We start from the raw sequence: 72089 nt of genomic DNA, 5'->3' as shown, positions 1-72089 counted from the left end.
GGCCGTAAACTCACTTTTTTCCCCCAAAATTCATGTTTAAATTGTTCCAAGTCTAGTTTAGTAAGCCTTAAGGTCATATCTAAGTCCCAACTTTGATTTGGAAGGGTTATTTGGCTCAAAAACCCCCTTGAACATGAGTTTACGGCCCAAGGATGTGCCTTGGCTGTAAACTCACTTTTGTTCCTCAAAACCAATGTTTTAAATGTTATAAGTCCTTTCCATTAAGTCATTAATCCATATCTAATGTCCAACAATGCTTAGGAAGGGTTTTAGGGCTTAAAAACCCATGTTATATGAGTTTACGGCCCAAGCTTGTTCCTTGGCCGTAAACTCATGTTCTTGGTCCCAAAACACAAATTAAACATCAATTTGAAGGCTAAATAGGTTGAATAACAAGTTAGGGGTGTTACCTCTTTGATTTCAAGCCTTAAATCTTTGTTTTGGACCTTGATTTTGGGATGAGGAGAGAGGTTGTGAGAGTTAAATGAGAAATTGACCAAAGGCTTCAAATGGAGGCTTAAACACGTTTATATAGTGTTTAAGTTTTGGACACAGTGGAATTCTACCCGATACCGACGTTAGACGAGGCTTTTGGTCGTACCCGATTGAGTTGCCGTAACCCGATACGGTAAATTTCTAGAAATATTCCGATCACTAAAGTTGGGTGTTAAAATGATTTCTATATGTATTAAGACACCCATTAAGTCATTTTAAATATGTACAAGTTAATGACTTAATTAAACGGAAGATCGGAAATCGAATTTGGAAACGACGATTGGTTGCGTGAATTGTACTACGAAAGAGTTACAAGAAATGATACGAAAATTTCGGGTTGTTACACGGAGAAGGCTGTGTACTGAAGATGTATCTCGTGTAGTGAGATCTGATGTGAAATATTGGACTAATGATAGAGACTCGCAACTGAACTGACTAATGTAAACCTATATGTCTATGCTTGTATACATAATATATAACTAATGATCAAACGACCTTCGGACGGACATCCGATCCCACCAGACCACATCTCAACGAAGAAAAGGAAATATGGCGAACTAGCCTTCCTAAGTCCTATAAACATTGTTTATATAACTATACAAGCATAGGCATACATTTAACTAAGTAGAAGCATCTAACGAAGTTTAAGTGTTTAACGAAGTAGAAGTGTTTCACAAGTATAAGTGTATCGTGAAGTATACGTGTATCGTGAAGTATAAGCGTATCGTGAAGTATAAGCATATCGTGAAGTATAAGCGTATCGTGAAGTATAAGCGAATCGTGAAGTATAAGTAAATCGTGAAGTATAAGCGTATCACGAAGTAAAGGTGTTAACAAAGTAGCAGCATTTAACTAAGTAGGAGCATTAACTAAGTAGAAGTATAACAAAGCAGTAGTATTTAACAAAGTAGGAGTATAAAAAAACATGGAAGAAAACTTTGGTGAAATCTTTGGAAAACCTTTATACTTTAAGAAATTCATTCATAAACAAGTTTTGATTGTAACCTTGATAAAGTAGGGAAAACCTTTGTTTAAAGTGCTGTCGTAACAGAGTTTGAAATAAAACATACAGCACGAGAGGCAATTTTGAGAAAAGCTTTGAACACATAAAGACGTTTTAGAAACCATTTACAGTATCATACTTGGTAAAATAGTTGACAGTGTAATGAATCCTTGTGCATGCGGGTTATCAATCACATGTGATTGATATGATAACTGGCATGTTTAACTTGTATTCCCCCCCCCCCCCCATAAAATCATGTAAAAACATTTAAAAAGGTTAATTCAGGGGTATGAACTTACCTGATGTAAGTGGATCCGACGAAGGTGCCTGTTGGGTGCTCGGTGTCAAGTAAAGACTTGAACACACTTAGTGACCTATTAAACATATGATCACATATGTTTACATACAATTAGCAAATATAATACTAATTAAACATGTATACGCATCCTAAAGTGCGGAAAACACTTTGTTTAAGTGTTTGGAGTGTCCCGGGTAACATCTAAGGGTGTGTATGGCTTAAATAGGGGGTTTACTCTTCGAGAGTAAACTCTTCATAGAGTTCACGGCCCTAGGACTAACTCCCCATGAGTTTACGGCCGTAAACTCATTGTGAGAGTGTTTTAGGATGCCAAAATGTCTTATATCACTCAAGGAATTAGGCTAGACTCAAATCTAGGGCTTATGAAGGGTTTAAGGCCTCACATGGACCATTTTTGGGAGTTTACGGTAGTAAACATGGAGTTTATGGCCGTAAACTCCTACTCACCCTTTCCTTTTGTGTTTTGAGGTCTTAAATGGTAGAGAATAAAGTTCTATGCATTTTTCCAAGTCAAATGGGGAGTTTAGGGCATCATTTGGGCACCTTTAAGGAGTTTACGGCCCATGGACCTTTCCTAGGGGGGTTTATGGCCTTAAAATCCTATTTCCTTGGTTTCTTTAATGTTTAAAGCATTTACATCCGTGGGATTTCTTCTAGACATTTTTCCAAGGCCATAGGAGGTGTTTGAGGGCATTTCTAACACTTGAACTTGAGTTTACTCCCCATGAAGAGGAGTTTACGGCCCAAGCATGTTCTTGGGTAGTAAACTCAAGTTTACTCCCCAAAATTATAGTTCAAGGTGTTCTAAGCTCGAATGTGTAAGTCCACAAGTCATATCTAAGCCTTAGGGGCAATTTGGAGGGGTTTTGGGGCTTAAAAACCCCATCTAGGGGTGTTCACGGTCCAAGAGTGTTCTTTGGCTGTAAACACATAACTTGGCCCCTATTTGATGTATTAAATATGAATTTTCATGTTAGTTAAGCTATACAACAAGTTAGGATAGAGTTCTTACTAGTTTGGGGCTCGAAACGGGTGTTTTTGGCTTGTAACGAGTTGTAGAGAGAGAGAGAGTGTGTGTGTGTAGAGAGAGAGAGAGTGGAAAAGGTGGAAATGGAGTTTACTCTCCCTTATATAGGGGCTTGAGTTAGGGCTCAGTGAAAATCTACCCGATACTGCCGTTAAACGGGGTTTTTGGTCGCACCCGATTTAGTGGTCGTATTTTGATTTGGTTGAAACTAAAATTTTTCAAGGGAAAATTTTTGGGTGTTTCTAATTTATTTCAACCCTCATAAAGTCATTCAAAAAGTCCCAAATTTATTAACCAGTCCAAAAGTTAACGGACAGTTAAATAAAACGAGGCTTATTAACGGAAAAAGGGGTTAAAAATGACGGAATAAATTTCGGGTTGTCACATATATGCATGGAAACCTTGTAACATATACTATAACTTAGTTAAGATTATTCATTCTAAATAATCTTTCATCAAAAATTCATTTTTTGATGCCTATCGTCTCTAAATTGACTAGCCCGGATCTACGGGCGTTACAAATACTCCTAGTGTACCTCAGTTTCACAGTGTTGCTGAAAATGTTAATGTTAGTTATTCACCTATTAACTATGTGGATCCTGAGAATTACAACTATGTTGGTGATGATGATGTTGGTACATATCTTAATGATGTGGGTGGTCGTTGTGATGATGTTGCCGAACAGAAAATTAAAGTTATAAATAGGCGTGTGGTAGATAAAAGTAAAAAGAAAAAAAAAATAAGAGGCAACAAAATGAAAAAAATCATGTTTACGAGATTATGTTGATGTTGCTGATGTACGTTTAGATATAACCGACCTACAAACCAATTTAGATAGAGATGACTTGGGTGATGAAGTTAAAGCTAAGTTTTCCGATAACCTTTTTTACGGTATGCCCCCTGTACCAGAATGCCCAGTTGATATTAATGAAGATATTCCAACATAGATGGTAGACAAGAATCTTCAAAAGATTGAATGTGAGAGTATATTTAAGAACAAAGAACTTTTAAAGTGGTGTATTGGTAAAAAAAATGTCTTCGAGAAGGTTTTCAGACGAGGAAAAGTAGATCCACCCAATCAAGGTATGACGCTGTGTGTGTTTCGAAAAATTGTTCTTGGTTACTAAGAGCAAAAGCAATTAAAAATTCTGATGGACTTTTCCAAGTGAATAAATTTGTTGATGTACATACTTGTTCTTCAACAATTTTGCAACCTAATCATCGACAAGCAAACAAATTTGTTTTGGGTGAATATCTTGCTGATGTTTTGGCTGAAGATTATAGTAGAGTTTATCGGGGAAAAGATATTGTTAATGATATGAATGCTCAATTGAATATCAATATCTCATACCATCAGGCATGGCGTGCGAAGCAATATGCATTGTTGTCGTTAAGGGGTACGAAAGAGGATTCTTTTACCAAACTACCAGCTTATTTCCACAACTTGGCCAAACATAATCCGGGTACTGTCACACATATTAAAACAGATGGTGATGATCCCTTTGAGTTTTTGTACGTCGCACTCGGTTGCTCGGTTAGTATTATAATAATTTATTAATTTTTTAATATTTTTTTGGTGTATTTGAATAGATATACGATGTATTGTAGGTACGCACTTTTGTCAAATTTTGTAAACCGACCCTAGTAGTAGATGGAGCCCACCTAAAGGGAGAGTTCAAAGGTACCATGTTAATTGCAGTTACTAAGGACGACAAAGCCAAATATTACCGGTTGCGTATGGTATATGCAAAAATGAGTACCGATTCTTGGACATGGTTTTTTCAAAAACTACGTGATTGCATAGGAAATATGCAGGAGCTTACAATTATATCTAATAGGTCTCCATCTATAGCAATATCCGTTGCCAACATTTTTCCTCACGCTCATCATGGAATCTATGGTGTCCATTTGTATTTCAACATAGTATCTAGATTCGGGAAGAGTAACACAGTTAAAGGAATTTTTTGGGAGGCTTGTAGTTGATGCTTTTGACGCTGCCACGGTTGTTATGAAAAAGACAAAAGAACCAGTATGAGAGTACTTAAAAAGTATACATCCAGAAACTTGGTCAAGGGCACATTTTAAAGGCAACCGATACAATCTTATGTTGTCCAACAGTGCGAAGTCTATAAATGCATTATCTAGACACGCACGTAAGGTGCCAATATTTATGTTGATCGGTTTTTTTCATGCAACAATGCAACAATGGTGGTTTCAAAGATGTAACTTTGTAGGTATTTAGTAAATTTTTAATATTAATGTTTTATTAATTTTGATGTTATTGATCTTAACTTCTTCAGTTTGCTTGTTTTTTAGCGGAAGCAACAACAATACTTACCCCTTGGGCCGATGAAATGGTAAAAGAAAACAAAAACACTTTTACTACGTGAGATGTTCGCATGATCTCAAATACGAAATGTGAGGTCAAAAAGGGGGCACAAAATGTGATTATTGATTTCCGACATATGACATGTACATGTAGGCATTGGCAACTTGATGGGATACCTTGTGGTCATGTCATAAGATGTTTAACAGACAAAAATTACCAAGACTGCTCTAGGTATGCATTAAATGCTTACTTTACCAAAACACTGAGGAAAACATATGAGGAATTAATAAACCCTCTGCGAAAGCCATCCGAATGGGAGATCCCCGATGAGTTGATGATTGTTAAGCCACCTATAATGGATAAACGTCAGCCAGGCAGGCCAAGAAACACAAACCGCATTCCATCCCAAGGAAAGGGTCAAATTAGAAAAGAGTGCTCTACATGTGGTCAAGTAGGACACACGAGAAACAATTGTACTGGAAGGGCGTATGGTAGTGGAGCACGTCACACAATTTCTACTGTAGAAATGGCATTTAATATTGGTGGTTCAGCGAATTGCTCACAAACCTATGATGCTGATTTTGATATAAAACAACCTTGAAATGAAGAGTTGTTAACTTATTATGTATTGTAATTTTTTTATTAAATCTTACAAGACATTGCTATGCTTTCATATTTTAGTTTAGTTTGTAGATTATAACAATTAATGATGCTTTTTTATTATAATATATAGTTTGCAGATTTTAACAACAATTACCATATGGTATTTAAAAAAAAACAAACGATCCTTTTGCAACCTAATTTGTATCATGATAATATTACAATAATTTTGTAACTAATTTTTAAACTCAGGGAACTGCAATGGGTACTTCTCTTTCTCCATTGTTATATAGTCATCCCTAATTCTCATTTTGTCTTCCAAACGATCCCTTTGAACCATAATGTGTATCAAGTGCTCGTCCTTCTCAGCAAGCCATTTTTCAGTCGTTTTGATTGCCTTCTTACTCTTTTTTATCCAAATTTCATGATCTTTGATTTTGTTTTTATTGAGGTCTATCCATTGTTGAGCTTGTTTGCATTCCGATGCAATATCATTAGCACGTTGAGTGAGAATTCGGGATGACTCTTTGTCCTCTTCTTGTTGTTCTTCAGCCTTCTTCAATTTTTCAAAATTTTCATCTGATATATATGGCCCGGCTGAAGAGGGTGTAAAAAAAGGGTCGACTGAATCACAGTAGTAACAATCTACTTCGTTGCATGAGCAAACTTCGGATTTGTGTGAGGAACTCATAATAAGGTCGACATTATAATAAACTGGTGCGATAAGTGGTATTTATACATACTAGACAGTAATGACAAGTCCAACTTTGAAATGACTAGACAGTAATGACAAGTCACTGCAGAAAACTGATAATCGTAGTCCAAGTGCAACCATTTCATAGTCAAAGTTGTAATTTATAGTCCTATATTTATTTATATAAATAGATGTTTAAGATCTAAAAACCAAACACCCAAATCATAAAAAAGAAACGAACTCCCATATTTAGAAATATCGTTGAATGCAGCAAGTTCTTCGAATGAAGTACCTGGTTCCAATTCTAAAAAGTCATGGACGACAAACGAGGTGTTGGTTCTTACATGATGTTGGCTAAGTGTTAAGGATGGTGTATCGTTACTTGCTCCCCCACATTACCTAGTAGGTGATGAATGGACTCACATAACAACTTTGTTCAACCATGAGATGGGACAAGGACAACAACGTGAAAAATCAGATGTTGTTACTAAATGGATGGATGTAAAGGAAGAAGTGACATGGTTCAATCGAGCGTGTAATTATGCAAAAAGTGCCAAACTTTTTTGTCGGGACGAAGAAGAGTTTTTGGAAGTTGTTACAGATTTTTATATATGTGAGTGTGACGGTAGAGACTTCGAATATGAGGAAGTTTGGAAGGTTGTAAAAAATAATCAGTATTTCATGTAGACCACTCTATTTTCCGTTAATAATAACCCATGGACTTGTGTTTTATTTTAATGCTTTGTTTGTAGTGTGTCCTTGTTTTTCATGTAATTGTTGTAATGTTTATAATGGTTCATGAAATTCTTGTTAGTAATGTATTCTAATGTATTGTGAAAACTAAAGCAATGGGCATTTTTTAATTGAAATTAAACATAGGAGATGTATCCAATACATACGAAATACATGAAAATAATGGTGAACTAGCATAATAAACTGAAATAGATTTTAAACAAACGGGATATATTTCAAAATATTCCAAGGGGCTTCAAACTGGAATTCCAACCCGTTACTTAATGACTTGTATTCCTCCTTAGCAGCTTCCAAGATGACCTCCTCAGTATCATTTAAACGAGTGTCGTCAATTTTGGTATAAAGATCGTTGAATAATAGAACTTTGGTTTTCATTTCATACCATCTTGCTAAGATGTCTAGTTCGTCATGATCGTTTCTTGTAGTCATTCGGTTTTCAGCGTTGAAAATATCGGTTAAACAGGTCCAAAACATTGGATCGTTCAACTTGCTTATCTCGTACACATGAATATAAGCACGTGTAAGAACCAAGAACTCTTCATTGCTCCATGATATTGAACTCATTTTGATTGCAGCAAAGAGAGTAAATTCTCAAAAACAATATTTGAACAGTTGTATTGGTTGTTTAGTAAACTATTTATTTAACTTAATGTCAATTTATAGTAGTTTATACACAAAATCGCAGTCCAATCTTCTAATATGTCTGCAATTCATAGTTAAAATTAACTGACGAACGCAGTGTACTATAATAATAACACATCATATCATTGTTTGAGTTGACAAGTCATCCCCGTCGAATGACAACACAATACACTGCTACTTCAGTTGACAGGCCATTGCACCGGGAAAATAAGGAGTCGCTATAAAAAGTTGTTAATATCCATTTTAATTGTATCGTATTACTTCCCCCTTGAAATTATGGACTCACCTGTACCACATATATGGAGGAATGAAGAGGAGGTCGCTTTGGTTCAAGCTTGGATTATAACTGTAGAGGAAGATTTTCCACCGGGTCCTCCACAAGTTCGCGCTGGATCATTTTGGTCTCGTGTCTGTCATTTGTTTCACCATTTAATGGGGTGTACTCAATATCAAAGAAGAAGAGATGTCAAAGCGAAGTTTCTGGATTTGAAAATAAAGGTGAAACAATTTCAATGTATTGATAACGAGTTGGATAATGAACATGCAAATATGGATGAAGATATTCTGCGACAAGTGGCTTTGGAACTATACCGTTTTCAATATGATGGTAGTGAGTTTACCCACTTAGATGCATGACTTTTAAAGAATGTCCCTCATTTTTAATATGCATGTTGGTTAAGTTAATTGTTTTTCGTTAGTTAAGTTGATTGTTGTTGTATGTGTGTTTTGTTACTATTTAATAAATGTCTCTTACTTTTAATGTATGTTGTTTCCTCAATCGCTAATAATACGACATAAATTAAATAAGTAATACATAATACGACATAAAATATAAATGGGGTACATGAATAACTAGTACATAACACGACATAAAATAAAAACGGGGTACATAAATAACTAACACGACATAAAAAAATGGGGTACATAAATAACTAATACATAATACGACATAAAATATAAAGGGGCTACATGAATAACTACTACATTGAGGGAGGTAACAGGACCATCGTTTCATTGGGTATTTCCCAAAGCACATTTGATGGTATAGTATTCACCAACTCGGATGTTGGAATAGTGTCTAAGGCTGCAACTATATTAAGCAAGTATTTGACCCGGTTGTGCATGGTCCTTTTGGGTTGCCTTCACCATAGCAACTTGATGGATGATTTGTTAAGAGAGAGTAAATATTATAAGGAATAATATATGGTTATTTGATTAATATAAGTCATAGATTAATTGGAATTAATTTGGTGACTTAAAGAGATTAATTAAATAAGAGGGTATAAACTGTCAATTGTTTGATAGTTACACTTTAGACTATAAATCCTTATCCATGATAGGATGGACGATTTCTAGGGCTTGGATAAGCCAAAATCGTCCATAGGGTTATCAAGGAAATGATATGGATCAACTTAAAGTCTAAGTTATCCAATTAGGGTTAAAGCTGTAATCCTTAAGGAGTCTACAAGTATAAATAGACCCTAGGGGTAAGGGAATTCGACACACCATCTAAAGTAGAGATACTCTGGCCAAATTCCTTCCCTCTCCTCTCTCCTAAATCATCTTGCTTGCTATTGGTGTTTGTAAGCCATTAGAGGAGTGACATTTGTGACTCTAGAAGCTCCAAGACAACAAGATCAACAAGGAATCCAAAGGTATGATTCTAGATCTGTTTCAATATTGTTATTTAACCTAATTAGCCATTAAAAGTCTTGGATTCAAAGCATGTTTAATTAGAAAGCCTAGATCCGAGCAATAGGGTTTTGCATGCGCACATAGGAAAGTTCTTATGACTAAAACCCATCATCGGATCCATATGCAAGTCGATACACGAAATTAGTGAACTTGTAGTCAACCATTATGTGAATGGCTTCAGACGTACGAGTTCTTAGACATGCTATAGCGTGGCCACATGGTATACCGCTTTTTTGCTATTTCCCACAACTACATACCCTTCGTTCAAGTTATACTTTTGTGGTGGAAAAATTGTCATCGACTTCAAAAGTATCCCCATACAAACATCTTGTCATCCAATTATAAGACTTGTTGACACGTTTTTGAACCCTACTCTCAACATAAGGGGTCAACCCATCAGACAACCTCCCTGGAAAATTTGATAATTTTAGAAAAATATTAACACAAGAAAAAAACTAAATATAATAATCTCCCTTACCCACCACTTCAGCCCGTTCAGTATACTTTGATTATATCGACGTATTGATTAACTCAATTATCGTTGTTATAGGAAACTCACGTGTGGATATAAATTGCAAAATTTCAGGGACGTCAATCGATTTAACATTGTAACGTACTTTTGGGGAAAATGCTCGTGTCCATTTTGAAATTGCTATATCGTCAAGCCAGTAAATTGGACTCCTAAGTAAGGTGCAGAAAGGTTGTTTCCTACATGCACTTTGCAACCTTTCCAGACACAAGTAAAAATCATGAACGCTATATGCATTGCATGACTTTCAAAACAACGATTCGACTTCCGTATTGTTATGTCCAACAGACTCACGTATTTTTCGAGCTATATCTTTAGGACAATATCCATGATACGAATCTGGGTAGGCACTCTGAACACCAAAGTCTATTTTATCACATAGGTTGCTTATAAAACCAACCTCTGTATCCTCACCTAAACAATCTTTTAACCTCATAATGAACCATCTCCATGATTCTTCACACTCTAAGGTTCCCAAACCAATTACTAAGACTAGGGGTTCATGATTTCCATCTAAAGCCACTGCGAAGTACATTATTGTCAAATAGCTCCCAAGAAGGGGTAAATAACCCACATATATCAACGGTATCATGCACCAAAGGAAGGTACGAATCTACATAAAAAAACAAACATATATTAGTGATAAGTAAAAAGTAATCGAGATACATTACCATGAAGTATTATATAACTCAATAAAAGAAATATGTTATACCACGCAACCTAAAGCCACAAAACATAATTGAAAGCAGTTGGTATCCGTTTTCTTAATGGCTGCGAAGGTATTAGGATGTGTTCTTTGAAGATTATGCAAGAATATTGGTAGCTGAGAAAAGCTTCTTTTGGTGTAAGTACTCATTTTCACAAGCAATGAAAGTGTTTTACAATCATCACACAAATGCAATTATAATTATATTGAAATTAGTGTTTCTCTACCGATCATACTTCATAGTTCAACTTTTTAAATTCATAGTCAAACCAGTTCATTTCATAGTAAAAAATCACTGACCGACAAGACAAGACAAGACAATGTACTTGTCTACAGTTCATAGTTCAACTTTTTGAATTCATAGTCAAACCAATTCATTTCATAGTCAAACATCATTAATCGACAAGACAAGACAAGACAACACAATGTACTTGTCTGCAGTTCATAGTTCAACCTTTTCAATTCATAGTCAAACAAGTTCATTTCATAGTCAAACATAATTTTCTGTAATATAATTTCTTCTATAAATGGGTGTAAGTCATTATGAGAAATTTATGTGAGAAAGTAACTCCTATTTAATAGAAAAATAAGGCTAATGGCATACTGCAATTGCGGAGGTGAGCGTATCGTTAGGATTTCGGGTACAACTAAAAACCCAGGAAGATTGTTTTACGCTTGCCCATATTTGGTATCATGTTCTTAATGTCATTCATATTTAAACCCTCATGTTTACATGGCAACAATTCTTAGTGTCTATGTTTAAATTCACAGGGACCAAAATGCGGGTTTATCAGTTGGGTTGATGAAGAGAAGGACCAATCATCTATGGTAATAGCTAAAGTAGCTAACTCTAATAAGCCCTTTCAATCAGAAAATAAGAAGTTGAAGATAACGTTGGTTTGTAGTTGGGTGTTGTTCTTGGCAGTTCTTGTTTACAAGTTGTAAGCTTTTTAAAATTGTTTTGATAGTTTTGAAGTTGTTAGGACAATAAATTGTTGTATTTGTACTTATGTTTAGAACAGTGTACTTATAACGTTCAAACAAATGTTGTTGTCGTTCTTATGTTGTAAGTATTGATAATTTATTAATAGGTCATTAATTTGTTGTAATTGTTGTAACGTTAAAACTAAAAATAAACTAATAATAAAATCCAACATTAATTTATATATACAAAAATATAATCCAACTACATAGGACCAAGACTCAACCCCCAAAATAATTTTGCCATCCGTTGGCGAAACTCTAAAGCTGCGTTCTTTGAGTCAATAAGTTCACGGTGTGACATCCCCAAAATCACGGCCAGAAAAGACCGGTTTTGTTTATACTTTATTTCAAAATCAGAGTTATCTTTTAATAAAAGGGTTGCGGAATTTGTCCCAAAACAATAATATGATAAAGATTTATCAAAAGCATTTCCATAGAAATGTATTTCATTAAAAGACTCGGGATGTCATGTTCGTACAGATCAAAAGTATAAACAGTACAATATAAGCCTTACTACATTATTTCATATCTACAGGCTTATATCCGTAATCCCTCATCCAAAACATCACACCTATGCTCATGCGCCACTACCTGTAATGCATAAAACTGAGTGGGTCAGGCTTGGGAGCCTGGTGAGCACATAGGGTTTTCAACCCACAATAAATAAGTTTATTAATTTCATCAATCAACAATAACCCGATTACCCGTTCCCGTTATCCTCACTTTACGTCCCTAAACACCTATCATAAGGGACCTAGCCTAAGGATCATCATCGGGACGAACACTACTGCTAAGGGGATTCCTCAGCAATAAATGTCCTAATAGGCAACCATGTGGGGGATGGAGTACACCGGTGAACACATCGTTCACAACACCTACAGGTTGCGAGCCTGCTAGTGTTCCACTGGACTGTCTAGAAGAGTCCGTGGTCGTCATCTATACTCCGCTAGATGACTGGATCAACAACAACAACATCGAGGCCTCTCATCATTTTATCACACATCACCTATTACATCTACCCATGTTTTACCCCAACATTTTCGTAGATATAAAATACATATACAGTTTAAATCATTGAAAACATGTATAACAACGTTCATCTAACGTAGATAGCAAGTATTCAGATAATATGCACACATAGCACGTAATTTATATAAAATACTTCATATCTATGTGTAAGCTGAAAGTAACATATGCACTCACCAGAAAAGGTGGTGATTCCGAACTCAGACAGCGCTTCGCTTCTTAAAAAGAATTTTTTTTTCGACGAAACCTAGTATTATTACCACTAGAGTTTAGTTTATTATTCGTCGAGACTAATTAATAGTCTAGCTATTATTATTATTATTATTATATAAGCGTCAAAAAAATACTTATATAACCCATAATAATAGCCCAAGTATTTATTATAAGTTCCTAATAACGTTACTATAATTAAATAAAAGTTATATTAAAAATAGCGTAGGCGTAGCTCACTTACAGCGGGTTTTATAGAAAACCGGGCTTTGCTTGGAGCAGCGTTCCCGAGCCGAAAAGCTCTTCTTCTCAAAGCCTTCGAGCACTCCGGGGCTTCCGCCTCATGCTAGGGAGGTTCCCTAGGCTTTTCGGGGGATTTCGGGGCTAGAGAGAGTAAAGAGAAGAAAGAATGGGAAAGGTGTGAAGAAAATGAGGGTGGGAGAGGTGGTATTTATAGGGTGAAATGTGGCTGAACTTGGTGCCACATGTCACCATCTGGTGGCAAGCCTTGGGGAGAAAGCAATGGCCAAGATTGTGCCACATCACCCATTTTCGCACAGCACACTTCCGACTTCTAAAATCCGTAACTTTCACATACCACCTCCGTTTTTGACGTTCTTTATATCCATGCGTAGGTAATAATAAGATCTACAACTTTTATTTTGACACCGTCAGCTAATTCTCGACCGATCTTAAATTTAACAGTACAAGGAGATTATACTATTAAACGTCTGCGTACAATTAATAACTTCTACATACGGACTCTGTTTTTGTCTGTCTTTTTACCGTTGATTTCCTATTAATGAGATCTTCAACTCTCATTTACGTTGCATAAGCCAAAAACCGCTCGAACTAAAATTCGAGTTTCAGGACGTGCACTGCTAAGCCGAATCTTAGAAAAATCATAACTTCTTCATACGAAGTCAGATTTGGGCGTTCTTTTTATCGATGTTCTTAGTTTAACATATTCTACGACTTTTGTTTAGATTGCTAAGGCTAAAAAGTCTTCTATCGTAAATTCACTATTTACGTCTCCCGGTGTCGTGCCGGTTTTGCCGTAAAACTTCGGCGGGCCATAACTTCTTCGTTATAGCTCGGATTTCGGCATTCTTTATATGTACGGAAACCTTGAGACATATTATACAACTTTATGTAGAGATATCGGGATTATCTCACACTTTAATTTTGACGCTCATTTTTATTCTTTATTAATTATACATTTATAATTAAATAATAAACACATAAACACACATAATTCACATAATACTCAAACATTTCATATTTATTACTTCAAAAAGAGTTACAATAGTTGACCTAGACTATTACATTGACAAAAATGCTTAGCCCTGAAAACCCGGGCGTTACACACGGAGTGGTTGACCTGAGACTAATTGCTCCATAAACATACAAACAAAAACACCGCAATCTCCAAAATGACTACTTTGTTGGGGAACCTTTTCTTCCTAAATGAATTGCATATTCAATGGAATCCTTGGGATGTTCCTTCGGGCCCAATAGTTAATCTTGTCCAAATAATTTGCCACCCGAGATTCAAAATTGGTAAAGGTTCCATCATATTTGAATTTTTGATAAGCCACTCTACCAAGACTGTCATAAATATGGACTTCCATTGACGTCAATCGTAGTTCCCCAAATAGCCAGTGATTAGGGGATGAATGAATCAGCAATAGGACTTGTATAAGGATAAGAAAAAAAATTATGTTTTTTATATCACAATACAAAAACATAACGACAATATCGATAATACTTTGAATATAATAAATTAAGTTTACCGTATCGACATCCCACCAAGCAACCATGAAGTTGGGGTACGTAGCAATACCAACCATAAACGCCCTCCAATCCTGCCATTCTTCCGAAGCATGACAAACAAATACTGTGATGGTTTATAAATTAAACGAATACCTTGGTGTAAGGAGGGCACAAATACTGTGATGGTTTTCGAGTCCTTGGTTTATCGGGTGTAACTTCTTTGCCATCTACACCATAATCATCATTTCCCGTAATTATTACTTCATCTTCGCCCGGCACCTAATTTAATAAGCAATAATCTCTAATTAAAAAAATGTTTCAATCTACTAAAAACAAAATAAAAATAAATGTAAGTATAAGAACCTCTTTAGCTTCATTATAATCATTTACATCAAACACATCATCATCAAATTTGTTCCCCGCATTGTCATTCCTCTCCTCCAACTCCTACATTAAAAATAAAACATTATACTTATTAACGAAAGACACATTAAAAATTAATTATTAAAATCGTAAATGTAATATCTATAATAACCTTCTCGTCTTCAATATCACCAAAAATATTTTCAGTTGTATTATTTTTATTCATCACTTCATCTTGTACAACCTAGATTTTCAAATATAAAATATGAACACAAATATTCATATATGTTAATAAAATTTAAAAAATAATGTAGCGTGTAACTAACCCGTTCATCATATTTTCTTTGGAATACTACAGGCTCCTCAAAACTTATGGTATTCCAAATTTCTTCATTATTTACTTCTTCAACAAAAACCTATGTAGGTTGTCGGTTCATAAACATATGCTGCTCCAGTGCATGTAGTCGTTTCAACACCTCGTCTAGGTTGTGTTTCCCACTGCCCCTACCTCTACCATGAGAGCGACCACTGGACGACATACTAGACGAAGATTCGTCTTGTCTCCTAAAATGGTCTCGTACTGGGGATGGAACTGATTTCCGTTCACCATTTACATACTCTTGAAATGACATATAATAACAAGATGTCATCTCACCATCACTCGGTAACATGTTTTGTCTTGATTGTTGTCCCTCCTAAAAAATTAAACATATTAAAAATGCATATAAAAGTATAATAATAAAGTTTATTAATAACAAACAAAATATTTATAAACCTGTATCTTTGAAAAAATCTTGTTCACGTCAACCCATTTCAATTTTTGTGTCCCACTCCATCGTTTCATCCGAGGCATGTTTCTATTTTTTTCTCAATACAAATCCACATGCACGAACAACCGGAAGCATTTCATATATCCATATCTACAATTTTTACAATTACAGTAATAAAAGTTAAAATTAAAATAAAAAACATAACAATAAAACAATTTAAATATAAGAAAATTTTTATACCCTTATTCGAGCCGTAAATCCTGAGACGGAGTATTTTAAAGTTTGACGACGCTCAGGAAGTGATAAATATTTATTTATCTTGTTCCATGTATCCTCAAGGTCATCAAAAGTAAAATCTTACCGATAGCTACCCCAAGCGAAACTAACAAAACAAAAAAATAAAATTAGTTATAATATAAATTAACTTTAATAAAATAAAACTTTCAACGTAAACAAAATATATACCTGTTCCAAACATCCAAATTCTCAGAAAAGAAAAAAACAATCTTGTGGCACCCGATCATTTATTACTTTTCCCAAAAAACCTTCACACAAAATATATATCAAACATACTCTAACTGCATCGGTGTCGTCAACTTCTAAAAATGTTTGATTTAAAATTAAACTTTTCAGGTCGTCGATTTTCACCGAATTATTTGTATAGTTCGGAAATAGCCGCTCACGCAATAAACATCTTTTTTTACTAGTTACTAATTTTTCCGACACTTTTTTCCTGATGTTTTTTGGATACTCCAAAAAATTGAAGCCATTTATCAAACAAAACTCTTCCGGCTCATATACCATTTTCGTATTGCTTACTCTAAAATATGACCGTTTTATTCTATCTGGATATAAAACAGGGTCCGGCCGTATCTATGAATGAACATTTTATGGAACAACAATCTGTCCCCTTGTAAACGAGGGACATCCAACAAATAACAAAATACGGTATCTCTAAAAATGTCACGCCTGACACCATCTAAAACTTCAAATACTTCCCATATATTACAGCCCGAGCTTTTTAAGGTTACAATTGCTTTCAAATTGAAATAATTAAAATCATGCTGCAAAAAATACAAAAACATATTAGAGAACTAAACAAATATTTTGTTTTTAAAATATATGATTATTAAGTGCAATAAATATATAAACAATAATAATTTCTTAATGCAAATACAAATATTTAATAAATAATTTATATATTTACGATAAAAAAATAATAACATACACATAGTATAATCATTTTTCAACTTAAACGATAAATACATAAACAATTTTCCAAGTTATACGACAAATATATAAACAATTTTCCAAGTTATACGACAAATATATTTACGATAAAAAACAATAACATAGACAAATAACCAAATAACATTTTCTTAAACAATTTTTCAACTTAAACGACAAATATATAAACAATTTTTATCTTTCTAATTATATAAAATAACATTTTCTAACCATATAAAGAAACAGTCTTTCAAATAAAACAACAACCAAATTAACAATTTTTGCAAATTATACGACAAATACATACAAATTTTCAACTTATACGACAAATAAAAACAATTTCTAACGATACTATAAAAAAATTTATACTTCAAAAACAAATATATACAAATTTTCTACTTACACGACAATATATATATATATATATATATATATATATATATATATATATATATATATATATATATATATATATATATACAAACGACTATTGTGCACATACTGTAACTTAACTATTTTTCAATTTATAGAAACAATTACACAATAAGTATATACAAATTTTCAAGTTATACAATAACTAAACAAACGACAAATAACATATTGTAAACATTATTCTAACAATTTATTTAACAAATAACTTTTAAAAAATGAGTATATTCTAACCATTTTACTAAATGTACAACCACCCGATGCACACTCTACGCAGTCTCTACTTGTACATTCAAACAACCACCAACAAAATAGCATTTAAACTTCAAATATACTAATAAAAAATATTAAAACTATCAAATACAACAAAATTACCCTTTCACAAACATTATAATTTCTTTTTTTTTACACTAACTAATACAATAAATAATAAAATAATAAAGAGTTAAAACATTAAAAAAGTTAAAATCTAACCATATTTGCGAGATTGTTGAAATAATCTTCCATTTTCTTCAAAAAATCGCCCCGAGAGAGAGAGAGAGAGAGAGAGAGAGAGAGAGAGAGAGAGAGTTTCTGTAATGAAGAGTGAAAAATGAAGAAAAAAAATCTTATATAGGAAAATCCGAAGAAAATCGCAGATGGAAAGGAAATTTCGCAGATGGACTTTTCCATCTGCGAATGTACAAGAAGCAAGCCAAGTATTTGAGATCTATGTAGAACTTAAACCTGCACATGGAAAGAGAGATGCATGTTTGTTTAGATGTAGGTGTGTGTGTGAATCTAAACGTAAACCAGACGAAAAGCAAGAGGGAGAGACATTGAGGTTGTACGATGGTGTATTTGGTGGATGATGGCGGCGATGAGCGGCTTTTGGAGACGTTAATGTAGAGCATCAACGGTGAGGTTGAGGGAAACGAAAAATGGTGGATTTAAGATAGAGTCAAAGAGGTAGAGGGTTAGCCATGTCGGAATTAGAATTTATAGGGGTGAAGGTAGGATGATGGCGGTGGGAGTGGCTTATCTGTGGTGGGATTTTTGTGGTGGTTGAAGGCTGTAGATGATAAATGAGATGACTAAAGGTGGTGGCGATGGACAATTTTCTGGTGGTGCATGGTTGCAGCGGGATCGGTGATACTCGCCGGTGGCGGCACCTGGTGCTCATGTTTGTATTTAGAGCTTCTAAGAAAATGTGGTGTTCAGCAAGAAATGGATTCAAAATGAGAAGGTACATTAGAGTATAAATCAAAAAATGCGTGCGTGTTTCTGGTTTCTTTAGTTTAAAGCATTAAAATATGTACTTTAGGATTTAATGATACTACATGTGTTTTGATTGGTTTAATCTTATTTACTTAGATCACAATCTATATCATTCAAACTTATTTCAAGGGATGAGATTTCACCTCTTTGTTGTTAAGACTTGGTCTTAAAAATTAATGGACCCTACATTATCTATGCATTATAATATATATATATATATATATATATATATATATATATATATATATATATATATAATAAACATCCATGACTTTTTAATTTATTTCAAATAACTATTATAAATTGCTTAATAATATTAAATTAATACAAATATTAAATTATAATCATAAATTACCTAAACTATAATATTAAAATATTATATGTTATATCTTTTTGAAAAATTATGACTTTAACTTTTTAATATATTATAATTAGCTTATTAGTTTAGATATATTGTCGTATACGATCAATTATCACTTTAAAGTTACCAGTTTTGTATTATTTATGATTTTATGTAAAATAGTTCATTTATATATTAATTTCAAATAGTCTTAAACGTTTAATTTAAATCAAATTTTAATTAAACTTGAAAACAATCGAGAGACTATTTTATAAATAGTTTAATGTTATAAATTATAATATTAAACCTAAATTGTAATCCTAAATTAACAAAGAAAATCATGAAACTATTTTTTTATAATTATTAAAAAATTTCAAATAATTAGCTTAAAAATAACTTATAATAAAAATAGTTAAAAGTAATATTATATAAAAAAGTATAATGATATCTTTATAAACAAAAACAATGTTTGTTATTTTAAATAATTACAATAAAAAAACTAACAATATTCATCAAATAAATTTTTAAAAAGTTTAATTTCTTTAACCAAATTAAAATAATTAAGAGCTTCCAAATACTTTATTTTAAAAAACTTACAACAACATTAATCGAAAGTACCATTATATATAAGAATTATATTGTTACATTTAAAAACAAAAACAATGTTTGACGTTTTAAATAATTACAATGATAAAACTTAAAATCTAAGCAAATAAACTTTTTAAAATTAATTAATCATAACAACAACTATAAATATCGTTGAACTATATATTTTATTTAATTTTATTCATAAGCAACCCGCAGGTAGAGGTCATTGAGATAATTGAAATTATAGAATTTTAAATGATGTCTATATTTTCATATAATTTCAAACAAACAACGGGTCATAACTTCTTCGTTATAAATCGGATTTCGGCATTCTTTATATCCCCGGAATCCTTGTTTCGACCAATACAACTTTATGTAAAGATATCGGGCTTATCTCACACTTTAATTTTAGTGCTTATTTTAATTCTTTATTTATTATAAGTCTATAAATAAGTAATAAGCACATAAATACACATAATTCACATAGTATTCAAATATTTCATCTTTATTACTTCAAAAGTGTTACAATAGTTGACCTAAACTATTACAACATCTAAAATGCTTAGTCCTGAAACCCGGGCGTTACAAAAATAATGCCAATAAGCAGATAAGTCAGATCAACCAACTCCTCTATGTTCCAATCCTCTTATACTTCAAGTCTTCTCCTTCCAAATCACCTTCCACGCTTGAAAATCACACAAAATGGAGGGGACACTCGAGTTAGGGTTTCAGAGCTCAAGGGGACAGTGAGGGGAGGCCAAAGGAGGCTAATAACCCCTTAAATAGGGTGCAAAACCCCGAAAATTAGGGTTTCATCCTCCAGCTCCAACTCGTCGAGTCATATCCTCCGACTCTTCAAGTTGGTCACTTAAGTTACGCAACCAAATCAGTTCCTACTCGACGAGTCAGGGCTTCCAACTCGTTGAGTCAACCTTTCAAAATGAAAATATATGACTGTAAAGTTTATACCTTAGAGTCGGGATGTTACACAAAATATATAATAAACATACTTTAAACAAAACTAACAAACAAATATTACACACAATCAGAGTATATAATAATTGTAACATATTGTTAATCATAAGCATCACTAGAACAATATGTAACGTTCGTGTTTCTCGCTACGCATTAACTAAATAATTAGGGTCAACAACTGTAACTCATTTTATATAGTAAAGGGAAATTATTTTAGTATTATGTGGTTTATGTGTATTTATTTTTAGTATACGTGCTTACGACAATATGATAAAATAAAAAGAAAATACGCGTCTAAAATAGAATAATAATTAGGTTGAATACCCTTAGCAAAAGATGAAGTAGTCGTGACAAGGATTACGGGGATATAAGGAGTGCTTAAATTGGACCTATAACGAAGGAGTTATGACCTCTTGAAGTTTCGCAGTCCGACCCAATTCGACAATGTGTGTCGTAAATAGTAAATTTTCGTTAGATTACTTTTCAGCCTTAGCAATCTAAATAAAAGTTGTGGTAGTTGTTAAACTGAGAGCGTACAATTACAGAACGTCTAAATCTGACTTCAATAGAGAAAGTTATGATTATTGTAACAACATGAATTTTCAAAACAATTTTTCATTTTTAGTCATAATAAATTTCATAAGAACAATTTGAAAACCCATTGTATCACATATTATCTCAATAAACAACCCCATAATCTCAAGTACATAAATCTTTATTAGTGTGTACAGATCATGTCGACGCCTTCTCGCGATCCTCTCTAGTACTTGAAACTCATATCACATACCACGGTAAGCATAAATGCTTAGTGAGTTCCCCAAAATACCACATACAACACATACGCCACTCAAGGCCATAGCTCTATGGGACCTTCCGATCCATGTGTCTCAGGGGACTTCCGTCCCAACCCTGGTAGACCTTCCAGTCCTCATCAACTTGACCTTCTGGTCCATACACTGTTGACCTTCCAGTCCATATCATGGTACTCATATCATAGCATAACACATACATATCACATAGCAACATATATCACATACTCCGCATAGCTAATAAGACCTTCCAGTCACACATAGTTACCACTCTAGGTAAAGTATAGTGAACAGACTCACCTCATAAGTCGTCCAGTGTAATCTTGTACTCAGACATCTCGAACTAGTCTCCGCCTAACACAAAGATTACACATCTCTAATTATTACTTTGATCCTACTCAAATACCCCAAGGACCACTCTCTCTTCCTTCTTAACTCCCGGAGCGAATAAAAGGCCAATTTATCCCTCCAAAATCTCCATTACTAATGTTGACCAAACCCTAAAGTCAAAGGAAGTCAAACTTGGTCAACAGTCCTTTCTGACCCAACTCGTCGAGTGTATATAGTGACTCGCCGAGTCTCATCAAATCTCAGGGGCCCTCTAGCTGACCCAACTGGATGGGTCAACCCTCCGACTTATCGATTCATTATACGACTCAGTTATTCGGGACAAACCCTAGGCTACTCGCCGAGTCAGCAGCTAGACTCGGCGAGTCCATTCAGACTCTCATGCATACAAACGATTTTAGGGCCTGATCTCTTCCCAAACTCCAAATCTACACTCATGGGGCTCGGACATCACGTAAAGTCATTAAGTTTACGCCCATGCATGGCATCTAGAGCAATATATGCCATAAACATGAGCTAAAGGATTGTTCACACCAAAAGCTTCAACAAAATTGAGAAAAACATGGGTCATAAGGCGTTTGGGACCTCCTAGGGTCCAAATCTAAGGTTAAACTTCCTCACAACTCTCAAATCCACAAATCCCCCAAAAGATATGAAGAAGAAAAGCTCTACGTATCCACAAATGAGTAATCTACACTAAGGAGAGGTAAGGAATCAAGATTTATACCTCCCCTGATGCTTTGAAGATGAAACCTTAGCAGATCCAACACCTCTTCTTGATCCACTAGCTTGACCCTCTACTTTTTCCTCTCAAAATGACCACAAAGCTTCACAATAGCTTTCTTCTTCACTCCAAGGTCTCATACACGGTTTAGGGTTTCCTTCCATAAGAGTAGCTGCAATAATAGGCCTTAAGGTCCTTTAAATAGGCCTCAGGCCCAAGGAGTTAGGGTTTTTTTCCACAACGCTAACTCAGCGAGTTAGATACCCGACTCGTCAAGTCCAAGCTGTGGCCCAACTCGACGAGTTGAGGAGCCAACTCGTCGAGTCCCCCACTCAAACTCTTGCCCATATTTCAAAATGTCATACCTCGGATATCAGGATGTTACAATTATTCTAAGATTCAACGTAGCAGTAGACAACCCAAATATTAAATTTTAGATCGATTGATTATTAGCCGAAACAATCTAAACTAGAGTAAAAAAACAGACACCGGATGACAAAGTTATGCATTTTATACATGCTTTAGCAGTCTAAGCCTGTGTAAAATAAATAAATTCAAAATTATTTGACAAAGTGTAAATGAAAGTTGTAGATCCCATCAATATCTATGCATGGATATAAAGAACGTCAAAAATGGAGCTCGTATGAAGATGTTACAAAATTTTGAAGTTTGAAATTCGTCGCGCGTGCATGCGCCCCACACACGTCCTTCTAGAAACCACTGCGTCGCCCTAGCCATTGATCGCCACGTGTCAGCAATCCTGAAAAGCAACATCGACCCTGTGTGCGGCACACATGGCCCTTGCACGATGCGCATGGTCAATTATCAGCCTATAAATAAATGTCTCGAGATCATTCTCCTTCCACAACATTCAATTCAATCTCTATATTTCTACTCTTTTGTTCCAAATTTATCCTTAGTAGTTAGGATATTTTGGCACATTTAGAAGCCCCTAGGAGCCTGGTATCTAGTAGCTATCAGCATAAAGTTTCGACAATGAAATTTTTAGACTTTGGTCAAGGGAATCTCTATAAGTTAAATTACACTCTTTTTATTCTAGTGTAACTTATATTTAAAATTCATAGTCGTTGTTGTGAATTTATAAATAGATTCGTCAGTAGTTCCAATATCATATTACTGATTGATCTACTTATGGGGATGATGTCTAGGCTAGATTAGTGAGGTATTTAAAGTAGGATTTCCAAACAGTATACTCTGTATACCAAACGGACCTTACATTCGATATGATCATATCTGGTTGTACCTTATCAGCTATATATCGGTAGAGTTTAGAATTAATGAGGGATTTAGGCTATCTTTATTCATAAGGAATATTAGCCTAAGACTTAGTGCTAATTGAACCTAGGTCACATCAAAAGGAAAGCCAAGTACAAAAGCGAAGTGTTGTCCGAGTTTCGAGTCATCAACTTAGCAAGTGAGTGCATAGTTACTTTCATATTACACATAGATATAAAAGTATTTAAGATAATTACATGATCTTTGCACATATTATCTACGTTTCCTGATATTTATGCTAGATGAACGATTTTTATACATGTTTTTCTTGATTTAAACTGTATAAATATTTTTATTACCTATAAATACACTAGGTAAAGATGGGTAGATGTAAGATGATATAGATGAGAGATGAAAGATGACATAGATGATGAGAGGCCTTCACTTTAAAGATGATCCAGTCGTCTAGCAGAGTATAGATGAAAACCACAGACTATTCTAGAAACTCCAGTGAAACGCTAGCAGGATCACAACCTGTATGTGTTTTTAAACTAAGTGTTGACCAAATGTACTCTATCCCCCCCCCCCCCGACGGTCCCCTTCATGGTTACCTTATTGACCACGGACTCACTCGGTTTCTTGTAATATAGGTTGTGTCATGAGAGCATAAGTGTGATGTTATGATGAGCGATTTATGGATGCTTATAGGCTACTAGTTTAGATGAACTAGTGTAAGGCCTACATTATTTCTGTTTATGCTTATGTACTGTATCGACGATGACATCCCAACGTTTTCAATATAAATAAAATACATTTCTTTGAAAATGCTTTTATATTATCATTATCATTTTTTTGGGCACAAATTACGCAATATTATTCTTTAAAAAGGATAATCTAATTTTAAATAAGCATAAATAATTCGGTCCTTTCTGGCCGTGAAATTGGGGATGTCCCACACTATACTTGTACAACGTCATCATTAATGAATCTGTTATCATTATCTGAAGAGTAAGTATCACTACCGTTATTGGCATCATTAATGAAATGGTCATGTTTATAGTAAGAACCACACTTGATTCACCAATTTCACCAAAATTCCTCTGCATAGGAATGGTGCCTATGTTGAAAACCAAGGTAAAATCGATTGATCGAGTGTCGTTCATGAAATCTATCTTATTAACAACACCACTAGTTGGATGAACCCAAAGTTTTCGATGATGAATGTCTTCCACAACTCTTTAGTTATTGTTTCGAATAGGATCTTGGAGATAAAACACTTATGTAGCTTGTGTGGCTAAGATGTATTGTCGATCATCATATCATGTTTTACCGACATACCATTACTTAATGACACATTGAACCATTTACCATGAAAGTGTACAACTGAATAACCATTTAAATAGTGCAACTATATGATGTCCTATAGTTAACCATAGAATAGTGTACCATCTTCTCCTAATGTAACAACAACACTATTTTGAGTAGTGCATCGGAGATCATGGTTATGCATGACAAATCGAACAAGATTTACTATGTACGCAGTGTAAGAATATACATTCAACAGACCATATGTTAATGCCTTTAGTTCATCAGTACAGTTTGAAGGCCTATCTTTTTAGAGACGATAAATATATATAAGGAAATATACCATTGCACATTTAAGTAATAATACAAATTATTTGAACTAGTGGTGGAATTGGTATGGTACCAATTATTTTTTCCCCAAACCCTGTACCGTACCAATTGTAGTGTATATAGAACTAAACAAAATTCTAATACTTTTGAAAAGATTCAAAGGGTAACAAAAAAATAGAAGAATCTATTAGGCATAAAGATAAAAGAATCTTCAATCTAAAAAGAAAGGAGAGTATTTTCGTGTCATGTTTTATGATCATCTTAGTAACTGTGGAATTGTATCACAACTAATTCTCCAAGAACATCTTAGTGTTATTGTATGACTAAGAAGAGGAATTAAACATTGTTGGAAATGGTTCGATAATGGATGAATCATACTTTGTTCCAAACGAATTTTAGAGCCATACTCTAGTAACTATAAATCCTAATCATATCTTGAAACTCATTTCAAAACTAAAAAGGATGATAACACCTTGTAATATGTGGAGTAATAATGTTTTCTTACTCTAGCACATTGAGAATTGGAATTTTCGTTGATTGAGAAACAAAAGATAAACTGAATCATATTCTACGAAGTGTTTTCTTGTCGAAAATCCGCATAAACTTTTGAGTATTTGTTTTTTCGTCAAGGAATGTTCCTTGAGAGAAAAATAATATGTCAAGAAGTCAGTAGGAGGCATGTTGATCTTGAGTTGTTAGAATCAAACGACAATGATCCTTATAGTTATCACTAGCACGCGACTTGAGGTTGATAACCTGTTGAGTGACACATACTTATTTCTATGCACTTCTGTATGTTGCTATCAAGGTGTATGACATAGATATTTTATAGGATGCATATACCTATTAAGTGTAAATTTTTTTTCGCATTATACTATTTTGTTTTCTACAAACTCATCAGTACTAACGACACCATGCGATACGAGTACATACATGGGTTTTAGTGTGAGTGTCTATATATATATATATATATATATATATATATATATATATATATATATATATATATATATATATATATACTCATAATTAAAACAAGAGTTTGTATTGCTGGAAAACCTAAACAAATAAATCTAAACCTATACCCTTATTTATACTAAAACGGATAGTATCCTAAACTAACAAAAATAACGCTTAAAAAGAAAGTTTCCAAAGTTGCCCCTAGACTGAAATTGTCCCATACTTTTGGATTAACCCAACATAAGTCACCCTACATCCATTTTGAAGGACTAAAACAAGCTCCGAGTAGTTTGAAAATTCATTAGAGAAATTAAAGTTGTATATCATTTACTGTTATCAATAAATACTTGTGTAAAAATGTTGAATAATATTATTGATTGATATAATATACCACTAGAGGGTGTGCCCTCACGTTGCTACAGTTTGGGAAATTTTTTAATATTTTCTTGGTTGTTTTAGATTTCACGGTTCATGTTTTTTTAAGGGAACAAATTTGACAAAATATATAAACTATGGTGGTTAGATGTTGAAAAACAAAAATTAATATTAAAGAATGAACCAAAACTAGCAAGTTGTAGAAAATATTGTGGCTTGCTGTAATTAATATTAAAGAATGGATCAAAATTGCTGAGTTGTAGAAAGTATTGTAGAGAAATGGTGTAACATAAAAGAATAAGGGACCAAACGTGTTAACATCAGGAACAATTGTGAACAAAGTTTGAAGGACAAAACTTTATTATTCCTAAGTGCTCCTCCTTTTAATTATATATATAATTACACTCATTGCTTATGAGTTTTGCCAAGATTGCTTCAATGGTTTGACAACAAAGAATATTATAAACCAACATGATTTTTTTTGGTTTTATAACAATATTTTCTATTAACATAACCATTCATCTTTTTACTAATTCATAAAGTTCAATTCATTGTTAACGTCATGTATGAGCTTGAAGGTCAAAATGAACAAAGTAGTCTTTCCTAACTTGTACAACAACTTGTTTGTTTAGTGGCAGTCACTTCATCAACAACATAGATTATTTCTTTTCTAGCATCAACAACTTTCTTCGATGCGTCATTTTCCTTGGCTTCAAGGCTTTTTTGACTTGCAATTTCGAAGATTTTTGTGATCATTTGGAGAAATGCATCTTCTACATTCAAATTCTCTTTTGCAGATGTTTCAAGAAAACATAAATCCTCTAGCTGGGCAAGACTTTGACCTTCTTCAGCTTCAACTTCTCTTGAGTCAACCAAATCGGATTTATTTCCAATAAGAACAATAACCATATCACGATTTCCATATTCTCTAAGCTCATGTAACCATTTCTTCAAGTTCTTGAAAGTTCCCCTTCGTGTAATGTCATAGACCAGCATAGCACCTAATGCTCCACGATAGTATGAGCTTGTTATTGCCCTGAATCTACAATGAAGACAATTATAATCTATTAACTATTTTTACTAATTTTATATACAATTAAAATACGTTATAGATTAGATTAATAATGTTGGGACCATAAAGCATATTAATTTTTGAAATATAGTTGTATACAAATTTACAATTTATTAATGGCCAACTCTCTAAGTGTAAAAAAAAAAAAAACGATCTACTAACGTTTTTTTTCATCAACGGCTAAATGCAATAAAAACAATATAATAAATTAATGATATTCAAGGTAAAGGTACTTAGGGTGTTTATGGATTAATTTGATCCAATACATAAATACAAATAGATTTCGGTTTTCAAAATATGAATCTGAGTAGTGTAAACTAAATTAAAATCCAATCCGATCCAACCAAATTATGTACAATTTGGTTTTTAAGAGGAGATACATTTAAAAAAATATATAACCTAAATATAAATCAACTCTATAACAATATAAAAAAACATTTTAATTATGAATTATAATTGATAAGCAACTATTAAGAAAAATCTATTATAATTTAATATTTTATTGATGGAAATTTTTTGATAAGAAGTACATATTAATGTATTATATTGGATGAAAGTTTCTAATAATTAAATAAATAATTTTATAATTTTACAAATACTTAAAGATGTATATTAAAAATAAATAATAAAATGTTATTATGTGTTTTTGGACTATTCAATTATTATTTTGTAAATCAACATTAATCTAAAAACCAAAAATAATAATTTAATTCAGCTTAAAATCAAACTAAAAATCTGAATATTCAAACAAAATAGTCTTTATTCAAATTTTCTAATTCAAAAAATTAGTGTTTAACCTAACAAAGCAACATATTGATATGTTCATGTAGGTGTCTGCATATGATACGAGCATCCATCACATGCGTACCAATCACATCTATAGGATGAATTTCATTAATGGACTATGATTATATATATATATATATAACTTATTTTTTATAAAAAATATAAAAATTCATAATTTTTTATCATTTTTCCAGCGATATCAAATTCGATAATTTTTTTTTGTCAAATTCACAATGTGAATCTTTGAAAATTCACAAGGTAAATCTAAATTCACACGGTGAATTCGAAAAATATATTTCACATTCTCAATGTTAATTTATGGATTTAGATATTTTTAGTTTTTTTCGATAAAGAATAAGTTCTAAACTTGAAAAAAAAAAACGGTTCCTTGAAGAACCAATATTTATAGTTTTCTATGGAACTTATATATATATATATATATATATATATATATATATATATATATATATATATATATATATATATAGAGAGAGAGAGAGAGAGAGAGACAATCTAAAAATAATTTTAAAATGTAAAATAAAACCAAAAATCCATTAAAAAAAACTTTAACTATTATTTTCATCATTTTATTTAACTAAAAAAATAAATAAAAATTATCGTTTTTTTTTTAAAATAAATGAAATATTCTTATAGAATATTATACTGCAAATATATTAATGTAATTTGTAGAATGTCAGAATATTCTAGTATTTTACTAGATTTTGCTAGATATGTAAAAAAAACAGTAATTTTTTTTTTTTATTTTCTTTTTGGAAATATAAATGATGAAAAAAATATTTTAAAAAATTCAAAAATTTTCAATTATTTTACAATTTTTAAATGACTTTTTATCTACAAAATGAGTGACTACGATGACATCTCACAATCTCACAAAATTAACTCATTTCATATGAACCTATATATATATATATATATATATATATATATATATATATATATATATATATAGTGTTAGGTTCATGTGAGACGGCCTAATTTTGTGAGACCGTGAGACGCATTTTTTATTTTATTTATTTATTTATTTATTTTTTATTTTTTTTTATTTTTTTTAGTTAATTCAAGTTCCGAAAATAATATTTAAAAAAAAATTTTTTTTTGATTTTTCCATTTATTTTGCATTTTAAAATTATTTTTAGAATATGTACAGTGTAATATTCTATTTAGAATATTTCAAGTATTTTTCAAATAAAAAGAATTATTTTTTTATTTTTTTTATTTTTTTTAGTTAGTTCAAGTTCCAAAAATAATATTTAAAAAAAGAATTTTTAGATTTTTCTATTTATTTTGCATTTTAAAATTATTTTTTAGAATATGTCAGTGTAATATTCTATTTAGAATATTTCACGTATTTTTCAAAAAAAAAAAAAAAAAAGGGATTATTTTTTTTATTTTTTTTAGTTAATTCAAGTTTCGAAAATAATATTTAAAAAAACAATTTTTGGATTTTTCCATTTATTTTGCATTTTAAAATTATTTTTAGATTTGGTCTTACGGTCTCACAAAATTAGAATAGTCTTAAATGAACCTGAACATATATATATATATATATATATATATATATATATATATATATATATATATATATATATATATATATATATATATATATATCTTTACTATGTTATTACGGATATTGCCCATTTCTTGAAAATTAAGAGGTATTCCTATTATAACATGATGTACAGTCATGTTAAGCATAATGAAAACGTCTCATTTTACTGTGACTAACGGTACTACCTTGTGGAAAACCCTAATTTCATCTAAAACCATCAATCATCATTTCTCCCAAATCTATTATGTCTCTCTAATTGCTCACTTTAATTCCTTCTGTTTCTCTAATTGGTCTCTTCCGTCTCTCTATATATCATCTCTTATCTCAGTCAATCAATAGGCATTGTTTGTGGAAGAACCCTTCACCATCTCTTCTCTCGAACTCTCTGATAAGAGCCCTAATCCATATCCCTCCTATTCCATTTATGGTTCCCGTATCAACATTTGCCTCCCCCGCCATATCTCCTGCAAGCTAGGTAAGTTTTTCTTCACAAATTCATGATTCCATTGTTTTTCTTCACAATTTCAAGTTGATTATCGAGTTTTCTTTAACGATTTAAGGTTGCGCGACATTATTTAGGGCTTCATTCACCACTATCTCTCTCTAACTCTGTGTGTGTTTATTTCATGGACGAGGATTGAAATTTAGACACCAATGACCGCCATCTTCGATTTTCAGCACCACCCGAAGAAATGTTTGAGTTTCAACATCACCCATTTAGCAGATTTTGAAATCACACCATCATTCACATAAGACACCACAACATTCACCGTCATTGAACAACCATTACCTGCTCCCTTCTCTCCAGTACTATTCCTTCTGAACCATAAAGTTTAACCCTCTAATTTTTCTTATTTTATCTTTTAATCGTCCATTTTGGGTTTGGGTTGTGGCTACCTTCGCCCTTCTCTGCGTTTTTCTTTAAACGGAAACACCTGATGGATGTGTACTGAGAAATTGATCAAGAAGCAAGAGGAATCTATTTCATGAAAAACAGATTCATAAGAATTCGAAGTAATCCTTCTCAAAGAAGCTGGTAAATATTCTAATAAGTGTGATCATCTCTTTCTCTCTCTTTAACTGTTTGTTTGTTTGTTTGTCAAATTAAATAATACCAAATTACCAAAGTTCTCAATCAATGACAGCTGTTCATCACCCCTCAATCTTCGTTCACCTATGATTTAATTTAAATTTTGAATTGATCCTTCTCGAACAATCTATTTAAAACCCATTTTAACTCTCCCTTCCTTAGCCTCACTGCCATTACCAACGAACCACCATTCCATCAACCCACTCTCCCTCTCCATTCTCGCTTGCACCCTATCATTACAGATCAGAGACAACCTTGAGTTGGATCCCTCTAGTCAACGTCCTCCAGGTAAGCTTTCAATCACACCCTCTGTTTTCTCTAATTTGAAACTTTGCCCTAATTTCTCTCCTTAAGTTTCTACTCAATTAAATCTCTAAAAGACAAGATGTCAATACTTTGTTACAAAAACATGAAAACGAAAGTGTAAAAGATGTCATGAGGGCAAGTGTTCATTAGAAGCTTTGGATTTCTTCACATTTGGTGCGTTTATGTTTTATATCAACATTGTTTTTATGTCTTTTTGGTGTTGTAACAATATTTTGTGTTTGATTTACCCTTCCTCTCTATTGAGCCTTATCAAAGCTAGGCCCTTGAATAAAAACCTAAGGAAAGCTACACGATATACCCTCTGATTTGATCTTTTTTATCCTCCTCTTTCTATCTCTAAAACAAGGCAATACTAGTGGATTTCTCAGGTTTGATTTTTTTTTGAGCAATTTTTGATTGAAGTTTTCATTTTCTAGATTCCCCCTACATTTTGTTTGGAGTTCTTTTGTTTGAATTTTGAAGATTTTATTTCTGGATGACCGCCATCTTCAAGTAGAAGCTAATTATAATATGCTTGATGTTTAGTTGTTACCATCCAGAGTCACCCTCACACCCTTGCCCTCAAAACAAATAAAGGTGTGTACATGAAAAAGCTCTTGACAAGTGAGATGCATTTGTTCTACATGTGTTATTCAAGCATAATTTCTTACAAATGTATGTTTTACAAAAATTAAAAGATGTCTTTTTGTTTGGCATATGTTAAGATTTTGTATTTTGTATGTTTTGATCTGTTTGTTTTTGTTATATTTTGATCTGTTTGTAGAATCATTGATATCTAATGACTTTTTTTAATAGTAATATGTTTAATGTTAGGCCCATGACATCAAATCTTCAACTTATTTGGTGGAGGAATTGCAATAATCGTAAGCTCTAATGAATTTATGCAGGGGCCTAATACAAGATTTCTTTCGATTCTTATGTTTTTCACCTTTTATCTTGCAGGTGGATAATTATAGCTCGTTAATTTTTCAAAATGACTTGCAGTTTGGAATGTCCTTTCTTTAATTAAGGTGAATAAGTATTCCACATTAAGGGTATTGTTGTCCAAAATATTTTATGTCCTTTCTGTAATTCAGATGTGGAATCGTTTTCTTTAAATGTGTGCTTGCCAATAATCGAGGTAGAGTAGTCTTCCTTGAACTTATATCTCTTACATTTAATATATTTGATAATGTTTTCTACATTACTGATAGTGGCAAGTTCCCAAAGATTAAAACTTATGTCTGAAGGAAGTTCATGAAAAATCAAAGCTAGGACAATGGTGGTGGATTTTTCATACCTTGAGGTTAAAAGGGGGGAATGAGACCGTTAAAATGTGTTTGCTGTTTTGCAACAAACAGAACTAGCTGGTATTAGGATTTTAATTTTAAGCAAGGGGACAACACATTACATGTTCTGTACAGCGAGTTTGATTATCTTGGGTGGTACACAAATGACTACATGGGCACTTTACAATAAAGCAATATCCATTTTGCAGATTGTTTATTTTCTTAAGAAAACTAGCCCATCTCTTTATTTATTTGTTGTATATGCAACATACATACATGTATTTAGATGAGACTGGAAACATTGGGGCTTTTAGGAAAACAAAAAATTCGTGTTTCATGTTTGTGAGATTTTAGGTCTGAGGGGTAATTTTGTAAATAATAAAGAAACTTTTCATGGTATTGAAGTTGGAATTAATCCATGTTTTAGGTCTATACATGTGTGGCTGTATGTGTTTCTGCATGTGCCCATGTGTGTTAATGCGTGTATTATACTTTATTGTTTAGATAAATAGTATTTTATTTTCATTTTGTTGTTTTGGTTTAGTTTCGATATCTCTACTTTATATACTTTCATTATTTCGTATATACATTATAGAATTTTGACACGACTATTTGCCTTACATGCTAAGTTTCTTCTTTTAATGCCTATTGTGTTGATCAGGTGCAACTATCAATGTTTTTTTTTTGTTCAACTTTGGGACCAAAAAAGCAATTAACTAGGTTTTCGACTTTACGATAATATATATAATTTGTATGAAATCGGATGAATGGTAAAAGACTTTATCATGCAATGGTGTAAAATTAAGAGCACAAAATTGAGGTGTCTCTTTCTTCTCTTTTACCCATCACTTCAACTAAAAGATGTAAATTTCAACATACTTTTTAAATTTTATTTTAAAAATACATTTGTTAGATTCAATGTTTCAAGATTATGATTATAGATAGATTGACAACCAATTTTGCCATCACACATAATTGAAATTGAAAAGCTATTTTTAAAGAATATCATCATCATTCAAACAATCAATAAACCAAAGGGTTTTAGGTTTTAATGAATACACGTGTAATGATTGCAAAGTATCATATGTTTTAATTGTAATTTCAAATAATCTTTGTGTATTGTAAGGAAAAGGGCAAGCTGGTCATTTGGGTTTAATAAATTATTTTGTATATTTATTTCACTTTTAAGTATATGATTAAAAATAAATTTGTTTCTTATTTGACTTTATAAGTAAAAGATTGAAAAGAAAAAAAACTCATATTGAAGGTCACGACTTGAATAGTTGATCATCTCCCAAAGCTAGATAACATTTGTGAAAGGGTAACAAAAAAAATTAAAAAAAAAAATAAAGTATGGGTTCTTGCAAGTGGTGGAATCCAAATGGAGTTAATTCCACAAATAAGGTTGAGGAGAATTGTTGAATTGAAATTAATGCTTAGTGATATTTTCCGATACATTGTGTTTTATTTTTTATATGATATGTTTCCCAAAGCAAACTAATCGTTGAAGTAAAGGTAATCATGGTCCGCCGAAAAGAAATTAATTTCCAAAACAACCATTCTCACCCGGCGCTTGGCGCGGGTAAACAGCTAGTACATATATATAATAATTTTAAAGTGCAAGACTGAACGAAAAATGAAGCAACACCACTTGTTCCAAATTGTCGGAAGAAATTAAGAGTAAGAGAGAGAGAGAGAGAGAGAGAGAGAGAGAGAGAGAGAGAGTAGTGCTAATAACCAAAAAAGTGAAAGTACAATGCTATAAATCGGTAGATTTTCAATGTACATTGTATTTATAAGAAAAAGAAAATGAAAATATTTTGTTATAATCTATATGATATGATTTTTTTCACCTTATGGAAAACCTATATATATATATATATATATATATATATATATATATATATATATATATATATATATATATATATATATATATATATATATATATATATATACTTCTAAAAAATGTTGTACAAATTATTAATATATTGATTTTCCAGCTTCAAGTTTAGACTTTAACATAAATACATCCAACTTATTAACGAATTGAGCATTAGTTTTGTTATAAAAATTATAAACACATAACAATCGGATTCGAACAACTTAGTAACGTGAAATACAACTTGTCATACGATCAAGAAAGCGAATCACGATCACAATAAACACCGTGATATAAAGTAGAAAACCAGGAATTACGAAAAAAAAAACACTATATTAATTCTTGTAACGAAGGGTTACAAACACTTGATCGATGTTATATATATATATATATATATATATATATATATATATATATATATATATATATATATATATATATATATAGGTTCAGGTTCATTTGAGACCATTCTAATTTTGTGAGACCGTGACACCAAATTTAAAAATAATTTTAAAATTCAAAATAAATGGAAAAATCCAAAAATTCTTTTTCTAAATATTATTTTTGAAACTTGAATTAACTAAAAAAAATATAAAAAAAATTTTTAAAAATATAAAAAATTCCGTTTTTTTTTTTGAAAAATACGTGAAATATTCTAAATAGAATATTAGACTGACATATTCTAAAAAATAATTTTAAAATGCAAAATAAATGGAAAAATCTAAAAATTCTTTTTTTAAATATCATTTTCGGAACTTGAATTAACTAAAAAAAATAAAAAAAAATTCTATTTTTTTTGAAAAATACGTGAAATATTCTAAATAGAATATTACACTGTACATATTCTAAAAATAATTTTAAAATGCAAAACAAATGGAAAAATCAAAAAATTCTTTTTTTAAATATTATTTTCGGAACATGAATTAACTAAAAAAAATAAAAAAAATAAAAAAAATAAAAAAATACGTCTCACGGGTCTCACAAAATATAGGTGGTCTCAAATGAACCTAACCCTATATATATATATATATATATATATATATATATATATATATATATATATATATATATATATATATATATATACTAGTCTTGAAGGAGTCTTACAAAGTCTAACCTATAAATTTTTATAAAAAACGTACCTTTAAGCTGTGTTTGTTGCACCATAGCTAGCTGATAAACGAACTGATTTTTTAATATTTTTAAATTATTATGTTTGGCTATCAAAAAAGTAATTGATAAGATTGTTTTTTAAAAAAGATACTTTAATTAGCTTTTCAGGAGCTTTTTGAAAATTTCCTGAATATACCCTTAATTATATATTTAAAAAATATATACTTTTAAACAACATTTTATATCATTTTATATTTTTCAACTGACTTATTCGTACCAAATTCCATTTTTCACCGGCTAACTTATAAGCTAGCAACTAACTTTTCAGCTATTAGTTAGCTTTTGAACTATCAATTTGATTTTCAGCTAGTTTTCCGAATATTGTCTTAATAGTTAGGAAACAAGGAAGGTTTGATAGCTTACAACATCCTTAAGAGACAGTTTTCAATGCATGTTTAACAAAACTCCACATTGCGACGAAAACAATTTTCAACAATACAACCTTTGATCGTCACAAAAAAATGAAAAACGTATAGTTTTCAAAAGTCCCTGAGGATTTAATTTGAAATAGTAACTAAATCTGAACAAATTTCAAACTTGGTATTCGGAAGTGACTTTGTTAAAACTGACTTGTTGAATGTCACGCTTTTGGTTTTGTAAGGTTGAAATATGGGATAAATTGTAAATAAGGCAAGTTTAAAAGAACCCCTATAATGGTATAGTGCCTCAAACACAGTAAAGTCTATTAGCCTTCCTCAAATCAACTTTAATCACAAATTCCGAACCTTTTGTGATTTTTCAACACAATCTCTGTTTGAAAAAAAATTAGCCTTTTTCGTCAAAGAAGCTCAAGGATATGAGATTTCTCTTCATCGTAGGAATATACCGAACATCGATCAAAGTTTAAATGATGTCATTTAAGATCTTGAAATTGATAGTGTTAATGCCTTCGAAATTGCATTGTGAACCATCAAAGCCACAAAATGAGTCGGTATTGCAAATTGATTTAATTGTAGTAAACCTATTTTTTGTGAGAACACATGTGATAGGTGTAAGCTAAATCAAGATTCCAATTATCATCGACACCTTTAGAAATAATAGTAAAAATCTCTCAATTGGAGCTATCACCACGAGAAGATTTTCATAATCATCCTTACCCTTTAAATTATTTGAGACATTCTTTTTTTTTTTTTCTGTAATTTATAACATTCAAAAATCTTGTGACCATTTTTCTAGCAATATAGACAAGACTTGTCTTTATGTCTTTATTTGGATCGAATATTCCCCCCCCCCCCCCCCCCCCAATAATCTATTTCATTAGAACGACCCTGAACATACAACCTTTCACTTTGCGAGTTGTTTGACCCGTCTTTAAAAACCATTTGTTTCATTTTTTTTGCTTGGAGTACAAGACGTAATGAACTTCATTCAAAGTAAGATTATCACGACTATAAAGAGTAGTGTCACGAATATTATAATATGAATTTGTAAGATAACATAAAAGGATCAATCCAAGGTCTTCCTCTTCATACATCATTTCCAACATAGCCAGATCAGAAACAATCTCTTTAAAGGTGAATGTATGTGTAAGAGAGTCAAAAGAGTCTCCACATTCTTGAAGTTTATGTAAGAACAACGTATGTTTCAAATGCACCTTGCTTGTGAGATCATTCTTCATACAAATAGATTTAAGCTTTAACCAAAGACCATTTGTAAACTTTCCTTTAAGAACTTCTTGAAGAATGTTGTTGTATAAGTGTATTAGGATTTGAGAAAGAGCTTTAGATTTACCTCCAAATGAATACAAAACATTATTATGATCTTATTCGTCCAAAAGTCTTCCATCTTCACTTGTCAGAGTGATATAGAGATCTTAAGACGAGGGCATACTTGGTAGAAACCATAGAAAACGTGTAGAAAGGATAAGAAAAAACAATATTTAAGGTTGTTTCAATAGCTAAGTAAAATCAATGAATAGACTTTGGAAAATCCTATTATTGGGTCGGTAAAAAAAGCTCGGGAAAAACAATTATAAGACTGGTAAATTGTAGCGCTCGGTTCCTGCTACGTAATTTAAATATACATTTTTGCACATTTACTCTGGGACTTGGCGAGTTGGAGGCCCTAACTCATCGAGTAGAGGTTAAAATTGGACGCGGATGGAAGAATCTACTCACCGACTCAGATGCCCTGACTCAACGAGTAGGCCAGTCTGGATGAAACCCTAATTTTAAGGGTTTGCACCCTATTTAAACGACTTAACGACCCCATTGCGGCTTCCCTCATCGCCTCCCTTTGTCCTGAAAGCCTTAATTCGAAACCCTAACCTTGTTTGAGTGTTCTTGAGCCATTTTTGTGTATTTTTGGTGGTTGTGAAGCTTGAGAAAGAAAAAGAAGCTTGGGAGTTCAAGAGGAAGCAGGTAGATCCAGAAGTTGTGTTCCACTTCCAGCTTATTTGAGGTAAAAAGCTTCAATCTTGATTTCCCATTTGTTAGATCCCCTTTAGGGCTTGAATCTTGTCATTTTGGGGATATTTCTAAGTCACCTTCGGGTCTAGATCATGGTATAGAGTAATAACTTCAAATCTTGAACCTAGGAGGGTTCTCATGGCGTAAAGGTGCCAACTTTACTACCACGAGATCCCCATGCATATTGTAAACCCCATTTTAGGGCCTTTTGAGTTAAATGGCCCATACATGGACGTAAAGTTTGTAACTTTACGTGTATTATGGACCCTATGAGGCCAGATCTGTGTTTTGGATGCAATAAGACCAAGTGAAATCGATTGTATGGTTTTGGACATAGAGGGACTCAACGAGTCAGGTCGTAGTTCCTACAAAACCTCTCCTAATAATAGACAAGGATTTAAGCGAGAATAACACTCAGTCTGTTGGACTCATTGTGGACCTGGAAATCATGGGACTCGGTAAGTGTATGAACAAACTCGGAGAGTTCAAGGCTATGTCCAAAGAATATGAAGATGGACTCGGGGAGTCATGAAATAACTCGACAAGTCCAGCACTAAGAGCATCACCTTGCATGAAGATGGACTCGATGAGTAAAGGCCTAAACGTCTCAACTTTGACTTAAGTTGACCATGAAATGGTAACTAAGGAAGATGATTATGTGTAGGATTTGAGAGGAGTTGATCCCGACAACGAGAACAGATTCGACACTCAGCTTTTCGAGGTGAGTTACCTTCCAGTAGAAGTGGGTCTAAGGCACGAAGGCTGACCCACTACTAAGAGTCATAGTACAGATAATGGTCTTTGTGATAATTATATGGTTTGTTGATATATGTTATGATTATGTGCTACGATGTTAGGTGATAGTAGGCAGTAGGAGAATGGTCCCCGAGTTACGATCGTAAGGACCATAGGGTAGGTCGGGCACCCCAGATGTCTGACATTATGTCTATGCTATATTATTATGTGGTAGCAGTAGGGGGTAAAATAGTCCCCGTAGCTGGTTAAGATAAACGGCACCCCAAAATTTCCAAACAGGGTAGGTCAGCGCCCAAGAATGGTCGGACAGGGTAGGTCGGGCACTGCAGAATTACCCAACAATATGTATGTTATGTGGTATGTGGTATGGTGGGGGAACTCACTAAACTTTGTGCTTAAAATTTTTAGTTTTGTTTCAGGTACCTCTTCAGCAAAGGGGAAGGATCTGGCACGGTAGCTGCACATCACACACACATGATTTCCGCACTATGATACTTTTGGGATTATGCTCTAATGTTATTATTATTCCACGACATGTTTTATGACATTTGACTTATGAGATCTTGGATTGATATGATATCGATGATGTTTTTCAGTAAATTGTTTTATGAGCAACATATCTAAAATGAGAAAGAGCAAGGTGTGTGATGTGTGCTACCGGCTAAGCTCAAGTAAGTTTTCCCCAAGATACTCATACATTTTATGGTATGACATGATATGGTCATGAGAACTGCATGCTAGATTATGGATAAGGATCTAGGAAGGATGTATTTTATGTCTATTGTATGTATATAAGAACTACATGCTAGAATAGGGCTAAGGATCTAGGAAGATGCTTGATATGCCTGTTGTATGTGCTTATTGAGCTGCATGATTGTACTGATTAGACAGTGATATGATAGCCTGAATAGGATATGCTTGGTTTGGGTTACTCAATGCCCGACTGTTACTTGCTTTGTGCTAATAGGTGTTCTAGCTATCTTTAGCTAACTAATAACGAATACATTACATTACATATTGCAAGGACTAAATAATTTAAGAAGGTTAGGTTTAGCCCTATTTTGCAGCTCTTGTTTGAGTCCAACCGTTGTAGGGCAGGACCTCTCATTCGAAGAATTATCTGGTCTTAGTGATATGTAATGGTATTCGCAAGTTAGTTAGATGAAGGTTGCATGGACTTCTTACGCAGTTGATGGCGGAGAGTGGGTTAGAGAGTTACCCTAGGGTAAGCCTAGGATGAGAATAGCAAAGAGTGTAATGGTGGTAGAAAGGACTTGGTGAAGTCAAAGCAATCCTTGAGGAAAGTACGGATAGATGTGGAAGGTAGTATGAGCCCGTACTACTGAAAGCAGAGGATCCATACTCGAGTCAAGGAGGGCCGAGATAGAACCAAGGAACTTGTAGAGTGTGTAAGATCTCTCGAGATTATGTATAACCCTGACAGTTATGTATTTTGTTTCAGAATGGTGATGATTATGCGTCACGGAGCAGGAGGATCGAGATCAGGGTCAGGATCATTTGGGTTCGGGTTTTGAGCCAGTGGATGAGGGACTACATGAGTTCATTGCGTCGGAGATAAGAAGAGGTATCCTTGAGGCGACCCCGATCATTTTTGGGTTGATTAAGGAAGGGATCATCAAATTGATGGAGGATCGCCTCAGGGCGTTCAGGAGCGATGTAGCATCTGGCCAGATAGGGACACACACACTATCCTTTAAGGATTTCCGGGGATGTGGTGCGCCAGACTTCCACGGGATGAAAGAGACCATTATTGTTAGACGATGGATTGCAAACATGGAGTCTGCCCAGTTGACAAGCTTCTACTCGGAGGGGTCGAAGGTTCGGTATGTTGCAGGATGTTTGAAAAACAAAGCCAGAGATTAGTGGGAGTCGGTTGGTGATTCCTTGGGAGCCTCGGCCATTGAGGCTATGACTTGGTCAGACTTTGTGGCCCGATTTAGGGTTGAGTTCGCACCCGTTGTGGATCTTCAGCAACTGGCCAAGGAGTTTCTAGATATGAGGCAGACGATAGAGATGGTGGCGAAAATTACCGCCAAGTTCCAGGAGAGGGCCTTATTGGTGCCTCAGTATGCAGGGGATGAGGAGATGCGGAAAACCCGCTATCACGACCTGTTGAGGGCTAACATCCGGAAATATGTCAGTTACTCGTCCTAATTATGTGCTACAATGTTATGTGATAGTAGGCAGTAGGGGAATAGTCCCCGAGTTACGGTCGTAAGGACCACAGGGTAGGTCGGGCACCCCAGATATGTCTGACAGTATGTCTATGCTATATTATTATGTGGTAGTAGTAGGGGTGAAATAGTTCATGTAGCCAGTTGGATAAACCGAAGGGAAGGTCGGCACCCCATAATTGTCAGACAGGGTAGGTTGGCACCCCATAATTATCAGACAGGGTAGGTCTGCGCCCCCAAAATAGCCGAATAGGTTAGGTCGGACACCCTAGAATTTTTCGACAGTATGTACGTTATGTGGTATGGTGGGGGAACTCACTCAGCTTCGTGCTTATAGTTTTCAGTTTTGTTTCAGGTACCTCTTCAGCGAATGGGAAGGAGCCGACGCGATAGCTGCACATCACATACACAGGATTTCCACACTATGATACTCTTGGGATTGTAATTTGATGTAATTAATATTCCACGACATGTTTTATGACATTTGAATTATGAGATCTTGGATTGATATGATATCGATGATGTTTTTCAGTAAATTGTTTTATATGTAACATGTCTAAAATAAAATTATTGGTCTTGAAATTTGGGGATGTTACATAAATAGCCATCACATAAAAAATTAATGGTGGTAAAATAACCCTAGGTAAAAACGATTATAAGGCTAGAAAAGAAAACCATTAGAGTGCATTTGGTTGGAATGTTTTAAAGGGGTTTAAACGGATTTTGATTTGAAAATCTATGGAATGCAATGTTTGGGTCAAAACTTGAACACTTTATATATTCTTTGTGTTAATAAAAAAATATTTTCTCATAACATTTATAAAATTTCCGAACCTCCTAGGTTTTTGAAATCCAATTGGTTAAAATTTTAGGGTTACAAAAAATAAAAAATTATCATTCTTTCTCTAATCCAAAAAAATCACTTTTTTTTTTGTTAATTTCTGAACACCATCGACCCCACCTCCAGCCACCACTATCTCAAGATTGTTTCTTTCCTTCACAGAAATACACCCTAACCTTTTCCCCTTCAATTTCTCCTTTTTTCCTTTTGTTGTTGCTTACTCATTGTTGCCCATATCCCTCACCACTCAAGTGTCATCCAACTACATATAAACTTGGGTGGGGATTTACTAGACTTGGAAAACGTGTTGTGTCATGTCAAAACATTAAATGAGTTGATACATCTGGAACCTAACACGACTCATTTAACTAACGTGTCGTGTCATGTCAACCCGTTTAGTTTTATGTGGAGTTCGTTATGGGTTTCTGGGTAGGGTTATACCTTGAAATCTGTTATGGCATGTGAAGTTGAAATAATAAACATGTTAAAAGAGTATTAATTGAGTAAGTGGAAAGAAAAAGGTAATAGGTGGTGCTAGAAATTGGGGTTGAAACGGAATATGATGATCATCGGATTACTTCAAGGATTGTGTCCATTCACTTTTTGAATCAATATTTCTCCCTTATGCCTGGGTTACGAGAAATTCGACATAGGATAATCATTAAAGGAACGATCGATGTTCTAGGCACAGAAGATCGATCAATAACCAGAGAGAGCTTAATGTGAAGAATTCCATATATCTAAAAAAAACATGTTTCTGATCCAATAAATCTTCATTTGGGTAAGGCAACTATGGGTTAATAATCATAGATAATTATATTGGAACCTTATAAGGGGGCCCAACCCCCTTGACCCCCTGTCCTTTCGGTGGTACAGGGATCAATCTAGACTAGTACAAGTGTGCACTCACCCCCCTTGACACCCCCTCCCCCACCCCCATTTGGTCATACCATGATCAATCTAGACTAATACAAGTGTGCACTCCGCACCTTTGAGCTTGTATTAAAACTAAGATATAATCCCTTTTGAAACATGTATAAACCTCATTACATAAAATGAAGCAGTTACACTAAAACATCAATAGGTTGTCTGAGACTTTTGTATATTTCAAAAAAAAAAACATCGATAGTTAGGAGGCGGAATAACTAAAAACATAGTAAGTTTAGATGAAAATTTTGAAAAAGTATGAATTGGGAGGTGGAGGGCGGGATCTTGAGAAGCGGGGGTAATGGAGGGAACTATGTAGTTTGAGAAATAACAGAAAAACTGAAAATAAAGTCTGATTAAATGAATAAGTTGTTTCACGTTACAAAACGACCCAACCCAAGGTTTACATTTACTTTTGGTATTGGCTGTGGGTATTTCTAGTTTGTTTAAAGAGATCAAAAAACTTACATATAAAATAAACTTTTCGAGTTGAAAATTTCAACCCAAATCTTATCCGTTTAATTTTCGTATCATGTCGTATCAATCCAAGTTGAAATATTTTACCCAAAATAATTTGTTTCGTTGATTTTATATTGATTTTCATGTCATGTCCCTTTTTGTCATTTGTAGGATTTAAACTTGTGTTTGAGCTTCATGACTCCGTTTCATGGTCTTTTGGGTGTTAGAGTTTAAGAGATTTAATAGTGTTAATTAACAATCAAGAAAAACATGGTAATTTTGTCCTTTTCGTTTAAATGCATTATAAACTTAGGGATTTTCTAATATGTACTCTAAGGGTACATATAAGGGCACATATAAGAAATATTAATTATGAAAAATATTACCATAATTAAATTCAAAATACATTTATTATGGAGATTATTAATGCATGTCACATTTAATTAAGGTAATATTCTTTATAATTAATGCATTTTATATTTAATTATAGTAATATTTGTCATTAATTAATACTTCTTATATGCCCTTAAATCACATATTAAAAAATCTCATAAACGTATCCAAATAAAATTTTATAAAAGAAAGAGTTTCTCTAATTTTAGATACTACTACCTAAACATAGAAAATCTATGAAATCCAAATCAATTGTAAAATTCAAAATCCTGTGAAAACAATAATAAAATCCACCGCCTTTATTGGAAAATCAATTAGTGGCCCGTAAAAGACGTTTAAACAAAACAATTATAAGAGCATTTTATGGTTGGGAAGAAATTGATTTTATCGGCTGGATAAAAATTTATCATGTGCTAGGAGAATAGTATTAGAAAATTCAATCTATTGGGCTGGCATAAAAAGATTATGGTGCCTGGAAAACCAATATGTAAAAGTTGAATAGTTGATTTATTAGATTGGAAAAATAGAGCAAGCTATTGGGCCAAGAAAAACAACTTAAAGTGTAGATTAATGGTCCAAGAAATAACAACTTTTGGTGAGATGCACAAATTCCGGTTTTAAAAGAAATTGATTTAAAAAAAAAAAAAAGTTTTCTTTAAACCGATTTCAATTATTTTTCATTTTTTAAGTGAAATTTGATTAAAATATTATTTTTTTAAATTTAAAAATTGATTTATTTTGTTTATAGAAAAACAAGAAAAAAAATCAGTTTTTGATTTTTTTAAACGTATATTGCGGTTTGGCTTTAGTTGAACCAATACAAAATTAATTATCAAAAAGCGGTTGGATTTTATTGGGCCGATTTCAAAAACTGGTTAGCTTTCAGCATCTCTAGGAAAAACTAGAATAAGGCTTTAACAAAAACCAATTAAAGAGGTTGTCATAGGTTTACGTCTTATTTGCAAACTAGCTGATAAAGCTTAGAATTAATAATGTTAGGTAAAAGGTAACCTATAAGCTCTTAGGTTTATCGGTATATATATCGGCAACATTTCATACTACCACCTCAAGGCGAGTACAACAATGATGCCTTCACATCATGCCATAGTGGATTGTCCATTAAGAAAAGTGAAGGGGGAGGAAGAGAAAGCAAGAAATAATATATGTGGTTGAGGTATATATATTGGCAACATTTTCTAAACAGATGTATATTAAACAGTTTGATACTACTTGGTATAAAAATTATCAATGCTGAACAACCACATACAAACAACTTAATAACGTTGAAGACTTGAAGTAGAACACAACTTGTCATATGATAAGAAACATAAATCACAATCACAATGAACACCAATATATAAAGTGGAAAACCAAGAATCGAAGAAAAAAAATTATGTTAATTCTTGTGATGCAGGGTTACAAAGGTTCTCGATCGACAATTGTGAATGGTAAGACATAGATAAAATAAAAAATATATATAAAAAAATAAAAAAAGTTAAAACGTCAAACACACAAAACTACTGATCCTAGTCCTAATTAAAACAATAATGTAAGAGTCCTATATATATTATTCTATGAGTCCTAATAAAACTCTAACCTCTAGGCTCTAATTTGTCGTAAAGAACGCAACCTTAAGAAGCAAGGAGGCTTTGACACATGCAACACTTTTTAGCGACAGTTTTCGGAGCATATTTAACAAGTTTTTTACTATATTCCGAATCTCACAAATTTTCTTGTTTATTATATAATCAGGCTCCACGAGATATGGATTCTTTTAAAAGTTTGCAAATATTTATAAAGATCACTAAACTAAAAAATTCTTCATTAAATCTACTATCATATGTATTGCTATAATGATCTACTGCATATGTATTATAAGATGTATTATATCGCTTTGATGTTTAAACTAAATTTAGAAAAGCAAGAAATTAGGAAAGTGATCATATGCACCTTTCTTGCCCAGCAGTGTCCCATATTTGTGCTTTGGCCAACTTATCTCCAACCTTAATATTCCGATAAGCAAATTCAACCCCGATTGTTGGCTTAGAATCAAGATGAAACTCATCTTTAGCAAATCTTGACAGAAGATTTGATTTCCCTACGGCTGAATCCCCTATCAAAACCATTTTAAACAAGTAATCACACTCTTCATCAAGCAAACTATTACCCATCGATCAATCTTTTCCACTTGAGGATTAGAAGATTAAGAAGAAACTAAAGATGGTAGGAGAATACTATGAACTAGTTAAAGAGTTGTTAAGCGTCATAATACCACCAAACATTTGATAAAGACATGATGATTGTGGTTGTCGATCGTTCCTTTGATTTTGTCAAAGGCAAGCTGTCTTAATCAATCATAGTTAGGCTTGGTGGGCCCAGTTCCTTCATCAAAATTACAATATTTTATGGGGTTGGCTAAAAAGACACCATATATTGCAATATGGACACCCTAGTTAATTTTTTAAATATTTTTATTGGCTGAAATTGTATTGTTTTCCGAAAAACTGATTATAAACAGTTAATTATTGGTTGACTTTTTAAAAAGTGGTCAATAGGGTGTCCAAGGGGTGTCTTATTAGCAACACCCTATTTTATTTATAGATAACACTAGGTTATTCTTATAGTTTTGATGATAATGATGAGTTTATTCGATAATTTGTCGTCACGAGGTAATATAGTCAAACGTAATTGACAACCAATGGATGAATGGAATGTCTAACATACTAAATAACAAAGATAATTAAATAGCATCCAATAGTATTACAACATCTGTTTTCATTAAAGGATATATAGGTGAGATAGGATAATACTTGTAAAGTTTAAAGTCTCTTTCTCTATGCTTAACAGTGAAGCATAAAATAAAGATGATCAATTAGTCATACAGCACCATCTTCTACTTTCCAGATTGCCTATTTTATCATTTGTTTGTCATAGTAACACTATATATCTCGTGATTTATATATCATATAATATGTGCAAGGAAACACATGTACATGGAGGGAGAAGATTGTACATTTATTATTTGGCTTTTAATTCAGATAGTCGCCATCAATTTTGGTAAAATACATAGTTGAGACTTGAGAGTTTAAGACTTCAACATGATCTTTTAATGCTTTGAAGCAAGTTGTTAAAATCATGATCTTGATCGAAGGATCATTGATCCTATAATCCTAGGTGTGAAAAACTATATGGATCATATCTTAGGGTAGGATCACATGTAAGATCATAGAATCGTAGATATCATCGTAATCGTAGAATCGGGATCCGATCCGAACCCCCCCCCCCCCCCCCCCCCCTACAATTGTTTTTTTTAATAAAAAATAATCAAAATAAAAAAAATTATAAAAGTTTGAATTCACCACTTTACGAGTTTTACTCTTTACGGATTTACTGTTTATCTTTTTTGTTGTGACTAATGTTTAGAAGTTTTTATAGGTTTTAAAAGGAAAACTTAATATTTGACATATTTTTCATGTTTTGAACTTATAAGTTAAAATTATGTTTTTTGTGGGATTTTAAAATCTCAACTCCGATCTGGTAATGTGTTGCAGGCTTTCTACTACTTTCCTTCTATACCCACCATCTAAAAAGACCCTTTAGAAAGCCTCTTCAACTTTGGTTTTCTCTTTTTTGTTGAAAATCCTTACCACTCATATAGTGTTTTACGTGTGCTAACCCATTATCCTTCTTGTCAAGCCATCGAATAATGTATCATGAACAAAACGTAGGCCACTCTATGTAACATCTGATGGCATGTTAGAAATTGAGGCTAAAAACCAGTAGCAACATCAACATCCGTAGCTCATCTGCTTACTTTAGTGGCGGAGCCGGAACCAAAATCCAGAAGCAGCACAAAAAAAATCTTCTTAATATATAATTTAGAAAAAAAAAACTACGTCGACAATGGAAGAGGCCGGTGCAAGACTGACACAGTAGAGATTTTTTTCTATAATATTTGTTGCTTTCCTTCATTGGATTTGACATTTAAGCTTGTTTTATCTTTTTATTAATTTGAAATTAAATATTTTTTTAAAACTTTGAAGTATCAACATGTATTTTTGGCTACTTTTATACATTTAGTTCAAAGTATCAACATGTATTTTTGGCTCCTTTATACATTTAGTTTGGGCCAGGACATAACACAAACATTATAAGTAAAATTTCAAAAACGAAAATTTTATATAAACATTATATCACAATTATATAATAATTTGATTAAATAATAAACAACATTATTATCAATCATTTATTAACTAATAAATATATAGAAAACTAAGCAAATTAACAAATATACTAAAACTATATCATTTTGAGTATTGAAGTAGATGATTGTTCTCTCCATAATATTAATATTGAAGATACAAAATAACTATATCACAAATATGTAATAATTTATTAATTTATTAAAAATATTAACAAGTCAATTGATTAAATCGTAGTCTTGTATAGGTATGCTACTAAATATACATTTACATATGTAACAAAAGCATAGTAATGTCTATGAATCTATAATACAACACAATTATTAATTCGGTGTAATCATCATCACTTATGATATGGTTACCATTTCAATCTTTACCCCAAAAGAAGACGTACCTATTTGAACTTTTACCCAAACGCCAAGAAGAAAACGAGTGGTAGAATTTCATTCTCTCAAAGTAACGACGAGTGAACGAGAGAAGAAAATTGCAAAAGAGGTAAGAGGTTGAGCGACAACCAGACAATCTAACTGTGAGAGAAGGTGGGATGACAATTGTAAGGACAAGACAAGGCGGCGTTATGTGTCGCAACCGCCACTAGTGACTAAATTCCCCCATCTGGATTTTGTTTTTTGTTTTCGATTTTCTGCAACTTCTTTCCTAACCTCTTTGATTTTACTATGATATTTTTAATTTATTTTGTACAACTCCAAATCTCCGATCCTTCTTTTTTCATATTAATGAGAGATTGAATTGTTTTTCCTATTTTTAAGAAACATCATCTTAACCATCCGCCACTGGTTTTAGCAATTTTATGTTTGGATTTGTAAGTTAGAGTAGCCCATAAAATTTTCAAAGATGGCAACGTAAATATAAAATTACAGAAGAATATATACTACTAGACGAGATTGAGGGGTAGCCCGGGCTACCACGGGCTCCCATTTAGCTCCGCCTAATGGCTTACTATACTCTATACAAAACTTGAAACCAATGCTTAAAGTGAGTGACAAAATTAGATTAGAAAAGCATGGGGTTTCTTAATTAAACATGTTAAGTTATACATATGTTTAGTGTAGGATTATCATATCGTTGATAGATTGGGGTTCTTTATGTAAATTAACAATATACGAGTTGTACTATTTAAAGCAATGGAATAATACAAAAACCCTAACGGATATTTTCATAATTCAACATGGTATCAAGCTAGGGATTTTTTTTCACGATCCGTGTAACATCCCCCTCTGGCACGTATCACAATATTGACCGCTTTGGGCTCCCGACGCGAAAACTTCCCCGTGGGTCACCCATCCCTGGATTGTTCTAGCCCGAGCACGTTTAACTGCATAGTTCTTATGGGATCTGCTGTCCTCACAACTTTAAAACTCGTTGTGTCAAGGATGGTATCTACATCTCTTATAAGGAAATGTTTTGTTCTCCTTCCAAGCTGATGTGGGATCAGGTGCAACTTACCTTCACCCCTTCTTATAGGATTCGACGTCCCTGTCGAACACATCGACCGATGCCCTAGCTCTGATACCATTTGTAACGTCCCCCTCTGGCATGTATCACAATATTGTCCAGTTTGGTCTCCCAATGCGAAAACTTACCAGGAGGTCACCCATCACTGGATTAACTGCAGAGTTCTTATGTGATCTACTGCCCTTACGACTTTAAAACACGTTGTGTCAAGGATGGTATCCACATCCCTTATTAGGAAATGATTCGTTCTCCTTCCAAATCGATAACAATAGCCACTACTCCAGCATTGGGATCCCCCCTTGAGCTTTTATATAGGAGGAGGTGTCAGACTCCTATCTATTTGGGGGGGGGGGGGGGGAGGGGGGAGGACAAAGAGCTTTTATATGAAAATTTTAGGTCGGTGACTTTATTCTCCTTAAGGTATCACCATGGAAGGTTACGATCCGATTCAGGAAGCGGGGCAAGTTGGTCCCCAAATTCACTGGTCCTTTTAGGGCGGTTGCTGGAGTGGGAAAGGTAGTTATCGATCAGAGCTGCCTGAAGAGTTGAGTCAGATTCATGACACCTTCCATGTATCCCAACTGAGGAAGTGTGTAGCCGATGAGACGGTTGTGGTTCCTTTAGAGGCCATTCAAGTTGATGATCGCCTTAATTATATTGAGAGGCTGGTGGCAATCTTGGATATGAGAGTGAATGCCTTGAGGAACAATGTAGTGGACTTGGTCAAGGTTCGGTGGCAGCACTGTAGAGGTTTGGAGTGGACTTGGGAGCCGGAGTCTGAGATGCGTAAGTAGTATCCAGAGCTATTTTCGGGGGATGACTTTGAGGGCGAAGTCTAATTCTAGTGGGGGGTAATTGTAGCATCCCAGAATGTGGTATAACTTCTCGAACCTTAACCTTTTTATTATATATCAAGATTAGTCCTTGTTATGTAAAAGGTGACATTTGAGTACGCGAGACATATGCATGGGTACGCGCAGCGTACTCATGCACTTAACATTGTCGCGAAGGCCACCTAGTATGTTGGACGTACCAGGCTCAGTGAGAAACCCTAATATTTTCATGTGTCCCTATTTAAGGAACATGATGGCCTCATTTCTAGCCACCATTATCAGCCTCCAACCTCCCCTAAACCCTAATCTCGTTCCTCTAGCTTGTGTGGGTGTTTATAACTCTCTGTTAAGTGTCCTTGTGAAGCTTTTGGTGAAGAAAAAGCCTTGAGGGAATGATAGTTGGTGTTTCAAGCTCTTGGATCTGAGTTCTTCTTCAGTTGGTGCATCTTCCAAAGGTATCAAGTTTAAAACTTGTTCATTGTTTGTTCTAGTTCTTGCTTTGGGTCCTTTTTAGGGTTTTATGTCCCAAGTATGGAAATTTGTGAGTTTGATGAACTCCAGAGATATTCTTCTGTCCTTTTAGGTGCATTAAAGTGTCTTGATCCATAAAATGGGTGCTTGGACGTCTAGATCTCTCCATGCATGAGTGGTATGGTCTTTTGTATTGAGAAAGTTAGAGTTTTTTGGGTTTGGGTCTTGACTAGCCTTGCAAAGGCTTAAAGTCATAAACTTTATGAATTAAGAGGCATTATTTAGCTCAGATCTATAGTTGGAATATTTGTCTTAGTAGATTATGACCAAGAGAAGTAGGAAATGGGAGTCCGAGGAGTACGTCGTGCGTACTCCAAGCTATGCGTAGCGTAGAGTTGAAAATCCCCATCGCATGCTTAGCCATCAGTATGCCCAACGTAGAGAGTTGGATGCCCATCGTACGCGCAGGGTGTTGAATTTCATTGACTTTTGAGTTTTGGGACAATTTGTGGACTTTTGACTAAGGAGGGGCAAAATCGTCTTTTTACCCTTTTGATATTTGGTTGAGAGGCTCGGTCTAGCATTACGAGGTTATTAATATTATTTATTAATTAGATGTATATGGGGCATATTTTAGGCAGAGTCTAAACCAACAGTTCGGTTACGAAATTTATTTGCATTTCTACATGAGGTGAGTCTTCTCACTATACTTACCGTGTCGTAATTTATGTATAGTCGGAGGGTCTTATTCATGTTATTTACTGGAGGGTATTAATTTCTATATGTGTGCATTCCATCTTTAAGACTTATGTTGTTATATTATTATTGTGTGTGTGTGTGTATATATATGTGTATATATATATATATATAGAGAGAGAGAGAGAGTGAGAGTGAGAGAGAGAGAGAGAGACGGAGAGAGTTATGATAGGAGGGTCCATACCAGGATGCAAGACCAGAGGGTCTTCACTGAGACACATGACCGGAGGGTCCTTATTTGAGATATAGCCTTTAGAGGATAATTATTTATGTATGTGTCATTTTAGGAAATTCACTAATCTTCGTTCTTACAATGTTGATTTAAATATGTTTCAGGTACATCTCAGGATCGCGGAAAGGCGCCGGCATGATTGTACACACTCGTCTGTTAATGTGGATTCTAGGACATTTTGACTTTGTTGTATGATGTTATATATTTGAAAATTGTATTTGACATGGGTTGGTGCTAAAACTATGTTTTGGGAAACTTAAAAATAAAAATTTGTTTGATGTTGCCATTCGAACTCTACTTTGGTCTTATCCAATTGATGTTGCCATTCGAACTCTACTTTGGATCATTGCCACTCTCATGATTCTCTGCATCTATTCTTTATTTTCAGTCGAAGATTCTCCACAGTAGTTGATAATTGATTTGCTCATCCGTCTTGTGTCTCCTTCACATTTGCTGTTGTTTTAGAGATGCAATTTGTTACATCAAATTCAATTACAATTCCTTTAACTAAGGTAGTTTTCTTATTTTTAGTACGTTCCTTTTATTTCATTTATTTTTCTCTACATTTTTGGAATCATTTATGTACCTACAAGTTGCTCTACCACCATACTGACTGCGAGCCAACTTGTCTATGTTGTTACAAACGTCTAAAACCAATTTAGCTTCAAACTCAAGGTTGATGGATCAAAATACAAGCTTTGGCATCGTATTTTCATGGATATCTACAAAGGTGCGAAAGTGAGTGAACATATTACTGGGAAGTCAAAACCTAATGATGATGAAGACGAAAATCGGGACTCCATTGAATCACGGGTTAAATCATGGTTTTACTCGACTGTTGATTCGAACGTCCTTTAAATTATTTCTAGTGATGATTCCACAACTAAGGATTTATGGGACAAACTTAATGAATCCTTTTTTAATATTAAGATGTATCACATGCTCCAACTCCAAGACAAATTTCGCAACACAAAGAAGGGTGTTTCCTCCATTACTAAGTTTTGTCATGCTCTAGAAAATCTAGCTATTCTACTTCATGATGTCGATTCCACCATCACAAAAATCGAGCTTGTAATGCAAATTTTAAGACAACTTCATCCATCTTATCATAGCATCATTGATATTATTACGAATGAGAAGCCTTTCCCCATATTTTTAGTAGCAAAGAATATGTTATTATTACATGAAGAAAGTAGTGAAGTCACCTTGGAAGCTTCAAATAATACCGAATCGGCTCTATATTTGGCACCATCTTACACATTGCCAGCTCAACATGGAATTTTTTCACAACCCAATGCATCCAATAGAAACCCATGTTGAACGAATTACACTTCTCAAACTTTATCAAAAAAAATTTGCCGGTCATCACATGAATTACCAACTACGACATCAGCCAACGGATCTTGTATCGGTGTTCCAAGTGATGTCTATTCAACCTTCAATGAACAACCAATTTTATATGGACATGAGTGTTAGTTATCACATGTCATGTAACCAATGTAATTTCTCTTCCCTTACACCATGTACTTCTAAAGCCAAAAATGTTGGAAATGATGCATTAATTTATGTTACTCACATTGGTCACACATATCTTCCTCTCCAAAAAAAAAATTATCTTGCTTTAAACTATGTGCTTATTTCTCCTCATACTATTAAAATTTTAATTTCAGTACATAAATTTACTATTAACAACTTCGTGTCAATCACTTTTGACCCTTTTGGCTTTTTTGTAAAGGATCTTAATTTAGGTGATCTCATTCAGTGATGCCTTTGTAGATATATGATGTTGTGTTAGTATGTGATGCTTGTGTCGATATGCAATGCCTTTACTGTTTAGTGATGCCTTTGTTAATATGTAAAGGCATTAGTTTCTCACTACATTCTTGTGACATCCTCAATTTCACATTCATTTTAAATTTTTTATTTATGTTTATTTTAAAACAAAGTATTTCTTTTGTTGCGGAATTGGTCCCAAAAATATTATCTCAATGTGAGATAATATTAACATTAAACAATTCCATAGAAACATTCGATATTGATATCTTTTCAAAACTTGGGATGTCATGACTGATATAAAACATAAGTATAAACAGATCTTACATTAATTTATATTAATGATCTATGTCTCCTTTAATCTCTTAATAGAATGTACTTTTTATATCGCTATCTGTGATATAATAAATTGGGTGGGTCAGGTTGGGAAACCTGGTGAGTACATAGGGTTTTCAACCCATAATAATATAATTTATATGATTAATCATCAAACAATTAACTCAATTTCCCATCCCCATTATCTTCTTTATTCTTAAGGATCTACGTTAAGGATCATCTATGCTGACAGTACTAGTTCAGGGATTCCTCCATGGTACTTGTCAGTAGTTTTTCTTGTATATTTATTCCTAAGGATTTGTTCTAAGGAATAGGCACGAAGTCCATCGTTGCTAGGGTTTATCTAATATACACTAAATCCATAGCTGCCAATGTTATCTATTAGGCATTAAGTCCATAGCTGCCAATATTTATCTAATAGGCAGTAAGTCCATAGCTGCCATTATATATCTAATAAGCACTAAGTCCATAGCTGTCAGTGTAAATCTAATAAGCACTAAGTCCAAAGCTGCCAGTGTATATCTAATAGGCACTAAGTTCATAGTTGTCGGTGTTTACAAGACTATCATCAATTAGTCTGGTAGTTGTCACCTATACTTTTCTAAGTGACTATGTTAGTAAAATAACAATTCAAAAGTCATGGCATTCTATCATTTTCTACTTCTTTTTTCATATTATGGCATCCTATCTTTCATCATAATATGACATCTTTCATTGCCCTTTCTTGCCCAATGTAACGACCCGTTCCCGGTATGTTGATGTATTGGTAATTATAGTGAGTTTTCCTAGAGGGACTCGGCGAGTTCTAGCCTGACTCGCCGAGTCGGGTCGCGTCTGAGGGCACGCGTGAGCCGGCGACTCGACGAGTCCATAATATGGACTCGGCGAGTCCACCTGTCTGGGTGAAACCCTAAATTTCCCGGGTTGCCCACTATTTATACCACCTTATAGCCCCCATTCTCGCCTCCCTCACCCTGAGAACACAGTGTTAGAGCCCCAAACCTCTATTGAAGAGCTTATTTGTGTTTGGTGCCCTCTTTGTGAAGGTGTGAAGAAGGAGAAGAAGGAAGAAGCAAGGAGAAGGGCTGGAGTGCAAAGATCCAAGGCCAAATCAGAGCTAATAGAGGTATTTTCGGAGTTCCATCTTATTATATGCTTTAAACTTCCATTAGAGCTCTCCTAAGAGCTAGTTGATGCTTGTTCCAAGCCTTACACTTGCATGAATGTCTTATTAAGTCGGAATATCCATGGATCTGAATGTTGGGGTGTTGTAGAGCCCAGATCTACTGTCTTTTTGGAGTTATATTGCATGATAACCATAGATCTACCCATTTTATGCATCTTTTAGCCTTATTTCCCTTATTCATGAGGTTGTGCACGTAAAGTTGGAAACTTTACGTGGTAAAACAGCTTATTGGACTCAGATCTATCAATTGTATGCATTGGATTCAAACAAAATCAAGTAGAAATCAGTTGCATGGCGGCGACTCGGCGAGTCGGAAGAACGACTCGACGAGTCGGGTCGCGAGTCCCGAGTCCTTCAGTTTTATCAGTGTCGAGTGTACGAGGTGAGTTAGAGAGTGGACTCAGCGAGTTGAGAGTGGACTCAGTGATGGAGGGACTCGACGAGTTTGTTCATACAACTCGGCGAGTCCAAGGCAATCTTCTTGGGATCAAGAACAACTCGTCGAGTCTATTCATCCGACTCGGCGAGTCGGATGAAGATTGTCTGAATTCTAGAATCAAGTGGGTACTCGTCGAGTCGATGCCAGACTCGACGAGTAGCAGTGAGCAGAAGTGAAAAGTGAGAGTAGGACTCGGCGAGTTGGGTGGCCAACTCGGCGAGTCAACCCAAGAGAGAGATGACTTTGACCAAGGGTAAAAGAGTCATTTTACCCCAAGTGCAGTGTTTAGTATTTGATTGAGTGTGTTTATGGACTTGTAGCCGAGGAGATTCAGGAGCAGCCGCCGTTAGCTTTCTGAGCCACACACTCAGCAGCCAGCTTACGAGGTGAGTTTCCTTCCAGTAGGAACGGGTCTAAGGCCACAATGTCGGCCCGTTCAGTTAGCAGTAGTTTCCGGATTTAGGTCCGATGCAGCAGCTAGTATGTTCGATGCCTTCGTGGTTCGAACAGGGTTGTGTGCTATGTTTTATGTGTTAAGTATTATGTGTTCCGGGCCACGGCCCGATGTAGCATGTCGTATATGTGTTATGCTAGTTGATGTGTTATGCCATGCCATGTTCAGTCAGACAGTTCCGGACTTCGGTCCGATGCAGTTAGTTCCGGACTTCGGTCCGATGCAGGGGACAAGGTCCCAGTCAGTTCCGGACTTCGGTCCGATGCAGTTAGTTCCGGACTTCGGTCCGATGCAGGGGACAAGGTCCCAGTCAGTTACGGACTTCGGTCCGATGCAGTCAGTTCCGGACTTCGGTCCGATGCAGTAGTTCCAGACTTCGGTCCGATGCAGGGGACAAGGTCCCAGTCAGTTCCGGACTTCGGTCCGATGCAGTTTCCGGGCTTCGGCCCGATGCAGTGGGCAAGGCCCAATATGTGTTTATATGTTATTGTATGGTATGTGGTCGTTTGGGGGAGCTCACTAAGCTTCGTGCTTATAGTTTCAGTTTTGGTTTCAGGTACTTCCGCAAGCAAAGGGAAGAGCTCGGGATGACGGCATCACACACACTACCGCCTCAGCTTTAGCCGGGGATTGATTTAGTTGTTTGATTTGATGTAGTATGATACAGCTTTCCGCACAGTGTTTTATCATGTTTTGGAATACATCACGCCTGGTTTTATTATATGATACTCTGATGACAGTTTTGATTATATTAAAAACAAAAGTTTTTGGGTCGTATTTTTGGGTCGTTTCACCCAATGTATGATATTTATAAAAATACATATACAAAATAAATCATATAAACTTATCTTTATAAATTTTCATCTAACACATATAATCTTTGCACGTAAGCACATATAACAGTTATTTAATTAGATAATTCATATTTATGTGTAAGATGAAAATAACTATGCACTTACCTGTTAAAGTGATGACTCGAAACTCGGATAGTGCTTCGCTTCTAGCAATTGTCTTTTCCTTTGACATAACCTAACATCATTATCACTAAGTCTTAGTCTAATGTTAGTCTAGATTCATCATTAATTCAAAGTATATTGGTCTATAGATGATAAGGACAACCAGGTAAGATCATATCAGAGGTAAGGTCCCTTTGGTATATAGAGTATACTGTTTGGAAAGCTCACTTTAAACACCTCACTAAATCTAGCCTTGTCATCATCCCTGTAAGTAGATCAATCAGTATAACAACTTGGAATCACTGATAAATCTTGTTTATAGGTTCATAATAACGATAATGAGCTTAAACATAAGTTATACTTAAAGCACGACAATCATAACTCAACTTCTAGGTGGTTTAGTGAGAAATCAGACTCTGTGTGGTGAGAACTGCTAAACCAAATTCTCTATTTCTAGGGGCTTTCTGGCACTCCAGAGCTTCCTACTAACACTTAGGAAGTGCTAGAGAAAGGCCTTAGAACCTTGGGGGTTTGGGAGAGAATAGAATGGAAATATATGAAGAAATGAGTGAAATATGGCTCTATTTATAGGTTGTCCAGGGGCCTCTCACATCGTGAGCATGTGTAGGCACCAAGGCTTCGCCTTTGGTCCTAACACATGGCACCGGACACAAATAAAATTACAGATCTTCAAAAAATCATAACTTTCTCGTACGAGCTTCATTTTTTATGTTCTTTATATCCACGCATAGGTATTTCCGGGTACTACAACTTTTCATTTGACTACATCGGCTATTCTTGACCCATCTTAAATTTAATAGTCTGAGAAGATTACAATGTTAATAACCGTGTAAAATTCTTAACTTCTAAATAAATATTCCATTTTCGAATGTCTTTTTATCTTTGAACTCCTATTAATGAGATGTTCAATTCTCATTTAGATTATTTCGGCTAAAAATCGACCGATTTAAAATTCGATTTTTTGCCCGCACTGCTGAGCTGAAACTTCAAAAAATCATAACTTCCTCTACTGAAGTCAGATTTAGATGTTCTCTATATGCATGCTTTTGGTTTAAGAAATATTATGACTTTTGTTTAGATTACTAAGGATAAAAAGTAATTTATCAAAATTCACTTTTTATGATACGTAGAGTCGTGCCAGTTTAATTGCAAAACTTCGAGGAAGCATAACTTCTTCACTCGAAGTCGGATTTTAGCATTCTTTATATGTACATAATCCTTTTCACATATACTATAATTTTTGTTAAGATTATTTGTCCTAAATAATTTTCTATCAAAAAGTCATTTTTACCGCTTATTATCTCTAAATTGTCTCGCCCGCATCTACGGGCGTTACAATCTTACCCCAAGGGATCTAACGAATTCACTACTTGTGTTTCCGCATTATCGAATCCTCTAAATAGATCATGACTTGTACCCGAAACATCGACCCCAAATACCCCTTCCACTACTCCGACTATGTGAAACACAAGTATTATGCGGTGTCGTTTAGGATTAGTACCAATGATATTGTACAACCATAACACCTCCTAATCCAACATGATGTTTGTACTAGTCCTCTACCATAGGACCACACCACCCCAATATATAAATATTACGGTTACATTGTGCATATACCATGTGTTGCAAGATCTTCTAGATTGAACATGCGACTTACAACACAATGGCTTAAACTCTTTCCTATAGGTCCTCTTTCCAACCTATTAGGAACCACTAAGTATCCAGATAAGGTTTTAGAAAAAGTTTTACTCACTAAAAAACCCATTACACATCCACCTGCACAATTCAATAATTCATCTTATTATGCTTGCAATATCACCGAATCAACCAATATTATAATATTCACCAAATTCAGCAACAAGTCAACAAAACATAGTCAGCTAGTTATATTTTGAACCAAATTTATGCTAACATATCATAAACATCATAATCATTAAAATGGAGTCAAATAATCAATTTAAACCCTAAGCATGGCAATGAGCATATAATCATATGAAACAAACACATAGACACACAACAATGGTCATATTTGACATAAAGTGGATCAATGATCCATATATAAAATGTTCTTCTCGAATTATGCACAACTAGTGAGTAAAGCTACTAACATTTAAAATTGGTATTATATTGTGATATATGGTATTGATAATGACAGGTGCCATAGGTATATATAGTTTACATAATTACACATTACATCCTCTAAGAATATAATATCTATCTAATATTCCCCCGCAATCTAAGGGCGGGAAGTGACCTGCAGCTTTGACCAAAGGCATTCAAAACGCTAAGAGAATTATGGCTTGGTGAAGACATCAAATATTTGATCACCAGTGGAGATTTATTGAACCGAGAGCTTCCTTTCTCCAACCTTTTCTCTAAGAAAATGAAAGTCCACTTCCACATGTTTAATACGAGCATGGAAGACTATATTGGCTGATAAATAGGTAGCTCTTAGATTATCACACCATAAATTAGGAACTTGTAGTTCACGAAGAAGAGCTTCCATCCAAGTTACCTCAGCTACCGTATCTGCTAGAGCTTTGTATCCAAATTTTATTGATGAATGAGATACAATTTTTTGTTTCTTTGCGAACCATGAGACAAGGTTAGAACCAAGATAGATAACATATCACTTAATGGATCAACGGTCATCCGGACAACCAGCCCAATCAACATTGGAATAAGCATTCAAAAAGGGAGAGTGTGCATCAGTGTAGGCATGTAATGTGGAATTAGAGGCGTGTCGAATAATAATCCCATAATATGTTGTTCCTTGCATATACTACAGGGTTCTTTTGATAGCCAGCCAATGATTTTCTCTTGGAGCGTGCATGAACTGGCAGACGTTGTTGATTGCATAGCTAATGTCTGGTCTAGATAAGGTAACTGTTAGGTGTTGAGCACTATAACAATCCTATGGTGCATATGCAACCCTAATGCTTTGGATCTAAGTTTTCTTAAGTTAAACATGCAATTTCATTTATCCAAAGCATATACCCTATCTAGCATGCAATTGGAGATATACAACATAAAACTAGTTAGATGAATACCTCTTTGTTGTAGCTTGTAATTCTTGGCCTTTTAATAGCATAGTACCTCAAGTATGATACCTCAAATAAGTCACAAACACCAAAAGCAATGGAGGAATATGAGAGAGAGGCTAGGAGGAACCCAAAAACGGCTAGGGTTTCTTCTTGGAACTCCTTGGCCAATCTTAGGGGGGTTAGGGGTTACATGTATAGTGTGGAATTCCTAGGGTCTCAAATTGTAAACCCTAATTTACCTAAACCTTTAGGTATTCCAATGATCCATATGATATGCCCTTTGGACTAACTCTTCATGAAGTCTCACATAGATTTAGCCCATCCCATAATCAACATGGATCATTATCCCAAACTATATATATTACTGATTTACTTAATCAGTCCTTGTAAATTTAATCAGTCTCTTTTGATAAATAAATTAATTCCAAATTAATTATTGATCAATACTAATTAAATAATATGATTTCTGAATTAATACATTATTCTTATAATATGTTAATAAATCACAAATAACCTCTTTCTCAAATATCCATCTAATCAAATTGCTCCGGTGAAGGCAACCCAAAAGGACCTTGCTATTATCGGGTCAAGTACATACCAGTTATAGTTATGGGCTTAGACACCTAATCCAATAGTCTCCCACTTGGATAAGTCTAATAACTATAACTTCCAATGTAACTTCAAAACCCAATTAGCAATCATAGCTCTCAAAAGTCGATGTCGAACTCTGATCTTCTTAGTAACGTGTCCTTTAAATAAGGGTCAACTATTCCTCCATTCTACAATATATCGTTTGGACATGAGACATGGATTTATAATCATTCTCTTTGTCCATGTGTTGTTTCCCGATTTCCGATTTATGATGACTGAATATAATTGAACACATCAACTTAGTCCAAGCTTGGTCAAGCGCTTCTGGTGTCCTCACTAAATCATAGTGGGGCCCACAGATATCGCTTTTATACCTCTTAGGGTAAAAGGAACGGATAAACTTTGACTCATATGCTTGTACTATTTACTCATCAAATCACACACAACAATATGTTTTCTAACATCAATTTATTGATGTGTTTACATATTATTGATGGGTTTTAGTCATAAGAACATCCTATGTGCTCATACAAACCCTAATGCTTGGATCTAGGTTTCTCTATTGTACATGCAATTCATCCAAGACTATAAACCCTAATTCTAGATCATGATAATCGATATTAACATAATAATATGTTTAAGATATTACCTTGATTGTTATGTAGCAATAACAATCACAATTCCTTCTTGTAATGACTTTAGAAAGCTTAGAGTCACAAATGTCACTCCTCTAATGGTTCACAAACACCAAGAGCAAGAGGATGAAGAAGAGAAGAGAAAGAGGCTACCCAAAACCGTCCAAAACCCTAGAAGAAAGCTTGTCCACGTTTTTAGGGCTTAAGGATCCTATATATAAATGTAGGCTATTAGGGATTAAAACTAGGAAACCCTAATCTGACTGCTTAAGCCCTAAGCAGCCTATGGACTCCTTTATTTAAGCCCCTTGGACGATTTCTTATGGGTTTCCCGGTAGAATTCGTCCAACCTTATATAATAAGGCAATCCATAGCCCAATTGCAATTATCTTATAATTACAATTCCAGTCCCTTAAGTTTAATTAATCTCTTTTAGTCACAAATCAATTCTTATTAATTCTTGACTAATATTAATTAAACAATATGATTTCTCCTTTAATATATTATTCCCATAATAAATCATATTTAATCCTTTCTCTCCATAATTCATCCCATCAATTTGCTTTGGTGAAGGCAACCTAAAAGGACCATGCACCATCGGGTCAAGTACATACCAAAATAGTTATGGACTTAGACACTAATCCAACAGTCTCCCACTTGGATAAGTCTAATAACTATTCTGCGTATGACTTCAGATCCTGATCTGCAATCGTAGCTTTCCAAATCCATTGTCAACTCTGATCCTATCAGATACACGTGTCCTTTAGATAAGGGATCATATATTCCTCCATTCTAGATATCGTCTAAGATATGATTTCAAATCATTCTTTTTGTACTATTTCTCGATTTCCGATTTATGACGACTGACTAATTGAACAAATCAAATTAGCCCTAGCACGGTCGAGCATTTACGTTTGTCATCACTAAACCATCGAGGGGCCCAAAGATATCGCTTTTATCCTACTTAGAATAAAAGGAACGGATAAACTTTGACTCAATGCTCGCTTGCACTCACTCACCGAATCACACACAACAATATGTTTTATAACGCCAAGTTACTAGTGCTTTTACATATCATCAATGTGCAACGGATTTGAAAGATACAACTCACACATCTCGGTTTCAAGAATATAAGATGTTATCGTCTCACCAATCACTCGTGATAAAATCCATGAAGTGATCCAAGTGAGTGTGGGTTTAATCCAATACTCAAATGATATTCATAAGCACTCATGAACGTTGCAGCAAACATTTGCTTATGTCTAATACTCTTTTAGACATTCACACACCAATTCATGACAGTCTTCATTCATACCTACTTCCAACATATGAACGATTGTGGCCCGTTCGAATAATTTGACTATTCTTAACCAATTAAATTATTCAGGAAGTCAAAACATGCAAAGTGAAACACAAGGATAATACTAATCCCATATGGCCCCAAACCCTTGAGTATAAATAAAACACCTTTTATTTATCACCATATCAATTACTCATTATTTGTCGTTTCGGGTAATCAACTTCTTACTTGAATTATAACACTTGTACCATGCTCTCAGCATGCACACAATGTTTACCTATGGTTCTTACTTTGTGAAATAGATCAAATGAACACATTTCTAATCATACTCATTTCACAACTCCAAATCCTTTTTCATAAGTGAAAGAATATCAAATTCTTGCCACTTATAGAATATGTTAGATTCTAATATTTTATGCAATGATCCTTTCGTAATGTCACTGCACTAAATTCACAATGACTATTGCCAATGAAATTACAAAGTCCTTTATTGTAGATTGTTACAATACAATTCTTTAGATATGATGTCTCTCACTCAAAGTACATTCCTTTGAACATCCTTTTGCATAAAGTTTCTAATCTAGACATAGATTCTCAATATCTAACTCCCAACATGGAAACCTTTCCATACTTACCATATGATAACTTATTCTTAATAGAATCTTATCTATTCATAATAATGTTGATCTAGAATAGTATCACATATTCGAAGGCCTATCGGATCTAAGTTATATATGATTTGTATACTCTGTGTAATCGTAGCAGGACTCGATATGGATCACTCAGTGAAATATTAATAATCTCTTAGGATTCTTTAGACATTTTCATTCTCGCACGAAACCCTACCCACTTCGGTACTCGGCAGAAGAGTTGATTCTGACCCCGAAGAGGTTCATTGAGAAGATTTCTAGTTCGGAAATAAATGAACTGGGTCTAGACTATTGAAATCACCAAGTGTCTATATCTTTTAGGGACATCGGTGAGAAATTCGCCTAAACTTCCGAGATTCCAGTCATCCATCATGAAGTGATAACACCCAGAGTCGGATTCGGAAGTAAGGCGGAGTAGAAATATAATATGTCTATACTGATGGGTTTTATACAAACAATCCTATGTGTGCATGCAACCCTAGTATTGGATCTATGTTTTCACTATTAGTTATACAACTTTATGAACACAAAAAGAAACCTGGCATGCTACTATAATTTTCGAAATTCATATATAAAGCTAGAATGCATACCTTTTGTTGTTATATAGCAATAACAACTAGTTCCTTGAATTTCCTTAGCTCTTGAAAGCAAGTACCACAAGTGTAGTACCTCTAATGGAGTCACAAACACCATATGCAACTTGGATGAAGAGGAGAAGAAAAAGAGGCACCAAAACGACTAGAAACCCTAGAGAATAGGTTGTCCACGTTTTTGGGGCCTAAGGGGTCCTTTATATACTTGTGTGGGCTGCTAGGGTTTCAGTCAAAACCCTAATGGACAGCTTAAACTCTAAGCAGCCCATGGAACCTTTTGGACAAGGCTATGGACGAAAATATGATGGGCTTCCATCATAATTTCGTTCACCCCTTATTCCTTTAGCATTCCTTAGCCCAATAACTCAATTATCCAATAATTGTAGTCCAGTTCCCTATATTTAATTAATCTCTTTTAGTCACAAAATTAATTCTTAATTAATTATTGACTAATATTAATTAAACAATATGATTTCTCCTTTAATATATTATTCTCATAATGTATTAATAAATCATATTTAAACCTTTCTCTCCTTAAATCATCCTACATATTGCTATGGTGAAGGCAACCCAAAAGGACCATGCTCATAATCGGGTCAAGTACATACCAAAATAGTTATGGACTTAGACACTAATCCAACAGTCTCCCACTTGGATAAGTCTAATAACTATTTTCCGTATGACTTCAGAACCTGATCAGCAATCGTAGCTTTCAAAAGCCGCTGTCAACTTTGATCTTATTAGATAGCGCGTCCTCTAGATAAGGGATTATATATTCCTCCATTCTCAAGATATCGTATAGACATAAGACATGAATTTCAATCATTCTCTCTATACTGTTTCCCGACTTCCGATTTATGATGACTGACAACAGACTACAATTGAACACATCAACTTAGTCCCGGCTTGGCCAAGCGCTTAGGTGTCATCACTAAATCATCGAGAGGCCCACATATATCGCTTTTATCCCACTTTGGGTAAAAGGAATGGATAAACTTCGACTCAAATGCTCGCTTGCATTTACTGATCGAATCACACACAACAATAAGTTTTATAACACCAAGTTACTGGTGCGTTTACTTATTATCAATGTGTAACTGACCAACAAATAACAACTCACACGTCTCGGTTTCAAGAATATACAATATTATCGTCTCACTAATCACTCGTGATAAAACCATGAAGTGATCCAAGTGAGCGTGGGTTTAATCCAATACTCTAATCTTATCAAAGCACTCATGAACTCTGCAGCAAACTTGTGCCATGTCTAAACACTTCAGACAATCTACAGACACATTCATGACAGTCTTTCTTCATACCTACTCCCAACGTATAACCGACTGTGGATGTTTGAATAACCTAGTTATTCTGGAAGTCAAAACATGCAAAGTGAAACATGACAACAATACTTAATCCTATATGGCCCCAAACTTGTGAGAGTAAATAAAACCCTTCTATTTATCCACCATACTGATTACTCATTATTTATCATTTAATGTTTCGGATAATCAACTCATTACTTGAATTATACCAACAATTGTCCCATGCTCTAAACATGCACACTTTGTTTCCTATGGTCCATGCTTTGTGAAATAGATCACCTGAAAACTTTTCCAATGATGCTCATTTCACAATTCCTTAATCCTAATTATTAGTGTAAGAACACAAAGTTCTTGCCACTACTAGAATATGCTAGATTCTAACATTTTATGCAACGATCCCTTTGCAAAATCATAGCACAAAAGTCACCAAGACGTAGCTAATGAAATTACAAAGTACTTTCTTAGAAATTGTTACAAGACAATTCCATAGATGTGAAGTCTCACATTCAAAGTACATTCCTTTGAACATCCTTCTTGCATAAAAGTTTCTAATCTAGGCATAGACTCTCAATATCCAACTCCCAATATGGAAACATTTCCACATTTGCCATATGACAACTCATTCTTAATAGAATCTTATCTATTCATAATAATGTCGATATGGTCCATCCAATACCATACTTCCAACTACTTACAAGCGATCAATCCTCAGCGAACTTTGGATCGTCCTTTGATAGTTGTTAAATTCTTTCAGTCAAAACCAATTCTATTCCTTTTTCCCTCTTAATGCGCTAGACATTTGGAAAATTTTAGAATGGTAAAATACTATAGCATTTACAATCGATCCTATACCCGAAGCGTATGGGACACGATGCATAATGTCTTACATAAAGATATGATACTTTACCAATCTTTTGCCATAATATTTTATGTGTCATGTTCTCACAATTCGAACTATGAAGAGGGATGCCGTAATCATAATTGAATTTTAAGAACACACAATGTATCCTTTGACTGAAAATATTAAAATTTCTTAATCTAAGCTTTAGATTTTGAAACAGAGTATAATATTCTCTCCCTTAATTATAGCAAAACAACTTTTCAACCCATGCAACTTTGCAAATGGAATCTTTGTTTTTCTATAATTAATATTGCTAACTTGCAATACTCGCCATAAGCATAAGACTTATGCTCCCATTATCATGATGATTATCATATAAGCATAACATTTATGCTCCCACTAGCTTTGACATGTATTCAGAAAACAAATGAACTTCCAGAAAACAATGCCTATTGAATTTCTGAAATTCATATTTCTAATACCAGATGCTTCGATAAGCCTTTATCTAAGCTTCTTAACCTTATACACCTTTGCCTTAGATAGCTCATATGTGTGTTTAAACAATTCATAACTTATGTTACTAAGTTCCAAATGTTGAAACTAATTGCCAAATCTCACAATTCGAACTGTGGAAAGGGATGCCGTAACCATAATCGAATTTGAGAATACAATTTTCTCAATTGCTATCTTCTTAAAATCTCTCTTAGTGAAAGCATTTCCTCACAGTCATTTTCATGAAGGAGGGAATCTTATGACACTTAGATTTTATGGTGTATGAGTTCCTATCCATGTGAATTTGCCAAAACCAAGGTTTGCGACAAATCCAAACTCATATGGACTGAACTTTCTTAATCTTGATTTCTTGCCCTATGGTAACACAGCTGCCCACCACGTCATCCAAGTAGTTAATCAGCTCACCCTTTCTTATCAATGTACTTTCATTGATCAAGGTCCTTGCTTTTTATGAATTCAAATGAGAATTCATAGAGCTCACATGCATAATTAACTTGATTGGATTGGCACAGAATCAAAATAATGTCAACACGATAGGTTGTAAACCTCAACTCGTGCGCTAGTGATGATCGATAAGGTTTATTTGATTTGTTCTTGAAATTTTTCAAAACATTAAAACTCCCACTGACTTATTGACATATAAGATTCTCTTGTCAAGAAACATTTCTTGACAAACAAATATTCAAGAGTTAGTGAAGCATTTATCAAGACAAAACACTTCACACAATTGGTCCTAGTTGGTCTTTGTCTTATCCAAGACAGCACAATTTACCAATTTCAAATGTGCAAGAATAAGAAAACTTTTCCAAATTCCGCATTTGATGAGTGTTATAAACCTACTTAAGACTTTTCACTCAATGTCACAATCTTGACTTTAAGACTTGATATTGGAACGAAGTATGATTGACTTCTTGATTTAACCATTTCTACAATACTTGATTCCTCTTCTTAGACATGCAATTGCACTAAGACTCACTTAGAGGATTTATTGAGACATGGTTCTTAATCTTTAAGACTTATCATAAAACACAATAAAAGGTACTCTCCCTTCTTTCTAGAAGAGAGAAACTTTTATCTTTCTGCCTACTTGATTCTTCTTTATTCGTTCTACTATTCATTGAAACTCTTTCAATCAATCTCAGAATTACACTTAATCTTATAAGTATAATCACATTTACTAAACTTTAGTAAATCATGATGAATATCTTTGTCACTCTTGTGGTGGACTTGATCAACGCACAACCTAGTGTACTTGATCTCCTAGTCTTTCAACTGACACTTTGCCAAAGAATTAGTCTAAGTTTCCCAAGTGTGAAAGTTTTCCATTCATCATACAATACACATTGCATGATTCCAAGTTTCTGTCCAATTGAAACTTGGGTGATGAGAAAGTTTCCCTATTTGGTACACTTTTGACATTTCCATAATTAAGAATCAAATCCATTTTGCTAATAATAGAAGTACATGAACATCAATTTTTCATATATTTCATTGTAAGGATAAATAAATAAGACAAAATCAAAATTTATTTTATTGCGGAAAAAACTTGTCCTTACAATGCAATTCAACTGAAAAACTATGTTAACAATCTATTCTAACTCCAAGTTGCAGCTCAAGAATCCATTCTTCAAGTAATGCGATCGAAATCCATTTCTTCATGATCAGATTCAGCTCACTTCTTTTCTCAAGCTTCCTTTCTTTTCTTCGATCCTACAAAACATCAAAATGTAATCTTATCACATCATGTATTAAGAATCTAGAATAGGAACTTAAAAGAGTTAGTTAATGGATTTTACCTGAAGCAGAGCCATACGTCTTGACTCTCCCATCTCTTAGATCTCTCAGGTAATTAGGGCAGCTTCGTCTCCAATGCCCCTTCTCTTGGCAATAAAAGCAAATAGACTCCTTTGGCACAACACATCGGACAATCACAGACTTAGTTCTTTCTGGACTTCCAATGTTGCCAGTGTCCATTGAAGTTTGGGAGTTTGATTCACTAGACAAATTTGCTTGACCAGCACGCCAAATCATTGCTGATTCAGCAGCTATAAGCAAATAGGTGAGATCAATTAGGGTCACGTCGTGGTCCATCATATAGTACTCTCTAACGAACTCACTATATGATTCAGGAAGTGACTGAAGAACCCAGTCAACAGCCAACTCACTTGAAATCTCGACACCCAACATGTTTAACCTATCAATGTATGACTTCATCTCTAAGACGTGCGCACACACAGGTTTCCCATCTTCGTGTTTACTTGCCAAAAGGGCTTGAGTGAGCTTGAACTTTTCAAGCCTTTGAACTTGTGGGTCAGGGAGGATAATTGGAGGAGGTGGAGGAAGTGAAGCATGACTCTCATTTCCTTGATCGTATCTCGGAATGTCATCTTCATTTGGAAAGCTTGTTCCAAAGGATTTGGGAAGACCATTGTAAGATTCAGACATCTACAAAATGGGAGAAAATTCAAGTTAAGTTGATTAGAATTCTTGATGCAACACCCAAATGAAACATCAAGCTAGGATCCAACACAATACTCTACAACCTAGAAGAGGGATGCCGTAATCTAGTTGCAGAATATCTGAAGGTAGGTAAATGACGATTTACCAATTTCTACCATGAAAAACGAAAAAGAAGTTTAAGTTTTAAATGAATTGAAACTCCTAGATCTTTTGAGATTCATTGAACTTTTCAATGGCATGTTTAATCTCGATTATGCCCTACTATTTGTGACTGGGATGCCGAGGATCACAAACAAGGTGTAAATAACCATACGAATCACGTGGTGCACCCAATGTTACTATCACCTAATCAATGTGCCGGTTAGCCACACACGCTCCATTGATCTATGACAAACATCGAGTCACCCTTCGCTACCAATGTCATCCCCAAATTAGTGTGCCGGTTAACCACACACGCTCCACTAACGTTTGACAAGGGTACGAAGTGTAATTCCATGGGTTAGCATACAATTTCACATTTTGCCTAAAGTAACTATGATTTGGGAATTTGAAAAAGCATTTAGTTACTTTGTACTTCATTATACTTATAATGGAAGGTTTCTATCCTATCCTACCCGTTCGGCTAACGACCCTCCACTAGTCAAGAGTGCGGTGGGTAAGAGTGGATACCCATTCAATCGCCATTTTATAGGCAATTTCCTTAAACACCCCTTATAGACTAGCTTCGTGAGTGAGGCCTACTAACGGTAAGACTGACCTTTTATTTATACATATATAATATTAAACTTTTAATGTTATATATAGTATAAGGGTGTATTTTACACTTTTAAAATACTAGGTGGTTTAAATTATACTTTTAACTAACCAAAATCATTATGGATTTATTAAATCTCTTTTAATTATACACTTAATTAATTTAATAAAACCACAAGGGTTTAATTTGAACTTTTCAAAATCAGGATTTTGGAATTTAGACTTTCAAAATTAACTTTTAATCAACAATTTAAATTCCAAAACTTGAGGGCAAGTTTTGAAACTCTTCAAAACAATTAGGTTTTAATCTCACTTAAAATTTTCGAATTTAAGACATTTAAATTAAAATTTTAAATATTAAAACTCTTGATTTAATAATTACCATAAATTAAACAATTAATTTAAATTATTAAATCACAAGGGATTATCTAGATCATGAGGATAATTACCATATTTAACAATTAAAAGATAATTACAAGATATGGGATTATCCAAATCCCTAAAATTTAGGATCTAACCTTGGGGAAGGAGGTAATTTCGAAATCCAAGGGTTGGATAACCCTAGATTTCAAAATCTTGGAGGCTAAGGAAAGGATTTGGGAAACCCTAGCAAAAATCGCCATCAAGGGTTTTGCAACCCTAATTGCGAAAATTACCTAGCCTTTAGGGTTTATTAGCCATAAACCCTAATATGTCAAGTTCACAAATTTGAATAAAAGCTAATTGAAAACAAAAACCAATGGCTCTGATACCACTGATGGGTTTTATACAAACAATCCTATGTGTGCATGCAACCCTAGTATTGGATCTATGTTTTTCACTATTAGTTATACAACTTTATGAACACAAAAAGAAACCTGGCATGCTACTATAATTTTCGAAATTCATATATAAAGCTAGAATGCATACCTTTTGTTGTTATATAGCAATAACAACTAGTTCATTGAATTTCCTTAGCTCTTGAAAGCAAGTACCACAAGTGTAGTACCTCTAATGGAGTCACAAACACCATATGCAACTTGGATGAAGAGGAGAAGAAAAAGAGGCACCAAAACGACTAGAAACCCTAGAGAATAGGTTGTCCACGTTTTTGGGGCCTAAGGGGTCCTTTATATACTTGTGTGGGCTGCTAGGGTTTCAGTCAAAACCCTAATGGACAGCTTAAACTCTAAGCAGCCCATGGAACCTTTTGGACAAGGCTATGGACGAAAATATGATGGGCTTCCATCATAATTTCGTTCACCCCTTATTCCTTTAGCATTCCTTAGCCCAATAACTCAATTATCCAATAATTGTAGTCCAGTTCCCTATATTTAATTAATCTCTTTTAGTCACAAAATTAATTCTTAATTAATTATTGACTAATATTAATTAAACAATATGATTTCTCCTTTAATATATTATTCTCATAATATATTAATAAATCATATTTAAACCTTTCTCTCCTTAAATCATCCTACATATTGCTATGGTGAAGGCAACCCAAAAGGACCATGCTTATAATCGGGTCAAGTACATACCAAAATAGTTATGGACTTAGACACTAATCCAACATATACGAGAAGAGAACCCTAGGTAACTACCCGAAGGAAACCAACACCGATACCAGTCAAAGATACGAAGCAAACATAGGGATCCAGTACATGGAACCCGAGAATTGTCTTTTCCTCGTGTTCGTCACACTAATAAACCTGTAAAATAATACATTTTAGTGAGTTAGTGGTTACACTACTCACGTTATGTGTTAGGTAAATCGCCTTTTTCCCGTTGCCAGTAATACGCTTAGAGCGGATCCCCACACCTCTGTTGAGGTTGTATAGCCATAAGTCTTCATGAGCTTTTCTTTCTACGGTCTTCATTCCGAACTGTTCTCAAAACTTTCCAAGCCGGAGAGTGAAACCTTTCCCAGTATAAAGGTAACTTAGTAGGAACGACTCGCATCGTATGACTTTTTCCCGATACTCCCACTCCTACCTTGTAGACCAGGACTACATCATAGGGATATAGGTAGACACTCAGACAACCAACATCCAAGGCATGGGAAAATTTATGCCTAATACAGTCAGGACAGATATATCCAGGGTTAGTCATCGTCTCTCATTATCTTGTATTCCTTTCCGTGTAGGAAAACCATGCCTCCAAAGAAGCGAAACCCATCCGTTGGCAAGAAACCGAATCTCCTATTCGATGAAGCTACTTTCCAAGTTGCGGTCTCGGCATCCGTAACAGCTGTCATGGCTCAACTGAATGCTAACAACGCCAATGTTAGCAAGAGCCCTAT

The 72089-nt window shown here is 34.1% G+C and overlaps 1 protein-coding gene and 2 long non-coding RNA genes across 6 annotated transcripts; 1 reads left to right on the top strand and 2 right to left on the bottom strand.

The window, feature by feature from the left end:
• Positions 1–15591: 15591 nt before the first annotated feature.
• Positions 15592–16280, bottom strand: LOC145008292 (uncharacterized). Its single transcript, XR_013663347.1, has 3 exons — positions 16159–16280; positions 15924–16068; positions 15592–15843 (listed from the first exon to the last, which is right to left on the bottom strand). It is a non-coding gene; the product is annotated as an uncharacterized LOC145008292 (long non-coding RNA).
• Positions 16281–27319: 11039 nt separating this feature from the next.
• LOC145013004 (ras-related protein RABA6b-like) lies at positions 27320–46270 on the bottom strand. Its single transcript, XM_078971810.1, has 2 exons — positions 45922–46270; positions 27320–27863 (listed from the first exon to the last, which is right to left on the bottom strand). The coding sequence occupies exons 1-2, from the start codon at positions 46140–46142 to the stop codon at positions 27425–27427; spliced, it is 660 nt and encodes a 219-aa protein (XP_078827936.1). The 5' UTR covers positions 46143–46270; the 3' UTR covers positions 27320–27424.
• Positions 30474–33462, top strand: LOC145013005 (uncharacterized). Of its 4 annotated transcripts, none has more exons than XR_013664791.1 (5): positions 30474–31630; positions 32086–32245; positions 32483–32532; positions 32612–32789; positions 32863–33462. It is a non-coding gene; the product is annotated as an uncharacterized LOC145013005 (long non-coding RNA). The 4 variants fall into 4 exon arrangements; XR_013664789.1 differs by lacking the exon at positions 32086–32245 and having other exon boundaries at positions 30479–30727; positions 30813–31630; XR_013664790.1 differs by lacking the exon at positions 32086–32245 and having other exon boundaries at positions 30480–31288; positions 31398–31630.
• Positions 46271–72089: the final 25819 nt, after the last annotated feature.

This window comes from Lactuca saligna, chromosome 8 (genome assembly GCF_052625555.1).
Source record: "Lactuca saligna cultivar CGN05327 chromosome 8, ASM5262555v1, whole genome shotgun sequence".
In the NCBI taxonomy this organism is placed as follows: Eukaryota; Viridiplantae; Streptophyta; class Magnoliopsida; order Asterales; family Asteraceae; genus Lactuca; species Lactuca saligna.
This window is presented reverse-complemented; position numbering and strand designations above follow the sequence as displayed.

Coding starts and splice junctions, on each gene's coding strand:
- LOC145013004 (XM_078971810.1), bottom strand. CDS start 46,142: ATGGGTAATAGTTTGCTTGATGAAGAGTGTGATTACTTGTTTAAAATG. Junction 27,864..45,921: donor GACACTGCTGGGCAAGAAAG/GTGCATATGATC, acceptor TCTTCATTGTAG/ATTCAGGGCAATAACAAGCT.